Below are 72,089 nucleotides of genomic sequence, written 5' to 3' on the forward strand. Positions count from 1 at the left end.
TCCTAGGTATTGCATGGCCCTGGTCATTTTCTGCCACAAGTTAGAAACATGCCTGCAAAAGTCCAAGAACTAAGGAAAGTTAGTTTCTGCCAATCATGACTTACACAACCTGAGATCATCTGCTGTTGTGCCTTTGGCAGGTGAATAGCAGAGTAGATCCTTCTCTTCCCAGCAAATCCCGTAAAAATTCAATCAATAACACATCAAACCTGTCTGATGATGATGACACAGAAAGCCATGTTTGACATCTCTCTCCCCTGACAAATTATTCCCCCCTGACAAAGAATTCTCATCTCTGAAAGACAGAGGACAGCCACATACAAATCACATGTCAAACAACTGTAAAATTTAGGATCCCACTGCCTGCACCTACCAATAAATGGAATACAACAGCTGTCTCTCCTGAAGGTTTGCTGACATTCAAAGTTTTCTTTATTTATTTACCCCTACTGAGGGCATAGTGGAGTGAAAAAGCATACAGGCTTTTTACTTCACACACAAGGAATAAAGAAGACAAAACTTTGAAATTGCATTTTGTGAAATGTTTTTGGGTTGTTTTATTCAAGCAGTAAACATTGTGGTATAAAAATAATCTTTACATGAAAAACATATTATTCCCAGCTCACAATACACTCTTAATTTGACATTTGAAGTTAAAAATTAATGGGACTGGTGGTTTGGTCAAAGAACATGTATTTTTACTGACATAACAGAAGGTTGCCGGTAAGTTTCATTATATTTATTACTACTGTAACTGTCTTTAAAAGCATATCAATGAACAGTATAATTTTAGAAATTAGAAGGAGTTCTGTGAAAGTAAGACCAGGTTTTGTATTTTTATTTTCTCAAATAAAACAAGCAAATTTACTCATCAAATTAATAACTGCAAAATATATTCAGAGCTTGGCAAGCATTTTCTGAAAATTCTAATTCTTTAAAATTCAATAGGAAAGATTAAAATAAATGTTACTTATGTATCAGATTGAAAGTCTTCAAATTTTCACCAATATTGTTCCACATAATTTGATGAACATTTTCTAAAAAAATATTTGAAATTAATGAAAGCCTTTGAATTGTTAGAGAAGTTGTAAATTTATGTCTGCAAAAATATGCCTAGAAAGAGTTTTTCTGCTGTCTGTACAAAGTTCTGAATTTTAAACTAACGCTGATGAGACAACTGTGGTTGAAATTGTTTGGGATTTTTACTTTCTAGAAGGAATGTTAGTAGTAGTGAATTTTTAAGCATGTCTGCACATAGCAGTTATGCTATTTGCAAATCATATGCAAAAGAAATCCATTTGCATGCAGTGGGATTTAGACCAGCTATGAATCCCACAAAAATCTTATGTCAAATTCCACAAAAATAAAGATGTTTAGCCACTGCTTTCAATGAATTAATTGCTTATGTTCATAGAAACACTGACCATATTTCCAAAACCTCCAGAAAGGATCTTTCCAAGAGCATCAATGTATCTCCTCTGAAGTAGTTTTGCAGAATTGCTCCCATAACTACCTCAAAGGCTGGTTCATTTTTGAAATAAATATTGTGGTCTTTATACAACAGAAACCAGATTCATTGTAAATAGTGCAAGGACACATATAAAAGGACCTTCCAGCCCATTCTGTGGAGTGGAAATCTCCCAGGGGAAGGTGGGTGGTGTTGACATCACAGCAATTTTAGTAAAGAGTTCTGTAGGAATTCTGCTGATGTACTTTTTTCCCTCAAAGTAAGTACCTCACTTCTTGGTCAACCTTGACCACACATTTTTTGTAGTATTTGTTCATCTCTCATTCCTCAAAGAAGAAAGTTTGTCGTAATAATTTTTCTCTTTCCGTGTCTTTCATTGGCTTCAATTTACCCTGTACCAGCAGCTAGGTTAAATTCTAGCCTGAATCCATTTTCTATGTTTTTCTGAAGTTCTGTTTGCCAAGGTTGTATTGGTGATTAAGATATGAATAATCTGAGATTCCACTTGCCATGTCTCATTTTTTTTTTATTTTACCTTCAAAATATTCCATTTCTTTTTCATAAGCAGAGCTAAATCAACATGGATTCAAGATTTTTGATTAGCAACAGACAGCAGAAGGAAAAAGTTGGAGGAACAGGGATAAAATTGGAGGAACAGGGATCCCTATTAACATAGAGATCGTTTAGCCAAGAAACCCTTTACCACAGGGTGTATAAGGAACAAATCAATTATAATCAAGCAGTTCAGAGGTCTTCCTAGAAGAATCTGGAAGTGGAATAGAAAACGTCATTCAAAACTCTCAAGTGTATTTTGGACAGAGGCAGAAAGCATGGAAGTTATTTTACTTTTTTGTTGCAACTAATAGCTACTGAATTTTGTTACAGACCTTTTTCGCAGATGGTCATACCTACCTTGCAAGACCTAAGGCAGATACTCCCTGAGGTCAATTTTTGAGGGAATAGATCTGGCAGGAGCATCATGCACCTTCCAAAATGCTCTCCCAGTTCTGCTGGCCACAAATTCTTTACTGACAGCAGTCAATGATGGAGATCTCAAGAGGTTACTGTATTCAAGTCTCTTACTGCACATCCTAATTCAGCTTGAGTCACTTTCACCTCTTAACCACAGCCCCTGAAATTTCCATCATCACATCCTTCTCTCATATCTTCTAGCTTCTGGGTCAGCATGTAAGCTACTGCCTGTTTAATACTTTTTGGTGTGCTTCTGCTCAGCAGTCTGTGTCAGTGACATAGGAAGGCCATGTGTCCTAAGACTTGCTCACTGCGTCAGTTCTCTCTGTCACTCCCTCTGTCTTCTCTGACAGTTCATGGTTCCAACAGTAGGAAAGAAAACTGTTCAATGGCAGTGAACTCTGCTCACCTATTTTGCTGTCCTTTCTGATTATTTCAGTTGTGGTGAAGAATGGACTCCAAAACCATTCCAGACAAGTCTGCAACTCAAGCTCCCATGGTTTTCAAAGAGGTCCTCATGTCTTTCAAGAAGAATCAGGATTGGCTCCCTTTCAGGTCCCATATACTTTTGAATTCAGGAACATCTTCTGATCTATTCTGATGCTTACCTTAACCTCAAAGTAAAGTAGGCAAGTAAGGTCTTGAGCATGCTAGGTTATGCATAACAGTCTGGATGTTGCCTCTCCAGGATAATCTGCATTGCACAAAGCCAAATAGTTGCATACTGAAATTTTTCTGGATAAATCGACACACTCCTCCACATAGGTAAGATGCAGCAAGGCACTGCTTTCTGCTCTACTTTTAAGCATACTGCCAGCCCCCATGCCCTGACTTGACAAATATTTCAGATATCCTAGTCTTGAGGATTTCTGTGTCGACAAATGCAGCTAACATTCTAAGGAGTGCTTGATCATCTGACAATATCCTCTAGTCCAGAAGAAATAAAGGCATTGGACTTTGGTGTAGCCTTGAAACACTACTGTTCGAAGTACCAAGAAGTGACTGCTTTCAGCACATTTAATGTAAGAACATGATTGTATGCATCAGAGCTGCAGTCAGGATCCAATTCCTACTCCATTCAATGCAGTCAGTCCCATCCTTGGGGCTGTAGAGAGTCCTGGCCTCACTGGAATAGAAATCTGTTTGCTCTGGTAGTTTGGGTTGGTTTATTGTGACTTCACAGTTTTGCAACAGTTTTATTGTACCCCACTGTCGGCATGAGGGGAAGAGAAAGTTCAAGAGAGAAATACCAGGACTTCTGCTGGGCTGGAGATGCTTCCTGCCACAGTTCTCCTGTAGGTGGAATGCAACATATTTAACACTGCCATAAATGGTTCAAGGTTTATTAGAAGCAGGCAAATGTCATTTCCTTCACAATGTAAAAAGTACTTTAGTAGACTTGTAATATTCATCATCACTTTTGTGTGGCATCCATGGGCTCTCTTAACAGCTGAAATACAAATGGAGAAAAGAGATTCCCTGCCACAAGGACGTCATGATCTAGTCTTTCAAAAAGTGTGCTGAAGGTAGTGATGGGCTGGAGAGAAAGAAGAAGAGACATCAGCATTTTGAAGCAGTTATGCACTGGGAATAAGTTCACATCCCAGCAAAAAGACCAGGAAGAATGATTGTGCTGCTTTTTACATTTTGGAAAGGACAGAAACAAAAGGTTCTAGTAACCGTCTTCTTGTAAAGTCTCATGGAAACTCCTTTTTCACGTGGGACCTTGATGTCCTGGGATCAATACAGAGGAGACCATCCAAACCCTTAAAGCCTCACCATGGTAAAAATATGTTTCTCAGAAGGTGTTCTGGTAATATTCATGCAATTGTAATTTTAGTCCCTCTACTTTGTCCTGTTACAAAGGAAAATAAGGTTACTATTTTAAATGCAGATATTGTTGTACAAATGGCCAGAGCAATGTTGCATGAACTGTTTCCATGCTTTTTGCCAGGCAGTTTTACAGATGCTGGCAATAGAACAGCAATGACTTGAATCTATTTCTTTGGGAATGAATTCATCAGGCTTCACTCACAGCATAATTTGAGCAATACAGGAAGTTTTCTGCAAATCTTTAAAAGCATTTAAGAAGTGCCTCAATCAGCATGAACAAAATGTATGAAGAGTTAATTCCTAGGTTCTCCCATATTCTCAACTATAAGAATAATAGGACAAGTTCAAAATGAAAGCAATTTTTAGCTTAAACAGAATTAGTCTTAGCAACGAATTTGGGTTTACTGTGCCAAACTGTTGTTTGGGTTTTAGGGTAAAGTTTTCTTTTCCTTAACTAATTACTCCCTAGTTATCCTTAAGAAAAACTCAACATTTTCCATTACTCATAGCATCTTGCATAGCTATGTGGGATTTATTCCTGCGTATAGATGAAATGGAGATCATCCTAACCCTCTATTTTATTGTTATCTGTCATTGTATCTTACTTCAGAAACACGCTATGCCTCAGTCTTTATTGAAAATTTTCAGGTCATGGAGAGCTCAGGTCACAGTCTTTAAGTTCTCTACTTCACAGAAATCAAAAAAATCCTACTCTAACTTTCTAAAAATGAGAATATTCCTTCTTATATGAAAAAAAAGTATCTGAGTGCTGTCTCTGTGACTGGTGTACCATACTGCATCCTAGATCACACAATGTATCACATTCACATTTGGTGCAATTCCTTGGCCCATTCTCTCACATAATAGGTTTCAATAGAAGACATTTCAGAGCAGAGGGGCTTTAGCTGAATGGATGGATCCTTGAGAAAGTCAAGGCAGGACCTCTATAGAAACAGATTTTGGTGATAAGGGAAAGGTTTCCTCAAGATGGTACCTCATTTAAGGGTCACAAAAACTTACAGCAAGACTCTGCAATTGAATGGGACTATCAAAGAAAGCAGCAGAATCACACAAGTAATCGCAGCAGCTTCGATCTGAAACTCCATGTGATTGACCCCATTTACTTTGACACTGATCATTCTGTTCTTCATTGCTCTATATGGAAATTTTCACCTCTACACTGTCTGCCAGTCTCAATGGTAGTAATGATGAAATGGTGGAAGTACCATAATGTTCTCGATGCATTTGTTTACTGCTCATAGGAAGAGGTGGAGGTGGAGGTGTTTTTTCAGGTGAGGCAGCTGTGGAGCACTGGCGCTAAGTCTGTGACGGAGCTCCCCCTGATGGTGCTCTGCAAATGTAAATGCACGGATGGGGGTCCCAGGTGCTGCCCCTCCAATTTCCGCAGCAACAAAGGCTGATCAGACCAGTTTGGTCTGGAAAAGTCTCCCACTGCATTCCTCCTGAAAACAGATTATGGATACTACAGAGCAGGACCCATATTTTTTTCATTAAATGTTAGAAATCCCCCTCATCCCTAAAGATAAATAGGGTGGTTCTGGTGGTGGTACTGAACCACGGAACTGCTGAAGGCCTCACAGAGAGGAGACAACAGAGCAAATATTAAGAGCATTTGTTGGGCTGTTGTTGTTGTTGCATTTTCTCTCACTAATCCCTTTGCCATGTAGAATAAACTAGCTCATGATTTTTTGAATCCTTGAGCTTGGCAATGCTGTTAACATGTAACAGAGTTTGTGTCTGATGATCCTCCAAAATAAACTGACTGTATGTGAAGTGACAGGGGAACTTGGGCATCAGATGTAAATCCTCCACTGCAGGCTAGCAGTATTGCCAGGGCCAAGTACTGAAAAATCATGAGTTGGATCCCTTAAAAATCACAAAATTCTCTTTAAAATCATGACTGTTGCATAAACAAGCACATTTTGGTTTTGATTGCTTTTACATTGTCTAGTGGTCCTTGGAGCCTTCAGGCTACGTATGAGTGATACTTTTTATTTCCAGATTTCTCCCACAATATATGGCCTTGAAACATTTTTCTTTGATATATGAACACTGACGTTTTAACAAAAATCATATGAACCCTCAAACTAGGTCTTTAATGAAGACACCAAGATCCTTGCAATAAAATGGAGCTAGGGAGAATTGCATGGTCTAAGCATAGGGCTACTGAATAAAAACTTCGAATTATAAACCTGTCTGAGACAAAAATCTTTACCTCAATTCCCAGACAAAAATCTTTACCTCAGTTCCCAGACAAAAATCTTTGCCTCTAGTTCAACTTCTACATCTGCACAGCAGGACTAATGGTACTTTATCCCAGGGCTTAATGAATATGGTGATTTTACCATTTATCTTACTCAAATATCTTGAATATAAAAAGGCTTTGCAAATTCTATACAGTATTATTCCATGCTGGTTTATCCTCTAACGAAAAACTCGATCATAGCATACATTCAGGTTTTTAATTTTTCTAACCAACATGTCCTAGAACAGGGTTTTTTCTGTAGAAAATAACAATGAGGGGGGCACAGAACACAGCCTCAGTGGGGTGCCTGCTCCCTGATTTGCAGCCACTCCCGGGACTGGCTGGCTGGCGTGGCGCAGCTCTGCCTGTCAGTGCTAGTGGAATATTCCATTATACATTAAACAATGTTTTCCAAAACAGATGAGTTATTTCTTACTGAAAACAACAATAACAACCCAATCCCCTGGAAGAAAACTTAAATCATCTGTATTACCCAAATGGCAGGGCAGAGACTATCAGTGCAGTTTCATTCACAGTGTTGTTGTCAGAGCCACACCTAATGACCTCCTGAGATGATCTTCATGCCCTGAGATGGTACCATAAGCATAGGCATTAATTTAGTACCAGGAACTATAGTGATTAACTTCAAATGACTGGCTGAAATACTGTGGTGAGATGCTTCTGAGCCTGTGTCAGAACAACAGGCTAGCCAATAAACACTGGCTATCTCAGTTTGCATTTAGATCACTCCCTTTATCCAAAGCACGTTATAAATATCAGAGATTTTTTTTGTCTCACCCCAGACAAACAGATAAAGCATGGTTTAAGAAGCTCCACAGGGAGCAAAGTCAGGCATCTGCATTTGCTATTAACAGTACAAGTGAGTGGTTCAAGGTCCAATGACTCTGTCCCTCACATTTCCCTAAATAACCAAGCACTGCAATATTGCTGCAGTTTAAGCACCCAAGTCACAAACTGCAGTCAAAGTTGCTGGCACAAGATCATTAGCAAATGACTCCCTTACTCTGTTAATGTCCTGGGTTCATACCCTAACCACTAATTCCTGTAGGAAATGTATTACTCGTTATCATGGTTGAGTACATGATTCACACTTTCTGGAAGGTTTCATTTTATTCTTGAATAACATAACTTTAATTTTTCAGATTTTCTGATGTGAACCAATGTAAATCATTCTTTAGAACCAGGGACATGTTTTAGGGGAGCAGTTGCTCCTTTATTTTGACTTGTACTTCTCCCAGGGGCATATCCCCAGGAAGTTACTGTACACATGGTGTATGTGGGATTTAATAAATAGGAAAGACATGAAATTTAAGTGATTTTTGGCAGTTATCCCTTTGTAAATGTTAGCTTTTTCCCTGCAAAGGGTGTGTAACCCTTAGTGAATCAGCCTTTTAGTGTTTTATTTGGTAACAGACTTAATAGTATGTTGTACAGTGTCTAAAGGCTTAAGATTAAAATGATACGTATCCGGTAAAAGGACTGAGCTAATCCCCACCAGCTGGAATACAGTGCTGAGGGGCCCTCCTTTCTGGATGGATTTTGCATTGGAATTAAGACCTCTTCTTAAAACAAATGAAAGAAAGTTTGCAGAAGCAAAGACATACAGTAGTGGAGCAAAATGAAGTTGCAGCAATAAAGCTACAGAAACCCTTCTTTTGACTGGTTCCAATCTTCTGGACTAGCTCAGACAAAGCTTGCTGCAGTGCTGGGGCAGACAGCCCTTTTCTGCTGTGTGCAGGCATCAGTCTAATAAAAAGCCTTCTTCCCGATTTGGAAGATGTATTACTTCTGGATTCAAATGCTTCCAAAAATATATGAGATGTAGAAAACACTCCTCATTTGCCAGAAACACATTGGAGTTTTGCTTACATTACATTCTTTCCTCGTATATGTTTGAAAAAAAAAAAAAAAGGAAAAGAAGGGAGGGGGGAAAAGAGACTGTAATACATTGAACTAAAAACTTTCATCACAATGATAAGATATAACTTTGGGTAAGGAGACTGGGAGACAGCTCAGTCAATACTGTCTTGAAATCTTCTTTTACACCTCTTTCTGGAGTATAAATATGGACTTCGTCCAGTTTTCCCAATCTGAACGACTTTGGCTGGGGGAGGTTGGTATGGAAGTCATTTCCCCTTTAGGTGCAGTAGCTGCTTTCCACAGACTCAACAAAGACATGAAATATCATTAACATCTGATTCTGAAAGGCTGACAACCACTTCTTTGTTTTACACAGCCGTCCAGGGAAAGCTGCTGTGTATTACCATATCGCAAGCAAAATTATACCTATTAAGCTCTGATAGGAGCTCTGGAATATTTCTCTCATTTGTCCTGGGATATGGTGATTGAATATGTCTATTGTTTCCACAACCAACATTTCATAATTTAAATGGTATTACGTGTAAACATTGCTTCAGTTAAGGGTGGGTATTGCTGGGCCAGGCTCCTAAGCCTGTGACCTGTTTGGGACACGGTTACAAGGATAAGGGCTAAAACCTCCCATATTAAAAAGCCAGAAAGAGGTGAGATAGTTTATCCAGTGGGTGCTGAATCACAGTAGAAAATAGTCTCCTCCTTCTTCAAACAAGCAGGAAGACTCTGCAGGCCTCAGCAATGCTTCTCTGCTCCACAATAGAAGCAAAGCAAGTTGAAAGTCTTGCCCAGGGGATTTCTCGACTCCAGAACTCATTGGAAAAGAAACAGGGAAATGCCACTTTTTATGTGGGCTTAATTCTAAAAAACAATCAAAGCATTCCTCTAAGTTATTTTAGAAGGTGCAAAAAGTGTCTTTGTTTTTCTCTAATTCTCTCTAACAACCCATCAGGATCACACTATTAGTGCTAAAATCTTCTATCAGAAATTAGATTTCTTGGTCATATACAAGAATTATTACTCTTTTTTCTTTCTTTTTTTTTTTTTTTTTTTTGGTTAACTGTATGAAAAGAAAATTGAATTTTCAAGTAATGAAGTTAGCTAATTATTTGCAGGACTGAGCAAATCCTCATCGGATGAGGATTTTTTTTTTTTTTTTTTTTATAATACATATAATTAGCATAAAATAAACCTAGTACTATAAGTTAAATGTTTTATTTGAAGGAAAGACTTAAACCTGCATGTCTAAACTGATCCAGTTTTAATTATTCTCAGGTTCTCAAATCTTGCAACAAGCATAAATAAAAACTTCCCTGTTCCTCTGTCAGAAAAAATAGTTAAGCACTGTTATCACCCCCATTTTACAGAGAAACTACTTCCAAAGCAAGGAAATACTTTGGTGAAAGGTCAAAAAGAGCATTTGTGTCAGATCTGGGAACAAAATTGTTATCTGCTGCCTTCTAGGCATTTGCTTTAACCACATCCTTCCTTCCAATACACTGCAATTTCTTTTCACCAAACATTTCTTTACTGCTTATTTCTTCTTATAAAGCTCCTGAAATCTAACTGGAAAAAAGAGTGCAAAAACTTTACACAAGGCATTTATGTCCCTCTTTTGTTCATTTTTTCTTTAATATTCTAGTGAAAACATTTTCTGGAAATTCAGAGGAATGTTGCAAACTGAAGTGCTGCATGAAGATACTTAACAATAATATCACCAAGTGGCATGATCTCCTAGGGGTGCAAGCAAATATTCTGTGTTACAGTTATGACTTTCTATTTGAAATTCAGTCCTTGGTGTTATTTGCAGGGTCAGCAATGAAGGCAGTGTGGGATACTCTGGCAAGGTTTTGGCTCTTAAGCTATCTTGTGCAGGTTGCCCTCGAAGAGGCATTTGCCCCCATACAGTGTAACTTCTCTTCTCCCAGAACTACTGCGTATATGTAAATAAGATAAGTTACATTTGGAATTTAATGATCCTGCACCACTTTTTTTCTCCTTTTGCAGAAAGGTGCCCTTCAAAACACTGTTTGGAAGGGAGGTCAGCCTCTGTCAGAGTATGTCAAGAGAAGATATTAGTTTAAATTCGTGTTTATGCTGCCCTCACCTGAAATATAAGTCCAAGATCAAATATTAAGTATTTGAGCATATTCAGCATAATTCAAAGAAAAATGGCCAAGGCTGTATTTTGAACTTTGGGTTAATTTACCTTAATGTACTCTCTCACCTTATTTTGATCAATATGTTCATGTCTTTTTCAGTCATAGAGAGAAGCAAAAAGCAAGAGCAAGATGTGCTTTTCATTCTCTCACGCCATCCCTGCTTTTGCTCACTCACTAAACAAACCAGTTACAATACTTTATTAGCCTCCTTTCTGTGTTTATATTCCAAAAGCCCTTCTACTCCAGTGTCTGTCTTTTCCTTGTGTCAGGCAACTGGCTGCAACTGCTTCAAAATCTCAAAAATTTGTTGCTAGTAACTCAGTCTAAAATTTTCAGACAGTGTATTAGGCTGAAGTAAAGCACACACGATGCAGTGCCATTGGGGTTTTCTACCTGCTTATAGTAGCTTTTAATTTGCTGCATTAAATTAATAGCTAATTTAATAGGACTTTTAATGCAAGGCATTTTCATGTGGAGTTTCTCGCACTACAAATCACATTGAGGTTTGTGTACAAACATGGTGATTCTCATCCTGTTTAGTAGCACAAAATCTAAAATACAGACCTGTTTTTTGAGGACTTCCTCTGCTTAATTAAAAAAACCCTCACGGAAAATTTCTGCATTTTGTACTAGATTTGAAGGAAAAACAGCCTGAACCATTTAGTTAATTTTATTGCCACATTTCCCACCCCAAATACACTGATAACAGAGTCTTTTTTAGGACTTCTAACCTTAATTGCCTGGATAGTGTGAAGCAATACCTGATTGGGGAAATAGTAAGCATTTTCACCTTGTTTTTAGATCATTCACTTTATTTGGCTCAGTAATTTGGCATGTTAGTATGTCTAAAAAAATTAAAAATAAAAAAAATTAAAATATTTTTTAAGGGCACAGCCACTTATATTTTATGCAATTCAATTAACTTCTCTAAAAAGTCTATCTAAATTCCATTAATGCTTAGCCAATCACATTGGATTAAGTTCTTCTTCTCTATTTGTCTCAGCCCTGGAGTTTTGACCTTTTACTTTTGTGAGTTTTCTTTTATGAATCTCTTTCCTGGGCACAGTATTTATCCATGTTGGTGGTACCCGAGTGGAGAAGAATGGTATGGGAGGGAGGATTGATGTGACCAAGCAAAGAACCTGCCAAGAAGTTCAGAACCTAAATGCTTCTTCGGGTGTGAGTCCAACTTCAAACTAAGACCACCAGTGTGTTTAAAGTATAATGCAAATTCTGCCATAAATATTAAGGGCATTTTATGGCTAAATGACTGTATATGCAAGGCAGGGTTTTCTGGACAAGATCTCTGCCATGTTTCATGTTGTTTGGTTTTAGGACTCGACTGCCGTGCAGGCAAGACACTGGCCTGGTCTGTCATTTCTGGGATGGGGAACGGCAAGGCTGCAGGCAGCTCAGCTGCATCTCCATTACTTTTCCATGGACTCTTTCATAGGGCTGAAAGTAAAGACCAGGTGTATGTCTTTGTTCTCCTTAGGTAAATATTTCCTCTTCTCCAGCAGTGTGCCGTGCAGGGCAGCCAACATGTATCATTCTCAAACAAGCAAGGGAAAAAGAGATTTCTTGCGGTCTGGACTACCTGCTCTCCAACAGCAGGGATAAGAAGAAAGGTGATGTTACCTTTTCAGCTGTAGCTGCTGTTCTGGAAACACCTTCCTAACATGAACCAATCAGTAAAGCTTTGAAAGCTGGCTGAATCTCTTCATACATAAGCAGGAAGTCAGTTAAAACATGGGAGATTCATGACATTGTAAAAGCCTGTGAAAGTGATAGGCAAGAAGGGAAATTGCCAAGGAACTAAAATTTGACCTCTTTCATCCCATTGGTAGCAAAACTTTGCAGTGCTGCCAGAGGAAATGAATCAACAGAACTCAATTTATAAACACACAAGATCAGACAAAAGTGACATTAAACATTTACTGAGCTTTCAAAATAGGAGCTGCACTTCACATATCAATACTTAACAGAAAAGCATGCTTTTAATCTTTTTCTTTTTAATGAGCAGCTCCAGGGAATTAAATATTTTGGGTATTTTAGGACTAAGTTACAACACAGGTGAATCTGATAGGGTTTCCATTATCTGGTATCAGGTAGGAGCTGTATATCAGAAAGGAAGGTGTGACAGAATGCCCTGTCACAGAGATGGAGCACACATTGAGTGTTTATTTTTTCAGACTGAATATCCAGTCCCCAAGGTGAAACAATAATGAATGACATCTTACTGACTGCCCAGACAGATATGTTGTACTTTCAGATAATATGTAGTAATTCAATATCAATACTCATAAAATCTTGTGTTCATGGAAACCAAAGGAAAAGAAACTACTTTGCCCAAGCTGGGTTTCAAGTTAACAAGATAAATGTGGGGGGTTTGTGTTATGGTTTTGTTGTGGATTTTTTTTTTAATTCATGATTTGCATTTTAATTGGGTTTGGATACATTTCATTTTATTTATGATGTGTTGGGGTTTCACATTTATATTTTTGTTTCAATACACTTGGTCAACCTACATTTCTTTTTAAGTCCTTTACTCACTCTTTGTGTGAGATGCAGAAAACATGTAGGCCTTCGTTTTCTGAGCCTGAGTAGGGAAGTGGTTGTACTTGCACAGACACTATTAGTCTGCTAGACACATGCACTTGCTTTTGGTCTCCTGAAACTAGACATTAAGCTTAATATTAATATTGATCAAAAAGGAAGGACCATGCCTATGAAAATATTTGGAAAAAAATTAATAGTTTTTCAAAAAGTTTTTCAGAGAGTTATTTTCCTTAATTATGACAAAAAGTCAATGTTTTCATGGAAAGAAAACATGACTGATTAAAAATATGGTTTGCTTGGAAAAAAACCAAACCAATTTTATTTTGTGAAGCAGACCATCAGAATGTGCAACCAATACCTTTGGACAGAATGTGTGTACCCTGAATTCCAGCCTACCAGGAAATGCCCTCACTCTGCAGTCTGCAGATACGTAGACAGGTTTGTCACATGAAAGGTGTAAGGCCTGGGAGTAAAAAGAGAAATAATATTTATTTAGATTATAAAATGTACACTACTGAAATGGAAACAATCCAAGCCTCAAAGCAGCTTCAATGGAATTAGAATGACCACTTCGATTTCCTACTACTAAATAAATGGGACATATCATTACAGCAGTCTGACCACTGCCACAACAAAACCATCTTATGCATCTCCAAAGAGCCACAGAAGTTCCTAAACTCACCCAAGACATTAGGAGTTGAAAATCCATAGACAAGTATAGGTCTACTGCTAGCAGTTGTTGATTAACCTGTAAATTATGTGAAAAAGGCAAATCATTTTAACAGGTTCCATCTGTAATTAAGCTGTAAGTCATATCAATGTCATGTATTGTTTTGGAATGGAAAATTGCTGTCTCTATTACTGAGGATACTTGATTGCCCAGAAAATTAAAATTCTTTTCCGAAATGCAGACCTTGGTGATTCACATCTAGGAGTCTTCAAAGTATTTTTTAAGTAATACACAGAATTAATTAGACAAGGGAAGTAACTAGGTAAATTTAATTTTACTTCTGAAAACACAACATTCAGAACTTGAGCTTACACAAAACAAAAATGCAACTTCCAAGCAATGACAATAATCAAATTGTTGGTCAGCTCGCTAAGAGGAGAACTTGATATTCCTAGAACATCAATAAAACATATTATAATTTATTATAATTATACAGATTTTTCTAAAACAGACTAATTTATTTTCTGCTTAGACGACTGCACTACTCTTCCCTGGGCTTAGGGATCCCATCCCTTTTGGTCCTGGGTCATGGTAAGAATGTTCTTCTCTCTGAATGTTGCTTTCTTTACACATTATGCCTCTCTCCTTTTACAGTGAAGGGAGGGAATGGAATTCAATCTGCTGTGAATTCAAATAATTATATGTTCAACCTATATGTAGCACCAAAGCTTAAATATTACTGATTGACAGAAGAAACTGAAGATGAAACCCCTAGCTTATCATAATGTTGTCTCACATAGTATTAGTAATACCTGGCACACACTTCATGTTCAAAGCAATTCAGAAACATTAAGTAATTAGCCTACATATGATTTAATGCCTTCTGCCAAGATTGCTGTATACAAGCAAGTTGCTGGAAGAAACAGGAACTAAAACCATATTTAATCTGAGAATATGAGTAAAAGTTATAATAATAATTCTTTCAATTTTTCATCTAGGCTTTTGCCCAACATATTTTACAATTTTTTAATGAACAGGAGACCAAAATTCTGGTTCTTAGTTGCTCAGTAGTCACACTGAACTCATCAGTAGAGATATAAATCCTGAGTACCCATGACTGACAACGGGAGGACTAGACTGACTGTGTTATGTATTGTATATGGCACCTACCCTCTAAAATTCTATCACCCCCTGCCAGCTGCTGAACAGAAAAAAAAAAAAAAGTAAAAAAAAAGTAACACAGTATAAATTAAGAACACAAAACCATGTAAAGGGAGGTTTTACTATTTAAGGAAGCACAAAGAACTAAGGAAGGCTTTCTTGCTGAAACAGATTCATTGTTCTGAGCAAAAGTCAGAACTTCTGAATAACACAGACCTAGTCTGGGGTTGTGGTTTTTTGGCTTTGATTTCCTCATTTATTTATTATTTTCCACTGTTATTTTCTGAATTAACCACAGTCTCTGCCTCCATAGTGGAAAGACATTCTTTTGCTCCCTCTGAATGGCAAATAATTGTCTCTCTCCTACATATCTTGTAATCCTTCTCTTTACTCCTCACCTTATGTCAAGAAGGTGGACAATGAGCTGAAAAGTCTACAGAAGAGGAGTTAGTGATCCATTTAGCTCAGCAGCAGACCACAACAAGTTGCTGGAAAAAGCAAGCCTCCACAGCAGCAGTATATCCCCTGGCTGTGCCTCTTTGCACAAAGCAGATCACCCTGCAAAAAATGCATCAGTTTCTTCTACTCTTTAAACCCCACAATTATGGGTACATTTTTATCCCCAATGTAGATACATATACATTTATCCAAACAAAAAATATTTTTGAATATTATTGTCTCCATCTTTTAAACATGTACCACAGTTTTATGAGGTCTTTGGTGAGTGTAGGGTTAGTGGGAGCTGGCATGAGGCAAGTGATTGTTTATGGAGTCATAAGATAGAACAAAGACAGAGTTGTGCCAGCCAGTAGGCAGGTGGGGTCAGGATGCCTTCATTTCAATATGGATAAAAAGACAAATATACTATGATGTATGAAAAACATACAAGGAAAAACAAGCAAAGGAATGAGAAAAGGCAGAAGAAAACAAGCTAGGGAATGAGGCCAGGAGCATAAATTACGAAATATAAGTCCTTAGAAAGAAAATTACCTTCTGTGTTTTTTTGCTGGACAAGCATCAGAAAGAGTGAGCTTGGTGACAAGAGCAAGTGAGGAGGATATACTAGAGATCCCTTGAAGTAGCAGCAAGAAGGAGATGGACACGGACTAAGAGCAGCAGAGTGCTGCAGAGCCATGTATCCCCTGCCCACTGTCCTAGTGCTTCGGAAGCCATGGTGCGCTCAGCCAGCCAGCAGAGACGTGCCAACACAATCACAAGTTGGTTCCATTGATTCAGTTCCCACCCACTGGAAGGAGCTGGGAGGATCCTGGAGGTGGAGGGAGGACAGTCCCCTCATCCTCTCCTTCTCCTCCTCCCAGCATCACTGGCACTAATTCTCTCTCTCTGCACTCACTCTTTCTGTGAAACAGAAAATGGGGAGGGTGTAAGGAGAAGGGAAGACGGGAGGTGGCGGGTGCTGGTGCCCCAGCCTGGCAGCTGGGTGGGCTGTGGGGTCCTGGGGAACTGCAGGAGCCATGCAGAACCTGGCTGCTTGCACGTCCATCAGCACATCTCTGCACTTGTGGAGCGGGGAGGGGAATATTGGATATCACTTTGGTCGAGGCTGAATCTATAATTGAGAAGATGAGAGTTCATTACAGATTTTGGCCTTGGAGTGCTTGTCTTGGCAAGAGGCTTAGCTGAGTGTTAAAATCATTACCAAGTGGCCTAAATCTAAACAAACACCCACCTTTTCCATTTATTACCAGGATGAAATGACTTGCCTTGTAGAACTGAAATACCTATAGTTGTCAGCTTCTCATTTCCCAGTGGTGCATAAAATGCCCTCTCTTATGGATGTCTTTCCCTCTGGTCTAGCTTTCCCTTATGTTATTCTACTGACAAGAATTATGTATTAAATTACAAGCTATCTGTCGCAGAATGAGAGTTTCCCTTCACACCAGACAGAGGTCTGTTGTACAGAGTTAAAAGTTCCTTTCTCTCTAGTGCTGTGAAGTGAGGCAAATGTTAAGTAAAAAAAAGTAGGATGACTCTAACATGATTGTAAATGATAATTCAGGCATATACAGCAAGAGAGACATTTCTCATCTTATGAATAAGTAGCTGTATAGAACCAGACAATATTCTTACAACTGTTTTTGTCACTGCAAGTAAACTGGTGGAATTGTAGGTGTGGAGGAATGACTGTAGTTATTTTAGAGATTTCTTTCCCCATGTTTTTCCCCAAGAAGTCTGTCTATATTGTTCCAGCCTCCATGAATGCTTCAGGAACTGTGACCCATTTTACAATTCATTCACACAGACTACAGCCATTAGTATGCAGAAACCACAGCACTGTCCCTAAGAGAACAACTTTTTATTATTACAAAGGAGATAAAAATGATGTATTATATATTATGTTCCATCACTGAAAACCATCACCCATGAAATATCCCTCTGTTTCTACCTCCTTATCTAAAGATAGGCTGAAAAGAGAAGAAATTGAGCTACTGATTGGGGGACTTTCCCCTTATTTTATTTGTGTGTGCAGAACATACTCATGAAGAAACATGTGAAGCAAATCACTCAAAAGAGTGATTGGAAACAAATTTAAATGAGTAGTGTTTAAATAATTAACACCTGCCAAAGTAGGAACAGAGGCCTTATTGCTGATATTAAATCATATCCTTTAACGTCTGAAACAGATGACAGTAAGTAATTCCAAAACAGTCAAGACAGGAAACCAATTTTTAGTTCTTGGAAAGTTGAATTAGTTTCAATAAAGTTGATAAAAAGCCTATTTTGATTTTGCTAATTCTACTATGGAAAGCCAGTTTTACATTAATTTAATTTTTTTTTTTTTACTAATTTAATATACTGTAACTGAGCATTTTTGAATCATGATTTAAAGTATATTCATTATTCAGTAAACTAATGATGTATGTTCCACCTGGCTGCTGCAGAGCCCGGTAAGTAAAAACTGTGGGTAGTATCTTGTTACCAAGGACAAATACTGGACTTGCCAAGTTTCCAGTCAGTAAATATAACTCACAATAGTTATGCCAGATAGGCAAATAAGGATGTTCCGTTACAGAAGAAAAACCAAAAAAGAGATACTGTGTAGCAGCTCAGTATTAAAACTCAGCTCCATAAAAGCACCCATTGCAGAAATTGGCAATTTTGCCTGAGAGTAGACTGTGGTGTAATGATCTGGAGTAATGCCTAGAGTTTTTTATTCAGCAAGAGTTGTGTGCGTGTGAGAGAGAGAGAGAGAGAGAGAGAGAGAGAGAGAGAGAGTGTGTGTGTGTGTGTGTGTGTGTGTGTGTGTTTTAAAATAACATTAATGTTGAAACACACATGAGTAAAAGCAAAGCTATTCTGGCTGTCACCTCACTCCTAATTCACCTCCGTCTCCTGGTACTTCATCAAACTTGTGCTGCATGGTTTGATCACAGGTTGCTTGTATTTGGAGACTCCCTTCAAGTAAAAATATATCTGTCCATCTTAGATATTTTTTTCAGTGTCTGAACCTCCTACAGTCACTAATGGATGTTATCAATGCAGCATTGCCTTGAGGTCAGTCTGGGCATGCAATTGGCTGAGCCCAGCAGCTCAGAATTACTCTCCAAACCATAAAGATGTGAAGCGTGGTCAAGATCTTCACTCCCTGCTCCCTGGAGAAACACAGTTCTTTCCCTAAAGGACAACACAATTCTTTTGTTAAGCAAGGACTTTCTGGGGACAGAAATGGTCCACCATTAAAAAAAAAAAAAAAATTAAATTTAAATTTAAAAAAAATAAAATCCTCCAGTAAAGACCATGACAAATCTAATCACCTCCTGTTTCAAACATAACCCTCAGTTCTTTGTCCTGCCTTCTGTAACATAAATATAAAGAGATATTTATCTGAAAAAACCCACCTCTTAAAAACCTGATTAAACCCAGGCGATGGGGCCATCTCTGAACATGCATCGGGTGCTTTGTGTTGCGGATCCATCTGAGCAGGCCTGGCAGTGCTAATAGCAATAGCAAGACTGAAATCAGACAGGCCAACTAGAAACTTTGGCAAATGGCAACCCCAAATCCCCAAACTGTGTGCACATGTTCTCCTATAAGAAAAGGATGAAAGAACCAAATAATTTGAATGATGCATAGTCATATAACTTAATGTACAGTCGGCAGACATTCAGTTCCAGTAGCAATGGCTGTGGTATAAAGTTAATATAAAAGAGTACTTTGCAGATGAGGTAACTAAGCTACAGAGAGATCAAGATATCACTTGTTCCTGTAGAATTTGAATCAACCTTTGCAGTTAAAACATCCTTTTTCTGTATGCCTCATTTCCAAAGCACAGCAAAGGATGTTTGAGTGGCTACAGCATTCCTCAGTGAGAGCAACAGAGAGGGGGAAATCCTGGGGGAAGAGGGAATATTTCACCCCTTCAATGGCCAGAGATGGAATAAATGCAAAATATGAAATGAACTGACATGAGGTTCAGCCTCCCTTTGATTTTACAGTGGTCAGAATTGAGGACCTTCTTCCTATTTGCAAACACTGTGTAAACTTTCTTTTACACAGAACAACTGCATTTTTTTCTTAAAAAAACCCAAAAAATACATTTGACTTCTTACTGAAGAAAGGGAAAGGAAACTGAAAACTCCTTAGTTTGTATTTGAAGCAAATAGACATAGAAACGAGACTCAGAGTTTTGAAATGGAAGAAATAAAAGTGGGCTTTACTGGTTTTGCTTGTCCCCTACAGTGAAAATGTGCACTCTGAATTCAGTTATTCCACCCCACCCCCTCCAGAAGTCCTTTATTTAGAATATAGGTATTATAGAATAAACTTAAAGTTCCTTTAGACACAAATTTAAAAGTAGATCTCTCAAAAGCTGTATCTTCTTTTGTAGTTATGACAGGGCCTTTTCTGTATTAGAAACTAAACATTGGTAAAATCAAGCAAGTTCACTTTATGTCCTTACATTCCTCACTTTATTTTTTTAAATTTTAATTAAGAAACCACTTCCCAACTGCAGGCCAGCAAAATATTTGAGGGCTAAAATTAACAACTTGAAACCAATTTTTTTAATATAAAAATGTGTTTAGTTAAAATGTAAGAGGAAGTTTTCCAGATTGCCTGAGCAGACGCATACCTGCCCAGTCCCCAGGGCTGGCTGCACCTGCGGGAGCCTCTGCTCCCTTCCCGCTGCAGCAAGTGCTGCTCCTGTTGCCCCAGGAGAGGCAAGAGCTCTCTGGCAGCTGAGCCAGCAGTGCTGCAGTCACTTTGTGCCCAAGCTGGAAGATGTTTGCATTCCCTGCAGCTCGCCCATGACACAGTACCATCGACCTTTACAGATCAGCAGTGTGGTATTATTTTAACTCTTCTCCATTTTTTAAGATATCTGAGACAATAGGGCACTTAAGTAGTCCAATATTTTCAGAGTCTAAGTGCAGTGCTGTAACATAGGAAATACACCACCATCCTGACAGTGATGTTCTTTTAACAAATTCTATTTTAATGGAATACATGGATTAAAAATTAAGTCTATAAATTAACCTAGGAGTTGGATGTGAATAGGTTATTGCTGGAGAAGAGCACCACATTTAACGGTATTGTACAAAGAGGAACTGACAAGGTTGTGCCAGCTCATATAACATTATTTTAATCAGTTATGTGCTAATGACAAGAATAGAAATGAGACACAATTTAATGAAATAATGCTTTCCAGCTTTCCTTGGTCAGACACAGATTTGTCAGGTCATCTCTATACCTTGAATAGCTGCATCCTCTCCAGTAAAAATGATTCTTAAGTCCTCTTCATACTGTCTATGCAAACCCTGCTCCGCTTTCTTATTCTTCCTCGTCTAGTTTTCCAGTTTGAGTATCTACTTCTTCCTCTCTTTTTTACCTTTCTGGTAACATGTAGTCAAAAATGTCAGTCTACCAATGAAGTGCTTTTAACTGTCTTACAAATCCTCACCTTCTGTTTCCTCTCTCTCCTTTCTAAGTCTTTTGCTTTTGTTTAATTTTGCTTTATTCTGACCCAGTGCAATTCCTTTGGTGAAGCCAGTGAACAGAATATCATCCCAAAGCGTGTTCATTGAGCCCACCAGAAAGGCAAGGCCAGTGCACTGGCTTTGGCTACGTGTACAAGGCTTTGTTTCCTCTGCACTTACGTGCAAACCAAATAATTCATTGTATATTCGTCACCAATTGTAGTTTGTTAAGCTATGCTTTGACAATGCTTTGCATGACTAGAAGCATTCGGTTAGAGAACAACACTACTTGAGATGGTGGCCCATTTCACACCAAAAATAATGGACAGTTTAATATCCTAAATTAAAACCATCAAAAGCCACAAGCGGCACAGTGATTATCCACACTCTTTATTGCATACTTACCATCAATAAAAACAGTTAATTCATCTCAACACACAGACTTTAAGAATGGGGAAAATTAAATACATCAGTGAGGTATTTGACTAGTTTTGTAGTTTTCTGGCCTGAAATAATAAATATAGCTTTTCTGTAAAATTGTTGTAGAGGATGCCTCTTACCTTTCTTCATTCAAGAAGCCTGTGAAGTTTCTGAAGAAAGTTCATAGGTTGTCTTCTGAAAAAGACTAAATGGTAAAAATACAAATGTAACTTATTCTAAGTCTTGATTATTTGCTCACTATGCACTTAGATATTTTGCAGATGGTCTTTATGTGTATTAAAGTGACCACAGGACAAAAAGTTTAGAAAAATTCAGCAAGAATATTATTCTGGAAATAATACAAAAAAAGCACCACCTTGTCCCCAGAATACTGTTTGCTCTGTCATAACTTTTTACAGTGAAGGAGAAAAAAACAATGGCTTAAGTAATTTTGCCCATGAATATGCTATAAAATTGATGAATATTTAGTCTTGGGTGCTTTGTGCCCATGGCTGGAAATGGGAAGCTATTAGCAAGGACCTGACTGTGGGATAGTAGGTGTTCCCACTGAGTCCTGGAGGTCAAAGCCAGTCAGTGATACTCTTACTGAACCAAAAATCTCTGAAGCGGTGCCTTATATAGCAAATTATATGTTCTGAGAGCTCACGTAAGATGCTGTGCTTTAGTTCCACGAAGAACACAGACTTCAGCACCATTAACTAATCTGATTTATAATGAAAATTAATTATTATGGTCATTAGACTAAATGGCTTCTGTCATCTGCAAAGACATAATTGGTACAGAAAATTGTTTCATAGCTAAGGAACAATCAATCAACATGGGCCGAACATGAACATGTATTTTTTCCTCTCTGTTCTCTCACACAATGAAAATCCAAATACAGAGTGGGGGTCTGGGTTGCAAGGCAGCTCCTCCCACAATGAGTAATGACCTGAGGCAGACCCATCCCAGACAAAATGAGAAATGGTATAGGAAAGGAGAGATGGGGCTTATATGGCAAAAACCATGTTCCATACTCCTGCAGCCAGTACCACCTTGGCCAATGCTAGTAAGGGAGTGACTACTCAGCAGTTCTCTCAGCAAATCTGCATCATATACACACAGCATAGTGTTTATACTTGTCTCCTTAATTCCACCTTCACTGGTATTTAATGAAAGGGAGAGCAAATATTACAGAGCTCAAGTGCAAAGAAATGTGTTCCTCTTTCCATTCCTCCCCTTGAAACCAAAATATTTGATAGAACAATAATAGATGCAACACTAAAAACAAATTTTCTTCTTTCCAATCTCCAGCTGTCTCTCAGAAGCATGAAATTAATACTGTAGTTAATTTGAATTTCCTATGCTGTTTGGTTGGTTGCCTCTGGTTCAGAAATATATCATAAGCAAAGGTGGGAATTTTCCAAACCACATCTGACAATAGACCAAAGCTTGAATGAATCATTTGAAAAACTTATGATTGACCCATCTTTCAATTAAAATTTTCCAAGAAGATAATGTCTTTATTCAGCAAAGTTTACTGCAAAAAAAAAGTACCTTCTGCATTTAAGATACTGTAAAAAGCAGAGACATAGAAAAGCAACATGGAGGAAACAAAAAAGTTTTTAAATGGTTTGGGCACTCTTTAAGAGTTTGCATCTGTCTTACTTTAAAACTTGTCTACCTAAAAATTTGAGTTTATTTATGTAAAATCTAAACCCACTAAGATACTTTATTTTAGACAATTTATCAAAAGCATTAATAATTTCAAAATACATGCACACACACACACATACATATGCACACATTGTGTGCCTAATTTCTTTTTTTTTAATAGGTAAGCAAAACCAACCAGATTTTATTTATGTTGCTTATATTGATATGAACCATTCTTGGAACTATTAAAATCTGCCTGCCGAGGACTTCACAACATTACAACTTCTTCATCTGTGTTAGGCTGAAAATAGTTAAATTGATGGAATTCTTTGTGTGTTGAATGGCTTCAGAAACAGAGAATGCTGAGAGGTTGTTCTGTGGGATAAGAGATTGCTTGTCTTAATCTGCTCCATTTCCCAATCTTTTCTTTAAACCCATTCCAGATGATCTGGAATATTCAGAACCATAAATGTATTGAGTCTGGAAATTTGGAAAGAGAAAGTATTGAAACCAGAAAACCTGACTTCCTTAAGGAAGAATACAAGAACACGTGAGTTCTCGCCAAAGGGCTTGTGCTGGGTTCTGTATTCAACTTCTGGGACATTATTTTATATAAAAGCTGTTTTTTTCCATCAGAAGATAAGCTATTGTTCTTTGTACAGTCCCATACCAGAAGAACAATTAGAATTTTAAGGAAGGGATTTACCCCCCAGGACATGTAGCATAGTCACAGCATTTTCACAAATATGTGGATCTTGTTTCACTATGTCACTCAAGGTAACCAAGCCTAAATCTATCAAAGATGTTTATTTTTGAACACTGAGGCATATTTGCACAGAATTTAAAGCAGCAATAATGAAATGTTGAATGTGACTATCTCCTTGGGAGGGCTGCAGGAGTATTTCAAAGACATATAGGCAATAGTTGCTGTTCTTGTTTTGTCAATGGTAAAAAGATTTCAATGCACTAAGGCTGACTGGCTAATTTTTTAAGACCAATGGACACTGAATAAGACTGCAGGAGGAAACTGTAGAACATCCAAACCTGGTTTTAGGCTACTGTCATGCTCTGAAAATTAACCTTTGCCTCTTCTTCAAGGTCACAAAGTACCATTTTTCTACACTGCTGACCAGCCATGAGCCAGCCTAGTGATGGGCAAAGTGATTAATCCAATATTTCCTACCAGAGAACTCCTCAGTGGCAAGAGCTGGAATCTGAAATGATGGACATCTAACTTCCCAGCTCACCTCCTTCTTTATCTGAGATTATAAACACAATTTCTTCCACCACTGTAAACAAAATCCTAAGTGGTATTGATGTCTTCTACAGTATGTAATTTTGAAATGGTTCAATACTAAACAGTACCCCTCTCAATTGCTGTAATCTGTAACTGCCTGCAATAAGGTTCAAACAATCACGAGCAACACAGATGTTCTATTTTTTATTTTTTTCTTTTTACCACTAAAGAAATGAGTTTTTGATTTAAAAGTGTTTGTGATATGCTGAAAATCCCACATTTGGCAATAGGTGATGTCAGGTTTTCAGTAAAATGCAATGCTATTGAGCCACTGACAAGTGTCTTGTAAGCTATCGTCAATCAGAAAGAAAAAAATAAAAGAGTTCCATATTATTTTCAAGGAAAAAATAAATGTTTTTGCCTGACCTGGCTATGGATGTCAAAACATGTTTCAATAACACTGGATCCTGCCTTTGATTGAAATGTTTTCAGAAATTATCACACCACTAATAATATTGAAGAGGTGGGTAGGCAGCCAAGGTAAACACACCACGTGGCAGAGGATGGGGTTGACTATTTAAGAATGACGGGGGACAAGCAGCTGTCACCGAATTCTTGTGTGTGCTATACTCAAGATCACTGAAGAGGCGGAATGTATTGACAAAGAAATATTTGTGTATTCTTTCCCTTTCCCAGGCTGCAGCATTCTTATGTGCATAAATTCTCCAGACCTGTCGTGTTTTCCACTCCTTATGCTGCTTTTATGGATTCGTGCACATAGGGGAGAAAGGTTTTATGTATCCAATAAAAAATGTGAATGTGAAGGTATATAAACATGTAGAGTGGCTTATAATGATTTCCAAACTGCACAAACTAAGAAGAAAAGAAAGAAAAGGCAATAAGAGAATTATTCTAATAGCTTTTATGAATGTGTCCCTTCCACTGTTGTTGCCTACAGTTAACAGTAGCTGAACAATGAAAATACATTGGAAGACTGACTGAAACTCAGTATTTCCCCAGTGCAGGTATGTCTGGTCCTTTCTTTGCAGGCAAAATCTCTGGGAGGGATTATGAATTACAAGCAGTAAAAACACAAAGGCAACAGCCCTGCAGATGGATGGGACAAAATTCAAATAAAATTGAACTGAGCAGGAAAAAGGAGAAGCACAACACTTTCATTAAACTTGCAGGGTGAAGCACGTAACAATAAAAATGACATATTTCTATTGTAATAGGAAAGGCACAGTTTCTGTTTGGTCTGACCAGAAATGGGCATTTTTAACACAACTTCCACTTACGTCTCATCCACACAACTGCTCACTATCCTATGTTCATTTACCCTTGCACAGATCCAGTGAAGGCAGTCAGAAGAGGAACTGCATTTGAAGACTGGTAGGTAGAGAATCTCTGGGAAAGGAATTAACACAAAACTTCAGAACTTCTACCCCTGCTGTCAACACACAGAATAGACTCAGCTCATGCTTGGAGTCTCAGGACAAGCTGGCATAGCTGACATTTGGGCACTTACCTCCTTTTATTTGTCAGCTGAGCAAATCTCATACAAAAATCATGGAGAAGCAATGAATATCATGCTTTGCAAATTCTATTTCTACAGAATAAAATGCAGCATCCAAAGGCTTTAATGCTCCACATAGGTATTGCCTCAGCTTGCCAACTTCAGAGTGGAACCACACTTTAAATATTCTGCAGACTGTAGTTAAGTGCTGTAGTGTGTTAAACTTTCCAGTCTTACATATTTCAATTGATTCTTTGTTCTCCTCTTTCAGAACAGGTTAATGAAGCTAAAGGAAAGGAGAGGAAGATTGGCCATTCAGTCAAACTGCAACATATGGAAAATCCAACATTTCAGGGAATTCTAGGAGCAAGCTAACACACCTATTCTGGTGAGACTAGAATTAATGGTTGCTTATTCTTCTGTTCCTTTCTTAATTTAAGGATTTACAAGCACTTCTACACACACAAATTAGGTATTACATCAGTTGCCTGAAGAAGAGATTACAAATTTTTTTTTTCCAAAAAGAGAAACTAAGCCAGATAGATGCTAAATGACTTACCCAAGATCACAGTAGAGGCCAGGCTACTCTCTACACTCCTGGAGTTCTAGTCCCATTCATGAAATCCTGATCCCACACTCCCTCCCCTTGCAAAGAAAAGGGGAAAAGTTGAGGAAGATTACTTCGAGTTAATCCTGCTACATTTTCAGGATCCTTGTGCTGGAGTGTCTCAGTGGATGTGCACCCAAATAGACAGGAAATCAAATTACTTCCCTTTTCAATTAACTATTACAAAGTTTCCCAGTTCCTCACATATATAAAAAGTGCATTTTGAGCAGAAGCATTTAAAGGGATAACATAAAAGTCAGGAAGCAAAAAACAGAACATCAAAGTCACAGTAATTAGCTCCACATGTCTAGCTGATAATTAGAGATGTCTTTTTTCTTTTTTTAATAAAGAAAATGAAGATACCAGAGTGGATGCTACTTGATTAAATAAGCTATGTAATTGCTACGGCCCCATAATCATGAAGTCAGGGCACATCCCTTAGCTCAGACTATGCATGCATCTGTGCCACATGCAGATTTCCTTCATTGTACCAGTCCCCCTGTCCTCAACTCCTGTACACAAAGGAAAGAAGCATTCATAAATAACCCTGCTCCATGAGTGCGTCTGGGAGAAAATTACTTGTAAATGTCAAGAATGGCTGATAATAACTGAGAAGGCAAGCACAGAGGAGGAAACCATTCTCTGTGTGCATTTGCAAGCTGTTTTGGCCACAGCATGATCAGTAGGTCGCAATTAGGCCCAGCAGTTTCTATTTAAGTAGAAGTTTCTCCCAAATATGCAAAATGAGCTTAAGAGCTATGGGAGCTCAGCCTCTATCAGAGGAAGCCCTGCAACATTCTCTCAAAGAAAGTAAAATTAAACATGTTTTTTCATATACCTTCAAAACAATCACTGCCAGGGTCTAAAAAGATTTAAAATGCCAACAAGTAAGCAAATTACTGTAAAATGTTTTGAAAGGTACCTGTTGCAGTTACGACTCTTACACGTCTTCTAATTAGAAGTACCCGTTTTACAAAGAAATCTATTCTCATTATCCCAACTGTACTACTGCTGCCTAATCCCATGCATTCCTCTCAACATTTACCTGCTCAATCCTCACCCACCACTACTGCTCACACACTCCATAATATAGTAGTTACTTTAGGTTCAGCTGTAAATAATGCATGCCCATGCCTGTCATCTAAATTCTCTTAAGTTAGGAGTTATTTCCAGTCATAAAATCATAGAAATTAGAGGCAGAAAAGACCTCTTAGGTCATTTAGACCAAAACCCCATGCCAGTGCAGGAGTGTTCCCTGCAGTACACTTTCTACTGCTTTGTCCAGTCTAGTTTTAAATGTCTCTGGGGAGCACTTTAAATGTCTCCTAAATAGTGTTTCGGTGTTTCTTCTGCTTCCCTCAGAAAGATTTTCCACAGGCTGAGAGCCATGCTTGACAAGTGAGTCATGCTTGTTTGAAAGTGTTGGTCCTGGTAAAGCTCTATGGCTTTGGCTTGTGCCTCGATGCCTGATTAGTATTGTCTAAGGCATGTCAGCTGAGGTCTTTGAGATGGAAAAGTGTACGAGGAGTTCACTCTTACTGCTGTAGTTCTGTAAAATTAATTGGAAGTAATTTAGTGCTAGCAGGCTGGCAACCTTTGCAGCAGTTTCATTGTTTTGGGATGTTGCGAGACCATGTCTGTTTCATCCTGCAATCTCTGCCAAATGTATCTCTATCTATATAGGTGCTGCCTATTACAGAGTGAGTGTACCATGATGAGAGCACTCTGCGACATGGGCACTGTATCATTGAGGGAAAAGACCTGTCAAGGGATGGCAAAAAGAATGATGTGCTATGTACCAACTCATTCATAGTCTGGGGAAAGAAATTTTAAGGAGGAAAAGAGTAATATTCTTTCCTGAAAAGCTGCTGGTACTTCAAGAAACATCAAGCACTGGCTTGAGGTTCAGGTCAGAAATGCATGGGGATGGTCTTGGGCTCAATCTGCTACAGCATCTGGCCAGTTTTCTGAGGGTACAGACCGATGGCAGCCGAAGACTGTGTGAAATGCTCTGTCAGCTATCTAGTGCACAGAAGCAGCTTGAAAAAAAGAGTGTTCATATCATGAAAAAGGATGTGTTGGGATGGGAGTGTGGTGTGGGAATAGGGTTGGAAAATCACCTTTCAGCAGAGCTAACTTTGTCCCAGTCACACTCACTGTGGAACTGCTTTCGAGCAATACTGCTTCACCCAAAATCCAAATCCAGAGTAAGTAGGACTCACCAATGTAGCAACAGAGCAGAGCAGTGATAAAAGGCCACACTGTGATAGAAGTTGATGTAGTTCAGTTTTGAAGTAAAGAATTGGTTTGGATGTTGCCTAGAATCAGCTGAATTTCAAAACCTGTGACAAACACAACCAACAAATTGTGTTATGCCTAACTTAACTAACTCCTAAAAATGTCTCGTATTCTATGTTTATCTTAAAGCCAGATAGCCTTGCCTAGAAGGTAGTACCATGTCTACACAGGAGAACAGAAAACTGCATGGGAAACACAAGACTGGTTCTCCACTGTCAGCTGAGGAAGCAAGAGAGAAGATTATATAAACAAGCAAGGAAAAAAAAGAAGATAGCATTTATTCAAAGATGGCCTTTATTCCAGTGAAAGCTTATGCAAAAGCTGATCTGCTTTCCAGCTTACTCCAGCAATCAAAGACAGATGCCAGGTGAACTGTTCAGCTACCCATTGACACCAATGCAGATACCGGGGCATTCACACTGTCCCATTCCCTCTTCAGAACCAAGCCTCCTCCAGTCTTTTGCTTCCACAGAAAGCAACAACCCTCAGACAGAAATACTCAGAGAAATTAATTTCCAAATGAATTTTGAAGGATTTATCATGGAAAAGTGTATTCGTGCATGTGCACTTTGTGGGAAGGAGAGAAGAGCACAAAATGTCAATTACATGGCTGATGGTCATTCATTTTCTCAGGGATGCTTGTACAGGATGGATGAGTTGTCAGCACTTCCTCAGCCCTTTGCCACACTGTCCCTCAGCTCATGTCCAAACCAGAGAAATATGTACATGAAATGCTATATAACTCATTTAAAGCTTTATCTGTGCATCTCTGCACAAAGGCTCACTATGTTGTGAGAAATGATGCAAAATAGGATGAGGGAAAATTTTTAACTGGTAAGCAGTCCCTCCATAAGATCTGCTGGAGAAGGAATGTTCCTTCAGCCCATGTGCTTCTACAGAAGCATTCATGTCATCTTCTATATCATGCTTCATGCCCCACTTCACCTAAAATTCCAACTGTGGTAGGTTGTCCCACTGTAAAGAAGCAAATAAGTAAATAAAAGTTAAGCCAGCATATTTAAGCGAGCGCTGATGCACTTCAGCTACTCTGCTCCTGGCTCTGTTTCACTCCACATGCACAGTCTGGAGAAAGGAGCTGCAGATTGCTCGTAGGATGCAGAGCTTTCTGTGCCAAAGGAATCTAAGAGCTTCCACACCACCTCAGACAGATGTCTCCAGGTACTGAAGTGGTAAGGACAGCAGTGGAGGATTGGCAGAGTAACATGATGACTAACTTTGCCAGGCGTAAAGAGAGGCTGAGAAAGGCAAAACAGTGAATAGAGGATGGATAGAGGAAGGGTGAGAAAGCTATTCATGACCTGGCCCCAAATTTCCTCTGAATTCTCTACCCACAGGAGCAAACTGACGTGATGATGGCTGTGACCACCATCAGACACCTCAGTCAGCATCAGCAATACTAAAAGCCTAGATGAGAAGGCAGGGAAACAGCTATCCTGGAAATCCACCTCCAAGTTGTACAAGAATGCAGCAGCATCCATTACTTCTTACCAAACCTCTACATTGACCTGGAAAGAGCTTTTTCATCCAGAGGTTGAACCCTGCACACAACCTCTCACACAGACAGGAGCTCCATACGTTCATGGTCATGAGCTTCTCCGCCACCTACGAGCCCAACTAATGCTCTGCATCCCAGTGACAGCTCAGGAGGTGCTGAGCAAACTGCAGATCAGATTGTCCCACAAGGGGTATTCCTGCCTACCCCGCAGCACCACTGGCCAGCAGTTGGCTGAGCAATGAGAGGAACAGAGGTGACACTCCGTGACAAACCACAGAAGGAAAGTGGAAAAGGGAGTAGGACTTCTCTACAGTCTCTTTAGCTGAGCACACAGATAAGGGCTTCTTGAAAGCAGATAAGGGTTTCTTGAAAGCTTCCTGCTCACGGGTCTATTCCTCTTAGGCTTTAATAGAGATTTAGTTTGTTCAGCCTTCTCTTTGGTTAATGGAAATAAAACTGATGGATAAAAATCTCCCCCGGGAATATACATATAAAAATATGGTTGTAAAGATGCCCTCAGTGTAGCCACCCATACTCTGACTGGCAGCTGCTCAAAAAACATAATTTCTTGAATAAAAAATACTAAGTAACACCATATTTCTTAGCTCATGTCCCACCACAGTTTCATTTCAGCACAGCAAAACCTCATTAATTCGCACTTTGCTTATCCGCACACCTTATAATTCACGCTTAAAAACAGCAGTCAGTAAAGATTTAGCAACAATGTGCTTTATTGAGGTCTCATGTTGCTGAGATTTCATTATTCCTGCAAAATATGCTACCGTTCATTCACTAGTACAGTAAGATTTCAACATCACCATAAATATCTCGAACTAGAGATAGGTTCACACTAGCGAAGTTTGGCTCCAAAGTCCACAACTAGGAAATGCCAAAGTTTTACGCTGGAGGAAAAATAGTTGTGCATAAAGGCAAAACGAAACTAGATTATGATCACAGCTTGTGGTGTTTCCTGCATTATTGTATTTCCTTGCCTTTTAAAAGCACCTTTTCTTAGGTTATACACTAAGAAATGGATTCTTACTTGCATCCAGAGAAACTTCTATCACAGAATACAGAGGCAGCTTTAACACACATTTGTACTTCTTCAGCTCTGGAAATATCTTCAAGAATTCTGGACAAAGGGCCTTTAAGGGTCCCAGTGCAATTCACAGATACTTTTATGGCAGTCACTAACCCACCCCAAACAGCTTTTCCGCCTGCTGCCCAGCAGTTGTTGGAAGCAAATGAGGAACCTTGAGCTTCAAGAGAAGCTTTATGACTGGCAAACACATGGTGGGTAGGAGCCATGTACAGCTGCTTCACCGTGGGTCCAGTGCAGCAAGGCAAGCCATAGGAGTCAAGATGCTCCCAGCCCGGTTTGTGTGACACGTATGGAAAGTTGAGGGTTTGGAGGTTGTGTGAAGTTTAGGCTTACAAATTAGTTTCAAAGAGTCTGGAGATACTATAGCAACAAGCAGTATGAAGAATGTGCTGGTCATTACATTTTGTATTTGGACACCACAAAGAGAGGTTTAGATGTGGGTGTCCCTCTCTTCTACATGCTGAATGACTTTCCAGGGCTACCTAACTCAGTGCCTTGGGTCTTACTACGGCTGGTTGATTGCTAAAACTTCCTTTAGGAAGACTGCATTTTTCTAGAAGTTCAAGCCTTCAGCTCTTCATGGTTAAGCCTGCCTCCCTGCTCTGTCTCTAGGCACAAATACACATTAGATTCACACTTCTAGCCTAAGGGCTGCCTCACCCTCACTTTCCTCCCTCTGCTGAAGACAAGGAGTACCAACAACCCATTTCCACTCCCTTCTCCTCCCAGACCTCCATCCCACTCGTTATAATATTCTCAGATTCTGTACTACGTCAGTTTCTTTGCCTGTTTAAAGTCTGTTGAGTGGTAATGTTTAGTAAAATATTTAACAAATGAATTCCTAAATGTTGAGAGGTATCCCTTCACAGAGCGCAAATGATTGCATGATTCAAGCAGTGTTTTTCTTTCATTGTTCTGTAAAAATCAGAATTTTGTTCCAACTGCAATGTTCATTCCTATGTTCTGCTTATTTCAAGAAAAGATGTAGCTAGTTTAATGTAATTTATATCAGAAATTATGGGAGTATTTACTATTGCTATACACTGCTTGTTTGTGATTTCAAGAACACAAGGAATAAGTCCCAAATAACAGCAATGTATGTATCTTTTTATGGACACCAGAGTGACATAGTTATTACCATTTTATAAGATTTCCCATTTGATTTTTACATCAGCAATTTTCTCTAGCAGAAAAGCTGTTAAACTGCTCTCAGGAATAACCTCTTTGTTCCACAACTGTTACTCCACACCTCTTTCTGCCCACTTTCCCTGCAACCATGTGACAGATCACAACAGATATCTGATGCCTATTGTAAATTTCAACCACATGATTTAAGTCACATGTTTGCTATGTCTACACAAGAGCTTTTTAGTATCGGAGCTGTTCTGGATGTCTGTAAAACTACTTTCTTCAACACCCAAAATTTAAAGGTATGAAATCATAGAAGCAACTGTCAGACTAGTGCAATGATGTGAAACAGCAGTCAATGCTCTGTTTTGCAAGAAGTTGTGAGAAAATCCCTGGCACACACAGAAAACTCAATTCCCACAAAGTTTAAAACCTTAATACCATTATAAATTGCTTTATCTGGTGAGTTACCTCCAGCCTGTGTTCTTTTCATGCTGGTTCTACTGCAGCTCAGGATGATCTTCTCATCCACATAAATATCCAGTCTTTCCTGAGTTTGCTAAATCTTTGGCCTGAAAAATATCCCAGGAAAGAAAGTTGCACAGTCCAGCCCCACATGTGTAAAAAATACTGCTACTTCTCTTTTACCACCAACACAAGCAACCTTATTTCTCTCACCATTTCCTGAAAAGGCCCTATCGCCGTGCTTGCACCTGTCAGGAGCAAAAATGCATTTGAGGCAGCTTTTGAGATGTCATTTTGCTTCAGTGTGGTAACAGGATGGAAAATGCAGGCTTTGTCACAGAAAACATGTTCATGTCCTCCCAGAGCTGATTCATTCCTGTCCTTTGGGGAGAGCAGTAAGAGCTGCAGAGAAGCAGCAGTGCAAGTCATCTCAAGACTCTGAGGTGATAATTCAGCTGCCATTAGCTCTTCCTATTTCCCTGATACAAATGCAGATCAAAATACCCTGTTACTGTGTAATATATGATTCAAATATTCTAATCCACATTTTTCTAATAAGAAAATGAGACATATATATTTATATCCAAACTATAACAGAACCAAGCAGCAAACTGGTGCCTGTTTCAGGTTGGGTATTTCTGAAAGTGTTAACTGAAAGCAGATCTCAGGAATCCAAACTATTTTTTTTTTTTATTCTTATTCTCCCTGTCAGTGCAGGCAAAGCATATCTGCTTTTTAGTGAAAGAGAGGGAAACAAATGATGCAAATGAGTAGGCAAAGACAGTAGCTAAGTTTGCTGGGTATCACTTGCATTTATAAATTCTCAAAAGCTACAGATAAGTTTACTATTAGAAAACACTTTTTTCCAACTGGAAGATCAAATTACTTAAAAAAAAAAGCCAACATAGAACTGAGAGACAAGATTTTAATTTTTCAGTGCAGAGAAAGGTGATACTGATCTTTGTTCTATGTTTTCAATAATTTCACAGTTTATAATAGTAATAGTGAACATCCAGATTAGATGTTTCCTGGCAGTTCATGACTGCCTGGGTTAAAGGCTCTGTTTTACTTGTGGACCTCAGCTGTGCCATCCAGCCACTGTGGCTCAGAGAAGTCTACCATGATTAGCTCAGCCTCCAGTGTACTTCAGGTCACTGTGGGAAGAGCACTAGAAGAAAGAAAAAAAAATCATGATTTGCTGCTCTCCCCAGCCTAGTTATGTACAAAATTTCTGGACAAAAGTATGTCACCACATGCCATGAGATCAGACTCACCGTGCATGATTTGCATGGACAAACAGTACCCAAGAAAATGACAGATAAAATTTCCAGAATTCTCAAACTCTTGCCAGACAAGATTTCTGTGCTTGGAAATATCAGGAAAAGGCATATGGCTATTTGGAAGCCAAACATCAGCAAGGATAGAAGAATCATGGAGAATTGACTGGTTTTTGTCAGCCCTCTTGCTGTTGCAGCCTCTTCTGTGCCTGTCAGAAACACACAGCAACCAGATTCAAAACTAAGTTAGCACCAAGATTTTCAATGCTTTTTTTCCTGTAAGATCAGTTCAGAAAATCTTTCCTAATCAGGAAAGAGGAGCAAGGTGCAAACTCAGGACCTCCTCCTTCACCATGAGTCTCATAAAAGCATTGAATATCTATTTAGCTGCATTTGATGTGCCCCAAGCACAAGGAGGAGAAGTTGCCCACAGCCAAGTGTGATGAGGCTGTTTTAAATCTCTCCTAGGAGCACCCCAGAGGAACTGAGGAGGCTCTAAATTAAAGGCTACAGGTGTTCTATACCAGACATGCCCATTTAGACACTTTTCCCTGATGCTTTTTATAACATTCTCCTCCAGGATCTTTTTATGTCTCATATTCTTTTATTGCAGTACCAATTAGCTGAAACAACGATATGAACCCCTCATCCTGCTGTGAATATTAAAGAATGCTGTGGATTGAAATAGAGAGCACTACCAGAGAAATAAAGTGGATTTTATTAGACAGAAATAGAGGACAATAGAAATCCTTTTAGTTTGTCCTGATAAACTACATTTCAGGGAGATTCAGGAAGTATATTTAAGGACTGCAATAAATGTAGGCATTTGTATATTTGTTAAGTTACCTCATCATGTGTACAGCTCCTGCTACATCAGGACTTTTTATTAACTGGAACTCTCAAGCTCACATAAAGATCAGTAATGAAACCCCTCTTACCCACAATGAAATACTTAATTATCACACAGTCACACAATGTCTAAGGGACCACAGTGGGTCATCTGGTCAACCCCCCTGCTCAAGGAGGTCATCCTAGAGTTCATTGCATGGGTTTGTGTTTATCCTGGTACCAGACAATACAGGGTCAAAATTTGCAGCAGCCAGGAGCAGGCAAAGCCAGGACCCAGAGGTTATTCTGTACCACCTCATGTCATTTTCCGAGGGTGGGGCGAAGGGAGTCTCTTCTGAGGAGAAAGGGTTCCTTCTGTCCAAGTAAGTATGGCAGAGGGACTGGTGAGGTGGCCCTGGTTCCCAGCTGGATGGACCTGCTGGGTAACACTGATGCCATGAAGATTTTTTGCCTTTTCGTTTATACCCCTGTTATACCTTTTCACAACTTCTGTATTCCTAGTGCTTTTTGCCTACATTCTTGGACTTCTTTGTTCAGCTAGGAGATTAAACATTTTAGAAGCTTCATAGCCAGGGATCAGTGTGCCACAGACCCCCAAGGTCCTCTCCAGAACACATTCTGTAAACTAAGATAGAACCATCCAGGGGAAGGCTCCTTGGGGAGGGGGGCTCATTCGAGCCTCTCATTGGGGAATTTTTGATAGATATGCTAATTAGTAAAACCTATAATGTTATACCCGATCTTTTGGGGGCATATTGGGTGGGGTGCATTTCGATGCATATGACCTGGACGTGTGCACCTAAGGATCCTTAAAATAAATACCAAGGTAAAATCCCTTTTCCCCTTCTAACCGTGTATGACTCTTGATTTTAAGACCAGGAAAAGGCATCAACACCAGTTCCGAGCCAGAGAGAGTGTTTGGATAACACTGGATCTGAGCTGGGAGCAGTGGAGTAGCATGGCAGAGGGAGCGGTCAGGTATTTTCTATATCTGGGGGTTTCCACAGTGAGCAATGATGTTTCTTTTCCTGTACCCTCTCTCACTATTGCTGCTCTTACTGTTTTTCTTATCTCATTTCTGTTTCCAGTAAATTGTTCTTATCTCAACCCATGATCTTTACCCTTGGTGCTTCCAATTCTCCTTTTCATCCCACTGCAGGGAAGAAGGAGGGAGAGAAAGGAACAAGTAAGCAGTGTGCAGCTTGGAGTGGTTTCAGTGAGAAGACTAAAGTGGAGAATACCATTCCTAAACCACAACAGCTTTCAGATGGCTTTTTAATATCCCCCGTGAGGAGACTTCATAATGATGATACTTCAGTATCATCATCCACCTGAAAGCAGTCAAAATATCCTTTTTTAAGCTTATTTGACAAAATGATGTTGTCAGGTACATGGATGCTGCAAGAAAAGAGTCTAGCATTACCCATGTCATCTAGAAATGAAGAGCGATAATGTGATAAGCTGCCCTGAGAGAACAGAGGAGCTTCCAGTTCAGTCCTTCTTCTGACAGAGTCTTGTTGAAGCCTTGTGTCACAACACTTTCATTGTGTAGGGCAATTTGCAAACTGATAGCACTGTTCTACCTCTCCATGCCATACAAAGAGAATTGCATGCACTATGACACTCTGCTGATGCAGACACCTAAAAGATTCCATTGTTCTTTCCTCCCCATTGCCCCTCTGCTGTACAAGTCCTCATCTACTGGGTATGCACTAAGCACCTTCTTATACTTCAATTAATGTTTTATGTAGATTTCCTTCAAAACTCTTAATGCAATTTCCAGCATTAAGTCAAGGCATGACTTTTGTTTCCTTTCAGAACTTTCTACCCAGGTAGAAAGCCATCAAGCCAGGCAGGCATGCATGGTTCCAGGTGCAGTAAGGGAAGGAGAAACTCAGTCCTGAACACTGACCTGGTCTTAGCCCTGCTAGTACATGCTACATCTGAGCTCACACCCATTTGGAATTAGTGAACTTTCAAATCATCCTGCACGTCCACCAAGCCTGCTAATTTTGGGATGGCAGTAGCAATCCGGCATGAGGTCACCAGAGCCATCAGATGGGTACAACCTGAAGTAGGCACTATGTCATCTCACAAGCACCAGGGTGTTCACTTTAACTCCCTTACCTCATTGGCATCCAAATATGTGTCTCTTTAAGCAACAGCAGCTAGTAATCTATGAATGACACCAATGGCGAGGTATTACTCTCTCCTGTTTTGTAACAGATGGATTCACAGTATTAAAACCAGGATATAACTGAAAACCTCACAAACTGGATGCAGTGATTTGTTATTAAATATCATCATGGTTTTTGCCACATCTGGGAGGTTGATTTGTAACATTCTTGTTCTCCTGATAATAGAAAACCAGAAGGAGGTTTAAAAGCTTCCTCCCCTGCAAACTACAAGAGACCAGTTTCCAGCAATGCTGCTTCTTCCCCAGAGAGAAAAAGCCCACCCTGTAATGATTGTAGAAGGTCTTATTTAAATGGTTTTAAAACAATGGGAAGGAGAAAAAGGGAGTGAAAAAGGGACATTTAAGTGTTCCAGAACTTTGAACAGATTTGTTCTTCTCATGCTGATGCACACTGTGCAGCATTAGATCACATGCTGCTAATATCATGTTGATTTATGGTCTGCATAAATGGAAATAAATGGTATTTTCTGTTACCCGGAGAATAATAGATGGCCCTGGAATGAACACAACACCACATTCACACAACAGGCTCTGTTCATGTCACAAGCAAGGGGAGTGCAACTTCATAACGGCCCCCTCTGCCATTCCCACCAAAAATCTTTGATACCCACTGATTTTAATGAGTAGGAGTGGACATTTAGGACAGCATTTTCCAAAGTGTCTGAATGATTTAGAAACCAAATCTGTGGTATAACAAAGCAGGGGAAATGCTGGGTGAATTTCTCCCTTGAATGAGAAACTGGAGACTCGCCAGGTCTTTCCACAAAGTTCACCAACCACACAAGTCGGTCAGGATCCTCTGCGTCATTTCCTCCACTTCTTCCCTTCCCTGCAAGAAACCTCGGGGCTTTTTCTCATCACTTTCCTCCTGGCCTGAGGGACTTGAGCTCCCTCTTGAGAAAGACTGTCTTCAAATATGGTATGAGCACTGAGACACACAGGAGCTAAACCTCTGAGCTCGTGAAACCCCTATGCCACCTTTGAAAATGTGACTTCACATGATAAATCACTCCAAAATCACTTCAGAACTTACCCGTAGTGCCTGGCACTAAAACTTCAGCTCCAATGCAGTCTGTGATTATGGGCATACAAGCAAAAGCATTGAGTTACTATGGTTTAATGACTCATTAGTTAAGCTAATAGGTTTTACTTTACAACCAGGGAGGGTAAGTTTGTGCAACTAGCCAGTTACCATTGCTCAGCTGATGAGCAATACCCTGGTAAGATGTGGCAACCTTGTTGCTTTTGAACATCTGCCCACACACTCCTCCATTATAATGGGATCTAATAGAGCTCCAAATATCTTTGGTTCCAAAACAATCTCAAACAAAACTTCTCCTTTAATAGACTTTCAGCACTGACAAAACACTCACATTTCAGGCTGAAAGACTGAGTATTTAACCTCAGGACACAGATGATTTTCTGTTATTGTTGCTATTGGCAGAGAAGGGAAGGTTAAAAAAGTTTGAGACAATTTCATTTTTGATTCTGTATAAATATAGTCATGTCCATAGTGTTTTCTATTTCTCTGGTTAGATGATTAAAACCTTACAATTAATATATGTTACATTCCATGTTGTAATTAAAGGAACAGCTGGTGAAGCCACATTCTCTTTAGGTTGTCTGATGCTTCATGTATTAAGACTTTGCTTCCTTATGGACAATTTTGCACTACGGCTGAATTCTTATCTTTATTTTTGCTTCCTGACATGTTTACATCTTAACTGTACAGTCTTTATGGTTATGGGTTTGGGTGTTGTATGTGTGTGTGTTCTGAATATATAATTAATTGCCTAATGTATTAATAGAACATTGAAACTATTGATACCTACTCATTCATCCTTGAACAGGTGTTATATATCATGTTGATGACAATTAAAAGATCTAACTGAGTTCAGCTGAGCACAAAATCTCAGTGTACTGATGCCGTAACGTTATTCATTTTACTTGGTTACTCTATCTCAGTAGGGATAACTAAGAGGATTTGGGATAAAACTTATATAGCCATTGCCCTTCATAGCCAGTATCTTATGAGGGCCAGAACTTGACACTTTGTAGGAGGTTGAAAACTGACAACAGCTTAACTGGATGGTTGGGCTTGCAGTGTGGTGGGCAAAATGCCCTCATACCTGCTCATCTTCTGGAGCTGACAGAAACAGGAGGAGAAATTTGTACAAAACACTTTGTTTGCTTTGGTGTTCTGTGCTCTCCAAGACACACAAAAAGTACTGTCTCCATCATGATTGCATGCAACAAAAATAGAATCCTAATACAAATGCTTGCAAATGAACGATTTCTGGAATTCCCCTACAGTTGATCCACACTAACTTAGGCCACCATTAAAAGCATCAGATTCCTTGATTTCATGACTTCAGCTATTAGGGCTCAACAGGTCAAGAGGACAAACTGATGTAGGCACATATGGACAGCTTTTCTTCAGTTGCCACAGCTAAATTTGCCAAGGATGTTGAATCACAGTCAGTAGTGACACAGAAACAATCATGGAGTCACCAATGATAGAAAACTTGTGCCTTTTTTCTTTTTTTCTGACAGATATTTGCTAAAGTAGGACAACAATATATGCTGGATATACACTGCATTCTGGCAGATATTCTTTACTTGGACAGTTCAGTGAAATAGGTGAGGGAGACAAGGGTAGGAAGCAAGACAGAGATGAAGTTAAATGAAATCTTCAGGGTTCCTTAACAAATAAAAACAAGGGTCCAGGACAGAGTTTTCTAAATGCTTTCCTGCTGAGAAGTTTATATAGGAATATTCACTTTCTCAGGGAGGAGGTAAATGAGAAGAAAGTTAATTTCTTCTACTATGACTTTAATAAGAAAATAAGCCATTATCTTATTTCTTTAGCATCTTCATCAAAAACTAAAGCCAAACCTACCAAAGCAGACACAGCTGAAGCAAAGCAAATCTGAATAATCTCTTGGCTTCAGCTTCCATTCATCAAGGTCAGCCACTAATACGTATATGTATTTATATATAAATATATGTATATGTGTATTTGTATTAGAATGTCATAGTAGTAAAACTGTAAAAAATGAAACTATTCCATCTCCACAAAGAGAAACAGTTGAACTAACTACCTCAATACTAAAGGAAAAATGAAAAAGGAAAAAACTGTTCTGCTTCTGACCAAAAATAATTTTTCATTTCCAAACAGAATCTGCAACAGTAGTAAGTTCTACCTATTTCAGGGCAATTACAGTGGAAGAACTGGCTCACAAATAGATTTTCTCTAAATAGCATCCCTATTTTTTTATACTCATTGAAATTCTTTAGACTAGAATTCTCTAAACACAATTTTTCCTTTCTTAATAATAGTTTACTTCTATTCAGGTAAAGCTAAAACCAGAAAGGTGGAACTGAAGGCAGAGTCACCACAACACTTTGAAAGACCAGCCCTGAGTCCACTACTGAGTCATCCAGGGCAGATAAATTGTGCATGTCCTAAAGGATTCTCCAGCACACGAATGTCATTCCAGTAGACACAACACCACTGAAGTCTAAAATGGTTCTTAAACCTCAACTGTGTTTTTGCACATGGGGATTTTATCCAAGGAGATTTTTTTTCTGATGTGGGGGAGATGAGGAATGTGCCACCAGTTTGTCACAGAGCCCCAGGGATTGACTGAGAAGCCAGCAGTGTGATATGGATTCTAGCAGCACACCTAGCAGCGGACAGGGGCAAGCCACCCAGATAATAAACCCTTGAGGTGGGAAGGAAAGTTCAGTACAGTTTTCATTCAAACAGGCACTGCACACATCTACCTTTGGGTAGCTGAAGTGCTGCTAACAGAGAGGAGCTGCCAGTGTTATTTCCTTCTCTCCTGTACTTTTAGAGAAGAGGACTTTAGCCACTTGGCTGGGGAATGTCAAGCTTTTCAGGCAGATGGATCACTGCCCTGGTGTGGAAGAACTCTCTTTCAGCTCTGCTGAAAATACCAATGTATTTCCTTTAAATACCTAACCATGGTTGCTCCTGCAAGTTGGGTGGTAGAGCACAATATGACAGCACTTCTTCTTCTTAAGTCACAACACTCTACATAATACAGATCCCCAGAGAGATGTGAGTGCCGCATTTTATTGCACTTTAAAAACACTGTGCTAATAAATTCCAGTCTCACATAAACTACATGGACAGAAGTGCTCTGCCCTTGCAATCTGTCTGCTCAGTAGAAAATGTGTGTTATTCTGAAAAAGTCCACATCTTAAGGTTCCTCACTGGAGCGGTACAAATGAAAGGAAGAACTGTACTACTCTTTCTCCCCTTGGAAAATAAGGGCATCACAAAATATGCCAGGTACAATAACTCATGGACTTATGGCTCCAGTGTTCTTGCATAGTTTCTTTTATTTACAAATTGCAGTCTCCACCTTTTTATTCTAAAAAAACATTCCTGTAGATTATTTTTTATTCTTGCCTCAAAATAATAATGCCCACAAAAGTCTTCAGAGTCTGCTTTTAGCACAAAAGCTTCTTTTTGTCTTCTGGAAATTTCTTCCATTTCACATTATAACCAACTGAAACAATTAGATCAAATCTAAACTGGAAAATTCAATTATCTGGTCTCCTACATTTTGCAGTTAAACAGCTTTTTGAAAGTTAAACTCCTACCTCTCAAGAAAATACGTTGCACGAACAGTTAGCAGCTCTGAAATAAAATGAGAAATGGAAGAGCCAGCTGAGGGTATTGTGCTGGTCTTAATGTTTTCAGCTTTGTATCCCAGATCCTTGAGACTCAGAAAAATGTGGCTGCTGTTCCTGTTTTTAGTGAAGCTTGCCATAGCCTTCCTTCCTTAATCTGTTGGGATGATATTCTGTTACCTTTTCACAGCAGTCAGTTTACTTGACATCTTCACCTGTGTCTCCTACCTAGGCTCAGTTTAGTCAGATCACATTCTGGTCCTCTCTCCTTCCTTTCTCACATGCGTCCAGATCCCCTTTCTGGTCTTCAACAGGGCCATTGCAATCAGCAAGGACCCTCCAGGAGATTGTCCCCAGTGCAATGCTCCACCTGGCTGGCAGGGATATGGGTTTTGACAAGAATATCCTGATTTTGTGGCTGAGCTCTGACCCAGTGATGTTTTCTGTGTCCTTGATCCTCAAAAAAAACTAATTCTCATTCAGAAAATTGGAGAGCAGTAGAGGGACTTGGAAAATCAGTTTCCTAGCTTTTAGCTAAATCCCAATCTCCTCCAATACAGAGGGAAGAAAGGAAAGGATTACTCCAATAATTTCATAAAACTCCATCAAACATCCAGCTAGCATTTATGTCCATTACTGTAATGGGCACCTAGTTTATTTAGCTTCCTGTACCGGGATGCTTTTGGTTACTAAAAACTTTCAGTGATGTGCTCAGCTCTTTTCCCTCATTAGCAGAGTGTCACCCCTTGCTGTGTGCAGACCTCTGCAATGTGCAGCTCTCACAAGGACTCAGCCCTTCCCTTTCACACCTGCTCTGCTCATTCTCTTTCATCTCCAACAGACATTCAAATACTAATATCATTCTTTGTAGATGGTAAATCCATAAACACTTGGAGACAAAGTGAAATTTTGTTCAGGATATACTAACCCAGCAAATGAACTGCTTAGCTCCTTGTTCCCTCCTCTGGTGTGGTTATACTTATCCTGACATAAAGTGTACCTCTAATATCTTTTTATCTATGAAGTTATTTCTGTGTGGGAAAGGAAATCAATTTTATACCTTTACAATCAAATTCTCCCCAAGGTGTTTACTATATGACTCTCTATATAATAAAATCATCTTTCCCAGATGAACCATGCAGCAGTAAAGCCCTGGTGAGAAGAAGAGGCTAAATGAGAAATAAGCGAGCCTCCCTGAGAGCCCATATCTCCACCAAGCCCAAATGCTTGCTGTTTGCTGCAGGTGGAGTCCAGTCTCAGGAGTGGGTCAGATTTATGTGTATTCTGGTCCTCAGTACAAGCACAGCCCTCCTGTGAGCCTTCCCTGGGCAGGGTCCCAGCAGGCCACCCTGAACCCTGAGGAGGCTTCTACATCAAATAAAAGCTCTTATTCCGTGTTCCGTATCTAACCCCTACAGGGCTGAACAAAGCAGCTCAGGGCCTCTGTGAAAGGCTTTCCCTTCAAATGACCATCCTTCTTGAATAAAGGGCAATGGCAAAACCACTGATTTTTGCAAATCACAAAGAACCTTGGGTTTCAGCTCATTTTCATGGCCCATGAAGTTTCAAGAAACTGCATTTTGGGATAGATATAGTGGGGTTCATCTCCTGCATTGCGAGGCAGATAAAGTTAGATGTCTAAAATTGAGTTAGACATATTCATCTTTTGTAGAGTCAAAGGAGAGAAAGGATAGTTCTTTTCATCCTCTTCAGTTAGCCATCTGGGTAAGAGATTCATCACCATCTGCAAATAAGCAGTTTTATATGAAAAGGGCTGTACAGTGAAGTGCTAAGCCTTAGACAGCTCACATTAGGACATCTATAATCAGGACAGAATAGTTTTATCAGTCATGTATGGCAGGAAAATAAGAGATCCCAGAGCTCTGGTTCAAGATCACCACCACTGTTCATGTGTACCCTCGCATAGTTCTGACCTGTACCAGCTACCACTACACCATCTGATGCCAGCACATTGTTAGGAGATAGCACACACCAGGGATCAACCCCAACAAGCCACAGGGATAAGGTCAGGCTTCCTAGGGAGAAGAAGAAAGATAATTTAGGCATAGGGTTGCATGCATGACACAAAAACCGGCCAGCAGCCCATGGTCTGTCTAATTTGCTAATGAAGGCATAATCAAAGTGCTCCTTCTCTCTTTGTTTTCCTGTGTATGCTGTGACTGTGGGACAAGGATCTGGCCTGTCCCTGCTTGGAGAAATGACACCCATTTTAAAGCAGGACCTTTTGTCTCCTAAATGCCTGTGCTGAGGGAGAAATTCAGCCATCCATTGTCTTACTTCTCTGGCGAGACACTTGCAGTAAGATATTGAGGACTTTTTCTAGATAAGAAAGCTGTCTGGAGTATATCAGAAAAGATGTGCCTTGATCAAAATCCCAAGCTTATCCGGACATTTCTTATTCTGTCATGATCCTGCTTTAAAACAACTAAAACAGGATTACACACAATTTTTTGAAACTTTATTTCCCATTTCCAGTGAAAGAAGGGGTTACAAAGAATGTGAAAAATACTTCAAAATAAGTCCTTTTAAAGAAGACAAGCTGGTCACTCCTTAAACTGAAGGCACCAAATCTATTGCTCCCCACTCACAAATCTTTATCAATACATGATGAAAATTAATGACTAGACTAAGAAAAAATCAGTTCCCCATTGCAGGGATGGGATGGGCAAGTGTTCGAGACACATTTTTCTTTTCTTTCCATCTCGATTTTTTCTTATTGATTTGCTCTTTGATGACAAATGGATCAATTGTTCGGTAAGAAAAGCAGAAGGCATTTATTTACATTTATAATCACAATTTTAATCATTCATCTCATTTAAAAAGTCACTGTTAGTCATTTTTATGCTTTTTTCTCTGGCATTTTATTTCAGCATAAAGCGTTAAAATGTTAGCACTTCTCATTACAGACTAATTATTTTCCTCAGGATTTTAAGTTTTCTTTCTCTCTCCCTGTGCCTAAAATCCAATTTACAACCTGCTAAAGGCCTCGTAAGATTTTTATGGATTATTTCCTGAAATCACATTAATCTAGCTCCTGTTACTTTGCACTAATTTCACCTGCCATTGTATGAAGTAACTAAATTCAATTGCTTGGAAATGATCCCCCAGAGACTTCTTCATGAAGCGAGAAAAAGAAAAAAGTAACCCTACCTTGATGAGGTTATAAATATGGTGGGAACAACAGGCGTATAAATTCACAGTATGGGGACCCTTATCAAACTATGACAATCAGAGATCTTCAGACTTTCAAATAAGATATCGATAAGGGCTTGCATTAGATTGCATTTGGCTTTGTCTCAGCTACCCTAAGAAGTCAGTCTCTCTGGCTTTGACAAGTGATACAGTATTTGTCACTGTTTTAACAAGCTGGAGAAGTCATCCAGTAGCTTATCAGCTGCACCCTGGTTCTTTAGAACATCAGTTCAACCAATATTAACTATGCTGGCCATCAGCTATCAGTTAGATGTGTCCCTTATTTTAGGGACAGTCTGCAGATAACTCTGCAAGCCATCCAAGAAAATGGTATTTAAAAACAATGAAGCAGCCTGGCCTCTCTGACACATAACACTGTCTGCTCCATTTGTTTACATGATAAAAAATCCATCTCCTCTAAGCCTTGTAACTGGGTAGTTTAAGAGCAGCAGGTATGCTTGAGATAGAGTAATTCAATGTAATTGCTCTGGGTTGTAAGAAAACTTATCTGACTTTCAAGGGGACTGTGTCTGATGCGTGCATGGCTTCCCAGACACAGTGACGCGTTCATGCAGCTGTGGGACGGCGCTCCCTGCACGCGGGGATTCATTCATGCTGAGTGCAGGCAGCAGATAACTACAGATCAGGGTCTTTGATTTCCTAAGCTCTGGACCAAGCTCCAGCAAGATGCCATTAGGATTCCAGCAGGCTGTTTCCTGGTGCTCCCGTGTGCAATGTCTTCCTGGCCTCTACAGAGCAGCAAGAAGAGTCTGGGGCTCTTGGCTGTTGCCCCCACTTTCCTGTGCTGGGCTGTGCTCTGATTCCTGAGAAACAGCAGTGTGACCACAGACCTGGGAAGAGTTGCCTTTTCTCTTCCTCAAATCAGTGTTGACTCTGAGTCAACACCATTGTGGATCCTGGACTCACTCTACCCAGTAAGTACTTTTTCTTAAAATCCCTTTGATTTTTGTTTCTTGGAATAGGCATTTGTTCTGCTGTCAGATACATCTGTCAGCAGATAACTAACTGGACTAACCCAGGATATTCACACTGAAATTGCCTTATCTAGGCTACCATAATTGTACTTGGAACCAGTCTGTCACTCCTCTGTCTCATACTTGGCACTTAGAAATGCTCCTTCCTAAGTAATGTAGGATCAGTGCCACATAAGGGAAGATTTTCAAAGAAGTCATCATGCAGCAGTTCCCGTCTACAGATCTATATAGCAGAGACTTTACTGATGGTAAATTGCTACTTGAAATACATTTGTACCTTTACACTTGGACAGTTTTACCACTGGGGTTCTGACCATAAATTGCCCTAACTGGGAAGTCATTTAGAGATTGATCCCCCAAAGGCGTTGTCCTTTGTACATTCTTAGTCTTATCCTTTATGGCTAAGTGTCAGAGCACTTACACAGGACATGGAAAAGATATTTTTCCCCTCTAGCCCTAGAGGAATCAAACTCAAAGCTTCCACTTTTCAGGAAACTGGTCTCAGCTTTAGGCTGTGGGCTAAATTTGAACAAATAAGAGAAGGGCTCTGTGAAGCTTTTCTGCTGAAGCTGCTCCTTTTCACATGATGTATTTACCCATTCCTTGAGACAGAAAAAAAGGAAAGGATGCAAAGAGGAACCACTTCAAGAGGATGGACTTAATGTCCCCCATCCTAAGAATGGTCCATAGGCTGGTTATGGCACTCTCCAAGGAAGTACGAGATGTGAGTTTACGGCCCCTCAGGCAGAGGAAGGAACTGAACTTGGGTCACCCACATCCTGAATGAGTGTACTAACCACTGAGATGAATAATAAATAATAATGAAAAGGAGCACTGTCCCACAACAGCTCTCTTCTAAAAGGGAGAAAGATCTCTGCTCTGTTTTTCAAAGCGTGTGTATTCTTAGGCTCCTCACTCCAGAAATCTAAAGACTCTGTAGGAGTTTAAATGCTTCTAGCCCAAACCCAGGACTCGTGATATTCAGCTGGCCTCAGCCTTTTTTGCCAGCTAGAAAAATGACTCTGTGGCTGTTTGGGATCCAACTCTGAAGCCCCAGCTCTCTTTTATTTATATAACCAGTTTGGGTCTCTAACTGGGAGCTGTATGTACACTTAATAAGCAGGTGCAGAGGATTGAATGCAGCAGTGCTCACAACCTGTTATGGTCGCTTTCATCTCCTGGTTTGGTGCATATTTAGGTGCTTAACTCTCAGTGACTTCTTTCTAATTCTCCAAACTGGTCCTACCACAATTACCCTGCTTCACATGATGTGACTCACTAGACACTGTGAGATGATCAGATATCCACAGAAAAAGGGAAGTCTATCCTCCTAAAACATGGTAGAACTGTGTGTGCATTGTGTGCTGTATTTCTGCAGGCCCTTAAGCACTTCCTTATTTATATTTTTATATTTTAATATAGTCCTTGTTGTTCACCATAAACATTCCCCATTCCCAGAGACTGGGTTATTTTAGAAAGAAACAGAATAGGTAAATTGTCGTACTTCTGATATTTCCAGTAATCAGGTTAACACACGTTCATAAATCAAGACATTTACTGTGAAGAATGTTTAAGAAATACAAAGTACAATTACAGGCAACTACATATTTCCAAACACCCTGGTGTTTGAATTCAAAACATACTTCATGTTCTTCTATTTCTTGCCAATAGCTGAAATGCTGAGTCTTTATTAGGAGTGTTTATGGTAAAATAAGCACATGACATTATCTCCTGTCTGATCAAAAAGAGTCAACATACTACTTTAAATGTCAGAGGTCTATTTCTGCAGCTTCCAGTAGTTATTGTTGTAAACAAGGGATTGCTGCATTTGCCCATAGCTTAGCCAGAATGTTAATGTTTCCTATTAAACATTTTCTTCTTTCTTTCCTAGACCATTTTGTACTACCACACCCAGCTGTGAACATCTGGCTCCAAGCAGTGACACCAGCTGATGAGAAATGGCATTCCTGCAGCTTTTCTTTCTGAAGACTCTTCCAGAGGTGGCTGTTATCCAGCAGACAGCACTCTACACTGAATGTCAGTGCCTGGAGTCCCACTGCACAAAGGCTCCTAGAGGAGTCACTCACACAGAACTGTGTAAGAGAAAGAATTGGGAGTCTGATTCTCAGAACTGTGATTCTACAAGTCAGCAAGGTCCTCTTGCCAGTCACCTCAAACACTCTGTCACCCTGATGATGTATGGACTGAAGTATTTGGACATCCAGTCTGAAATACAAGACAAATAGTGATTACTAACTCAGACTGGTCTCCTGGCACAAACTGCAAATGTGCCAGTGGCAGCTCTGTGTTTGAAATCAGCATGGATGACAGCAGTCCAACTCTGACACCGCTTTATGTAATCTGGCATGCCATGGAACCTCCACTTCTCCACCCAGTAACACTGGGGCAGCTTCTGGAGAGGAAAGCTTTCACCCTTTAGAGGTTGGCTGGTATGAGTACTGGAAAAGAGAGTAACACAGAGTGTTAAATATTTTTAAAATATCATTTTAATTAGAAATAATAATTAATCTTTAATGCATTTAATTCTAAATATAAATTCGTAATATTTTAATAATAACTTGAAGTCAATATCCTTTATCATAAGATGTCAAAACACTTTATAGATAAAAGCCAATTAAGCTTCCCATTATCCACCTTTGTGATCCTTCCCACTGGCTGGCCTCACGATGTTTCATGAGAGACAGATCCTTCAATTACTGTGGTGAGAAAACTGCAGCACAAGAAAGTTAAACACCTTGTTTGCCTTGTCTCAGAAAATCAGGGCTAAAATGATAAGAGATCCTATGTGTCCTATGCCAGTGCAGGTAGCTCCACAAGTCACACAACCCACTGTGGTGGTTAGCAGCCCAAGTTTAGCATGTAACTTTCAGTCATGGTGAAAACCCATGATTCCCTTGTTCTTTCTTTTGCATGTTTTCTCCTAATTGGTTAATATTTTCACCGCCCTGTTTTATGCATGAAGTTATGTATATATTCATTTCCCTTTTTTAATATGTATCAGTTCTAGAAAGTTCTTTGTTCCTCGACGCCCCATTGGATCCTTCCCTGAGTCCCTCCTATGTGTTGTTCCCATTGGTTCCCTTGCTGTCAATCCCACCTGCTTGTCTCTATCCCATGGGCTGAGATCCCTTTCCCCACCTATTTTGTACCCGGTATAAGATCCCTGGACCCTCCCGCCAATTGGCCTTTTTGTCCCTGCCTTTTCACGGGAATAAACCTGCATGGAACACACACGGAGAGTCCCGTCTCTTTACTTCTTTGCCTTCGCCTGCGTGCCTGCCTGACAGCGACAGGAGGATACAGCCCCTTTTGCGTGAGGAGCTCTGCTCCTTTTTCATTGTGTGTTGGGCACTGAATGCCGCCTTCCAGAGGGGTTTCAGCGTTGACCTCCGGGCTTCTTTGTGTCGGCATGCGAGGGGTAAAACCCCCTTCTGCGAGCTCGCTGCTGCTGCAAAACCCCTCAGTGTCCCTGTACAGAACCTACTGCTGTATGTAGCAACAGTTCCAAGGCTGCACTCCAAACTAGCACCAAGGTGTGGTAAATGAAGCAGGTTTTGAGCTCAGCCTGACTGCAGGGTTTGGTACATCTGCACAACCTTTTGAGGTCAGACCTATGCCTGCCTCAAGCGGGCTGGTTGCAAGCAAGTGACGGTCCAAAAACTGCAAAGTTACATTAGATTTGGGCTCCTTCTCTGCAGAATTTACAGTACTTGCCTTACAGGATGACATCCATCTGGCTATGTGTGGAGGGGGATGGGCACAGATATGTCTGAAAAGGACCGAGCAGCCATGTCCCTTCCTGAGTATCACACATCTGTCAATCTCAATGCAGATTTTGCAAGAATATTCTAGGGGGCAAAACTGGAACTGAAAATGTTACTCAAATACAGGATTTAGCTGAGCAAGCAGACTGTGACCAGTTAGTAAGCATGTCACACAGTGCATAAAGTGCTACAGCATGTATGTGCTAGAGCTAGGACCTGAGCACTACAACCCTGGAAGATTTTCCTTGTGTTATCCATCTATTTATTGCCATATGCAGAAGATACTTTCAATATTTTAAGTTTTCAAGTTAGTTTTTCTTTCTGGTTGTCCAATTTAACACCCAGTTTAGATGATGAATTACAGATTCTTTCAGACAGGAACTAACCCTCAGCGCCCAATCCTTACATTATAGGTGCTCTGTAGCAGAGAGAGGAGATTTAAAACTGAAGATGCTACTCTGCATTGACCTCAATGTCAATTAAGATACACAAGATGTAAAATAGAAGTCAGTAAAATGTATTTCCTTCTAAAGACTAATTAATCTAGAATCAGTTTCTTGACCACACATTTGCCTCTCAGCTCTGAATAAGTTTACCTGGATCTCTCCATGTGTTACCATGGGACATGATGGCAGTTATAGTCACAGGAAGTAGTTAAGTAAGTAAGCAGTAAGCAAATAGGTAGTTAAGTACCTAAGACTAGGTTGAATGAATCAAAGACCCTTATCTGAACTCCTAAAAGCAGAAGTTCCTTTAGAAGTCTTGTCTGTAAGTCCCTCTGCCTTATGCTCCTCAAAAATCCTTGAAAGAGCGAAGTAAATTCGTAAAACAACTCCTCATGGTACATTTTCCTAATTTTCCCCACACCACAGCTTTATCCTTAAAGAACTAATGTTAATTCGTTTTTATTCTACTTGGATTTGACAGACTGTCTATATAATAAACATCTTTAAACAAATTTTTCAGATGCCAGTAAAGATAGATCCATTCAAAAGGGTAAATAACCTGTTTTAAATAGTGCTCTGAAAAAGAGTGGCCAAAATTATCTATGAAATCTGCGATCATAAAAGCTTTCTTTGGAACAGATTAGAGACAAAATATTTCATTTGCTTTGTTAATGTCCTTTCATTTGAGTCATAATTATATCCAAACTGCAGCTTCTGAGGGCCACACAGAATATTACAAACGCCTTTGTTTCCGTGGATTCATGTTCTGTTGTTTCCATTCCCATTGCAATCCTGGTTACATGAATGAGGAATCCGAATGCAAAGGCATGCAGTATTCTGGGAGTTATAAGCTGAAATGCTTTGATGTTCTTTCCAAAGCCTATAGCCTGACTCACTGTTCTTTTCCCACTCTATCCTTGACCACATCTTTCCTGGGTCTTTGTGTAAGCTGCAAATCACCCTCCAGATCTGAACTGTGAGAGAGATATTACCAGGTCAAAACATCACACAACCAACCTAAGTGCCACACCTGAAACTGATGTGTCCCAGAGAGGTCATTTCCTTGCCAAGCCTCCACAAGGTGCTGCACTAACTGCTCACAGGTAATCACTAGAATGGACAGTGGGTCCATGCCTTATTTGCTGATTTCCTCCCTTCTGAAATTAGAACCACCCTTTTCTACCCATTTTGTCAGCAGTTAATGGTAATATTCTAGTTTAATGTCTAGGGCTTAACACCAGCACAAATTAAACAATGGGGAAATAAAGGTGATCTGGGCAAGTCCTTGATGAAAAATAAAAAATGCAAAGGTTCAGAAACTTCTGCAAAACTTAGACCCCGATCCAGATCCAGAATGACTTGTGTCTTGTGTGTGTAACATGGGGATTCAAAGGTTGAAACTAATCCTGAGAATATTAATGTCATGACACAACCTTTGCAGCTGAAATGCCCTTTCTTACTAGGCTACAGAATTTACCACTTCATGGCAATACTGAGAACATCAACTTACATGCTTTGCCTTAATTTAGTCCTCAGAGTACCCACTCTTAGATGATAAATACCCTGAATAAAGAACACATATTTGATCCAAGGCAGCTGAGACATATCTAAAAAAATAGACATTTTTTTCTACCGTATGTAGCAGTAAGAATAAGGGAAGAGCATAACTCGAATCAGAACTAGTACACTCTCAATTATTTCCAAAAAGCACTCAGAAAGTCTTTCAAGTAAAATCAACCCACTTTACCACAGACGGGCTAAATACAACACATTTTTAACATCAAATGCTCCTAGTGTAAAAAGAAATAGAATAACCAAAGTAGTAAGACCATGTCCATAATTCAGTGTGATAAACTAATTCTAACCAGCTAGAAAGTGTTACCTAAAATCATGTCGCTGGTCTTTTAAATAAATGTCTCATGTTTCTTCTCTGATAGAAGCTCAGATTCAGAAATTCTTTACCTCTAAGATGTATTATAAAATATTTTTCTGCATGTTGACATTACTGATACAGGCCAATTCTCCTGTCCACACTGCAGGAACTGTGAATAATCTGCATGTGAAAATCATGGTGATAACAACCTGAGCCCAGCGCAGGGGATGAGAACAGAATATCCAATTGAGATCTGCAGTGCAGATAAGCTTTCTGCACTGAGAACAGGAGATGTGAATTTTACCGTACATCAAAAGCGTGCAGTATTCTGAAACTTGCTTATCCTCAAGTGGCATGAAAACACAAAGAGAAAAAAGCCTTTCTGATGTCTGATAATGAGAAACATGGTTGATTTTCAGATTTGAAACCATTTAATACACACACACACACACACACACGCCAACACACAAAAGGGAGAATGAGGGAGAGAGAAATATTTGAAAAAACTTTGAAATTAAATGAAGAAAATTACTTATTACAGTAGACATCAATTAATGGATCACATTTATTTTGTCTCAGTTTAAAAAAGCAGGGGGATTTTACTAAGTGCATCCAAAAATATTCACTAGAAAACTCAGCAAATATGTTATAAACTCATTTAAGCCACAGAGCTCATCAACGCTGTTTGCAATTATGAAATCATTTGGGGATACGGTATTTTTTTAGAAGGAATTGTTTTGCTCTTAGATGAAAACCACATCATAGTCCTTAAGACGTAAATCTTTTATTGTATCTTCAAGAAAGAAACTGGAAATTATGCAACAAGGCGCCACTGATAAAATGTAAGTATCCCCTTGGAGTAATCTGGATGAGCTCATTACTTGACGAAGATAACAGGGTATGTCATGGTTACAAAACACTGGTTTTCTTTTTCAGTTAGTGATGAGGAAGGCAATGAACATAGTCCTGTGCACAATGTAAAATAAAATACTTGGCTCTTCAGGACAGCAACTGCTTCTGAGTCTTGGCTTTGATTTACTTGGCTTTACAGTTTGAAATATACCCCAGTCAGAGTCAGGTGGACGATTTCTTCTTCTTTCTGTGCAGGTAGAATTAGCATCGTAGCCAAGGGCCACACATCAAAGGCGAGTAAAAGGAAAATAACATATGAGGTAAACTGATGCAGTGATCTGAGAGAACTTATTTCAGATGTAACCTGTGATGGTCTAAGCCTTCAGACTTTGTTCATTGTGGCCTCACTTTTCCACATCTTCTGTGTAGCTGCCCTCCATCCCCATTTGCCAAATTCTGTTGCAGGCCTAAGGATTTTTCACTACTTAGGGGACTTGAATACATTGGGTGACTGAGCCATGGTCAACATAAACATTTTCCACTAATAAGAAGTGAAGCTTCAAGGCACTGATTAACTTAGTCTTTAACATAGCTTGCTAGACCATGAAGAACATTTCCGGTGAGTGTCCAAACATGGTTTCAGAATCACTTTTGTCTATTCCTCTGTACCTAGTATGCCAAATAAAGGCATTGAAGAAACCCTACAAATCCTCTGAAGACAAACTAAGGCAGAAGAACAAGACCAAGATTCTGCACTTTCCATGTGATTCAGAGGGGTTTTAGGAGCAGCAGTTCCAAGCACCACTTCCATCAATGTCACTGATCACAAAGGGACCACTCATTGGGAATGGTTGGATGAAACCAAACGAAATGGGGGAATTAGTTTTACTAGGGTTTGAACCAATATGAAGGTATATTGTACACAGCATTCATCACCGTCACAATTTACTTGCTACATGCAATTGAATGTCAAATGAAATTGCAGCACCATAAGTGCTGTACAGTACATATTATCTGTGTGTACAAATCCAGAGGCCGTGCCTTCAGTTTCAGACACTACAGAGACAGTAAGGCCATGAATGCAGTCCTTTTCCTCCTGTAAAATAGAAACCTACTAGACATTGATGTAATAAAAAAATTCTGGTGCAATTTTATTTGCTACTTAAATAATCAATATAAATCTGTGATTCTTGAGCCTAGGTTGAGCTTGCCATGTGTTTACAGCAGGAAACCTATGTGGGGATGCAAGAGGGAGGACTCAAGGTTACAGCCTTTCATCTTTGCCATTCCTCTTCCTGCTGTCCCAAGAAGAATCCAGACAGTCATAAATGTACCCAAAACTAGGGAACAAAAAGAGTAGAAGCTGTGACCAAGATACATGGAGGAAGTAAGACAGACTCTCAGGTGTAAGGGTACCCTATGATAACAGTTGACTCCTGAAGAGTATAAAACACCTTTTCCAAAACCAGTTTGTTTTTGCCAGTCAGAAGGTAAAGAAGACTCAGTGGCTGGTGTCTTTTATGCTCCATGTCCTTTAAAAGTGATCCTGATCAGCCCAGTTGGACAGACATGTGTTTGTGCCTGGGAGTCTCACTGATTGAAACATGACAGAATACGTTTGGGAGTGAAAGCCATTAGTTTTAAAATAAATACTACCTTGCATTCCCATAATGTCTCTCACTGAGTTCATCACATCCTATTCTGCTCTAATTAATGATTATGCTTAACCTGATATTCCTGATAAACACGTTCTTACTTCTGAAAATAACTAGATACAAATGCCTGATTTTAATGTGCAAAAGACAATACACATTTCTTCTTCCTGATAAACAGCACTGGTACATCAACCAAAGCCTAAAGAATCTTTCCATGTCTAATGCTCTTGTGGTATAGGAGAAATACAGTTCAGTAGCATCTACTGAAACCAAATAAATTCAACTCATTAAAATACAGCTATTTTAGGGGGATTTTTTTGCTATGTGCAGATCACCACTTTGTTATGCACAAATCTTGCCACAGAACCACAAGCATCTTCCAGAGAAAACAGGTACATACCAAGTACCTGAGAACTCATTTGTTGGACTCAGAAGTTAGAACAAGTAGAGCTGTCTGACATAGCAAAGAGAAAATAGTTATCCAAGGGACAATGTTCATTTATTACCAATATAATTGTTCAACAATGTAACATCAGTTTCTGATTTCTGTTGAGCACCAGTGATATTAGTTGTTTCCCCTTGTAAAAACAGAACCTTTCTTCAGTTACAAGAAAGGTCAAACCCTGACTAGCAAAAGGGGCACAGCATAGTCATAATTTCAGAAACTAGGCTCACAGATTTCATTTCCCAAATATTAGTTACCTAAGTGTTGATATTTACAGTCATCTTGTTCTTCTGTTTCCTGGACCTAGTTAAAAGTCAAATCTCCACATGCAAGTATTCGTAATGCACAACCTGAAAATGTTGTTGGACACCTCTACAAAGTTTGCTGGAGTATTCTGAGGAAAGGTTTAACATAAAAGATAGGTATCTGTTAATATTCCTAATAATTTCTGAATGTGTTCTGACAATACCCAGCTCTTGCAGAGCCAAATTGACATCCATGGTTTACCTGAGGAGTGTCCATGCCTAGTTGTAGTGGGCTACAAACACTATTTGCCATTGATGGCTCTGTTGCTCTCAGTGTGGGGCCTGTCACTGCCCTACTTGTTGTTAATGGACTTTGCTGCTTCTCTATCAGCGCAGCTACCGTTGGGTTTTGACTTCCCTCCAGCAGGCAGGACTTAATCCCACCTTTCAGGAATGTTTTCCCATAGCAGTACACTGACTGAAAGGCAGGAAGGAACATAGACCACGTCTTCAAGAACAAGGATGTTTTGCCACAGAGTCTGAAGAAATATGGGTCCCAGAAAACACAATATGGCATGTTGGATAATATAATAGTTAAATTGCCTTGTAGGAACACAGCTTGCAAAAAGCAAAGTAAAAGTACAGTATAGAGCCATGTTGTACAATCTTGCTCAAGACATCCATCCAGTGAAGCCTACTGTGGTCTGTCTGAACTAAAAGGGATGTTGAAAAGTCTCTTTTGGGCCTTTTCAACTGCAATTCAATGATCCCATTTCACTGCATTAACAGATCTCACAACTAACTCTGGGTCAAGACATGGCCCAGCTCCCTAAGAACCCCAAAATATTTGGGTTTTATTATGATATTTAAAATTTGATTGTTTCCATGTATTGTAGGCAATGGTAAGTTAGCCAGTTCCTACCTCTCCAGTAAGTTAACCCTACTCTACGTGTGGTTTAAATATTACACTCAGAGAACAGAGCACAAGGCATTATTTAGAAGCATTTATAAAGCAAACTGCCAACAGATTGGAGAAAAGAATAGGTTCATCAAATGTAGTGGCAGAACTGACAGTACTGTGCTGGCTAGTAAAGAAAAGATAATTGATAAAATACTGTATCAATTAAAATACTTAATTGTATAAAATGTGCAAAATTCTATAGGGGAGGTATGCTTTTGTTAAAATCTCGTTATGCAAACAGACACTGAGAGCAAACTGAATTAAGATATCTGCTTCGTTTCAGCAAGATGTTCTTCCATCTTCTTGAGGAATAAAAGAACAAAATTAAACTGAGAAGTTCATTTCTTACAAATACAGGCACCCAAGTATCACTGTGTATCCAAAATCCCAACAAAATGAGACTTCTTAGAAATTCTATCTACATTTCTGTAACATAGGTTTGTCTGCACTGAGCTGAGGCACACAACTAAGTCCTCCCTTGCACGAAATCCAGTCTTATCTGCAACCCACACAGTGATGTGGCACAAAGTCATGGTCTTTGTCTTACATACAAAGTCATCAACCAAAAGAAAGGACATTTGAATTATGGCAAAGTGCTGCAAGCCACAAGCCCATGCTCAGAGGAGCCCCTGAGAGATCACAGAAGGCATACCCAAGACCATATGATGCTATACTGGAAATAGACACTTTGGTAATTTGCTTTGGATAGACATAGTGGGTAGGTACATTTAGCTATAAATTACATATATTCTTCAATTTATCAAACAGCAATAGCTCTACAGTACAAACACATAAAGGTTTTCAGTGTCAAAGATGAGTAAAGCTCAGTCTGTGCTCCCTTGCTACCACCCGAAGTCTGCAATTCTGGCAGGTGCTTTCACACCTTTGAAAAGAGGAAACATAATTGTTTTTATGAACTATGGCAGGAATAGGTTGGTTCATTCATGAGCTAGTAATTTTTTGTTCTCATTTCAATGGCAAGGGAAGGTGTTCTAAGTCAATTAACTCCCCTCCGGTGACAGGTGCTCATAAGCACAGGAGCAGCCGCACTGGCCAGCTCAGAAATCCACCTTGCTCACTGCCCTCTGTCCGACTGTAACCATCAGTGGATGTTTCATGGAAAAATATTAGAAATAAAGCAAATTTAGAGTGTTTTTCCCCTGTATATTCTTGTGGTTTCTGAGAACTATTCAGCAGGGGCTTCCTGAGATATGACTGGATCTCTGCCATTATTTTCAGCAGCTATCAGTGCATGTCTTCATCTTTTCCTGCAGAAAGTAATTTTTGAAAGCACTCTGTCTCTATTGCTTAGAATTATCTATTACCTTTGTGTCATTTTGTCTTCTATGATCATCTGCTATTACTTTATGATCTTGCCTTTACACATTCACCCACATCTAGTGGGATCCCATGGTCCTTCAGTTACAGTTATTTTTTTTTTATGACAATCAGGGCTAAGTTCACAAAAAAATGGTTTCAATAAGAAGCTTCCAATCTTTTCCTAATATGATAAATTACTGAGCTATTTTCAAGAAGACCTATGCCATGTATGAGCAGGTTCTGAAATCCTGTTTTAAAATTATATTTACTTGTATAATAAAAATAAGGATAATAAAGAATGGAGTGTGAATATACACCACAGAATACGTAGGGATCAGGTTTTAGAATAAGATTCACACACTTGAAGGGAGATGAATTTCCAGAAAGCTTGAAATATTTGGTGTACAATCTATAGAGGTAATGACCAAGTGTATTCACCTGACAAGCAAGTAAAATACTGTATTTCAAATGAAGTTTATCACTGCTATTATCACTAGGTCATACAGCTCTATAAATAAACGAAACAAAAACATCATCAACATTATAGCTGTGTCATCAGAACCAATTATTTTTTGCATTAGGGAGTCCTGTATGATTGATTTTAAAAGGCAGTTAAGAAGAAAACCGGTTTTTTCTACCGGATTAAAAACAAACAACAAGGCATTAAAGGAGTAACAGAACTGGTGGATTAAAATGCACATAGGAAAAACAACAGTGAATTGTCTGGCATTTTTCAATAGCAAAAGCTAGGATAAAAAGAACTCAGTTCCCAATCAGCAAAAAACTGGCAAAAGGCAGGAATCCGACTCCCTCAGATTTATGCTTTATCTGCCAATTAGCATTAGCAGGCCTGATCTAGGTGTCTCGCCAGCTTGTGGTATCATAAAAAAACAACAAACCTTGAATGGGTTATCACCACAGAATGTGCAATTACTTTAAGCACCAGCTGAAAATTACAGTGTGATGAATTTGTAAATTTGTATATATTTATTGTAGAGATAAAGTTGTTGGAGTAGATATAATCTATACTTGTGTTTAAAATCCTGGTTTCAACTATTTCAGTGCCAGCAAATTTTGTATTGAAAATAAACACTAGTAAAATGGTAATGGATTATCATACTGGAGCAACATATAAATTTTTCTGTGCAATTGCTGTTCCTTGTCTGAAGAAATTAATCTTGAGTCACTGACAGTACAGATACTTATCCATGTGCTTGAAGAATGTAAAGCCAAACATGTGTTTACATGATTGCAAGATGGGATCACTTGCTAATGTCAACCTGATCTTTCAATACTGTCACTCAGAGATCACAGACAATAGCACATAGAATGGCTGCTGAATGATGTTAACATTGTAATTATTAAATAAATAACAATTAAACCCTAAATTATTCAAATATGCAGTTAAGAAAAACATCCTCTCGTACTTCTGAGATGACTGAGATCCTATTTTCCCCAAAATAAACAAAGATTTGCCTGTGCCAAATGTTATTCAACAGCAACTAAACATACATGTACAAATGACCTGGGGGGAAATAAACCTGCATTATACTCTATCTAAAATTTGATCATAAAAATTATCATTCCACTTTTCAAATCTGCTGTATATCAATTGCTGAGTAGTACTGTTTCCATTTTATTCCCATTTGTCTCTAATCATCTCTCAAATACCATGTACTTCACAAGTCCTATAAAAAAAAGACATCTTTTCTGATTTCTCAGCATAGTACTTAAGACAGTGAAACCTTTTTTTTTCAGTGAAAACTCTACCATCCTTCCCTAACTATATAATGATGTTCCTGTGGATTTGCAGGTGTAATTTATAAAAGTTCTAGAAAATCTTCTCCACTGCGTTGGTCTGAAGTATGTATTCCTCCGTTACCATTGACATTTATTTTATAAATCTAAATTTGGAGGAGGAGAAGAATTTCCTCTTCAAGTTGAAGTTGAAGAAAATTTTCCAGTTTCCTGGCCAGATGAAGCCAAGACTCTTTGATATTATTCACCTAATAAGAGGAAGAGACAGACATGACAGGACAGGCAATAGCAGCATGATTGCAGGGTAGATCCAAATTACCAATCTGAAGCAAAGACAATTTTGTCAAAAACCCCACGTTCCTGCAAAATATTAGTGTGTTGGTAAGGTGATTTTTATATATAAAGGTAAAAAGGACCTATTTTGTTAGCAGAGTTCTAATTGTTTCTAAAAGAATATTTAAGGGAAGAAGCAGAAAGAAAGTGAAGTATAAATACATTCTACAGACATCATATTACCTTCAAAGAGGTAACTGCAACAAGTGTGCTTCAGGTCAAAGTTAATAAACTGGAAAATGAAGCTTATTTCATGGCTATAGCAGCTGGAGATGCTTGCCTGCTTCTTCCCTCATCAATACTGTGTCTAGTAGAAGGTTAAAGAAACAAAAACCAGCAATGAACACGTTCAGTGAGAGAGCAGAAACAAACAAACATTTGTTCAATTCAATGTGGTATAAATCCATAGGTATCGTGGATACTACAGGGCCATCTGTACTATGCTGCAAGAACTATCACACACAATATTGAGACTGGCATAAAAACAGTAGCAATGAAGAAAAAAAAAGGCAGATAAGTCCTATTCTTTATGCCAGGCTTTGTTTGTAGAGTTGTCTCATTCACCTTGGTTTTGCTTCTTTGCAGGAAAACAAGGTGGACAAGGCTGACAATTCACTTGTAGAAGCAGGAGCTGGTTTACCTCACTCCTAAAGGCAAAGCAGGAGTGGAAACAGCACTGGAGCTGCAGACAAGCAGAAGGTGACAGATCAAAACAGCTTGTCTGAGTCTGAGCAGCACCCAGTAGCTCTCGGGCTTGTTAGACTCCGAGAAGCGAAGGGGGAAAAAAAAGTGTGGTAGCACTGCAAGCAAAGCAGATGGAGCACCATGCTGTTCTTTTCTTGTATTTCTCTGTCTTCAGCTTTTGGTTGACTGCTTGCAGGAGGAGCCTGCTTGGCTCGGGAAGGCAGGAATAAAGCAGATCTCTCAGAGGTACTGCAGGCCTGACCTGGTACTCAGGGCTGCCTTGCAACACCAACCTGCTTTCAGCCCCCTCCCCTGCAAGAGCTTTACTTGAGGAGTTCAGGTGAGACCTGTCGCTGTAGGTCTCTGCAGAAGGATATTTACTTTCTGCACAGAATTGAAATCCCTTTCATGAAGTGCCTAAAGTTAGATAGGGTGTCTGGGCTCATAATTAAAGAAATAGTGGTTATCAGTGGTGATCTGGGATTGTGGCTTTTCTTTGTCTTTGCCACATCAAAGGTGTATCTTTCCATTATGGAAGGAAATGCCGAGAAAACACCTTACTAACTGAAGAAAGTCATCATATAGTTGAACTCCAGATCTGGGCTAATGGTTCCATCTTAGGTGATGAAAAGTAAAAACTGCTCCATGATTTCTTTCATGTAGCATATAGTACCTTATCTAACGTATGCACTTCCCATTGAAGACCCAGACGGCAAACACTGCCCGAAGAGTGAAGCCAGCCCGTCCTCCTAGCCCTGAGGGCACGCTGCTCTGGGTACCCTGTTTGTGCCATGACCCTGTGGCACTAATAACTTTTTCTCTACTGGTTGTTCTGTAGTTGTAAGTACCCACACTATCTCCCACACCTTTTTGGGTGCTATAAAAATATCCCGTAACCATAAACCCAAATGTCCAATTCTTTTCGAACAATTTGTCCCAGACAGTTATAAATTTTTCAACAAAGCAGGGATTAAACAAATGGATATCTGCTTAGCATTCTTGTGACTGCAGCCAGTAAATCTGTTTCATCATTACAGTGTTACAAAAACAAATATCCTCTGTGGTATTTGTAGTTGCCAAAAATAAACAGAAGAGAATGATACACTGCTTCTGTGAGATTTAACACCTAAGCTGTTTGTGGGAAGATAGCCCAAACAGGATGTGCTGATAAAGACTGTTATACCTGCATATACCAATAATTGGACCTCAATCTGTATTTTCTCAAATATTCCATATAGCAATATTTCTGATATATAGGCTTTCTCTTCTAAGCTTCAGAAAGTGGCTTGAATCATTCAGCATTTTCTTCATCCTGCATTTAAAAATTAGCAATTAGTAACTTAGAAAGCAAAGACAAATATAAGTAAATAGAAATATTAAATTGCAAACAGATAGACTATTGACTGATTGCATTACTTCATTCCATATTTAATGCAATAAAATTCTCATTTTTTGTACTCCTTTGTAGAAGCCAGAATTTCAGTTGTACAGTTACAAAAATCATTTATATGTATTTTATCTATCTGATCATTCTAATACACAATATGCACAAATAAAAGTAGATCACATGCTACTTTTCATAAAGCTTACACACACAGAGTCCTTCCTTCATTCCTATTCTTAAATACACATGTGTATGTACACATTTCTAGGGACAGCAAGGCAGGTACAGAGCTGCAACCACTGCACCTACTTAGGGTCCTAAAGTTTCTCATGCTCAAATTGCCCACACTGCCAACAGAGTTCAGGTTAAATGCATACAAGGTGGTTTGTTGTCATAATTTCATCCTGGTTTTCCCCATCATCAGTATATGACTTTTTCCTACTTAAGTGTTCTTCTTCATAAACCATTAGCACACAAATCAATTGTGGAACTAAAATTTACATTTTTAAAGCAAACTAAATTTATGTCAGGCATTAACAGATAAATGTAGTGAATGGATACATTTCTCCAGTACTTTTTTTTTTTCCAAGCATAATGGACATAATTTACTTCAGAGTGGAAAAAGAAGCAGTAATAATATCATTAAGCAGTCTCTGCTTCTTAGTCTTGGTTGTTTCTAACCACAGATTACATCTTTCTCCTCCTTTCCTATTCTCTGACGAGAAGGCGTCTTGCAAAAGAGTGATAGGACACAGTAGAGAGTTAATGGGCTCAACCTAAAAGTAATGGAAATCTTGGTAACACAACACAAAGTTAATATAACGAGGCAAAACCCAGTTCTCTGTTGTCTGTTGTTTGGATTCTTTTCTAGAGTGAAAATGGACTGCAAGGATTAGATAAACTGCAGCCGCTGTAAATTCAGCTGGAAAGGAGTAACTAAATGAAAGGTTCTGCTCCATCCCAAAAAGGTAGCAGAAACTATTCCAGGACACACAAGTGGCAGTCTCCTAAATCTTGTGCTTCCCAGGTTAATAATTTATAATCTCCTGGGTTTAGCTACTTTTGGAAAACACTGGATTTAAATACAATTTTTTTTCCACTATTGCACACAACGAACCACCCAGTGCTATTCTTGGTCTTGTTCAGCATCTGAGGCCAGAGCGGCACCACAGCCCTGTGCCAGCACTGCGGTGGCTGGTTGTGGGTGTGAAGAGCCGGGATCCCTGTCTGGTGCTCTGTGCCAGCAACAGCCCTGACAAAACACCACGTTTATTGGCAAACCTTATTTCTTCTGCAAGGAGTAGTTTTTCTGTAATGATAGAGGTTTTGCTGGGAGACACTGAATTCTTTGTTGGTTTCATATCTCGGTGCTGCTCACACAGCCGCAGCCTTGGAGGGAAATGCAGCAGCGACGCTAATCAGGATATGCCTCTTCCCTTTGGGCTGGTTCTGAATGCTCCTTTCCCGATGGAGGTGAAGATCTATATGAAATATATAAGCAAAGCCTTCATTCCTATGGTTATTAAAGATATTACACAGTCTTTCACAAGATGAAACATGCCTCATGTCCTGATCAAATTCAGAGAGATGTAATTTATCTACCATCTTCTTTTGACTGAATAAAATGTTCATGCCCTCCTGCCCACTCTTAAATGAGGCTGGTTTCCTCCTAATGATGACGGAGTCATACCTGTATATAATTTCACGTCTCCAGTCATTCTTCACAATGAAAAAAATATACACATAATTTTGAATCTCTGAGGTCTACTAATATGATTTTATTTTGCCTACTTCCATGAATAAATCTTTCAATACTGAGATATTCAGGGCAGAGGAAGTTACTTTTCTTAATTAAGTCATTTAGACTATATATAAATCTGTAGCAATCTGTAAAAACATGTCATTATATTCCCAAAGAATAAACAGAAATCATAACAAGCAATTGCTGTATTTACCAGCAGGGCACAAGGGCAAAATAAACTGTAAAAAAGCCACTCAAAGACTACCATGGTTTGGCTCTACCAAATTTTAAAAGCTAGTCCCCAGAGAAGAACACTGAGGAATAAAATGAATTTGTAAGAAAACAGCACACCCAGAGGTGAGGACAGTTAGGAACTGAGTCTCCAGTGTTTTCTGTACCCCTCTGTGACAGTTCTGCCATCTTCTGCAATCATTTCTTTCACAATTTCTCTGATGCTTTAGCACCCCTGCTGAAGGTTCCCACACCAAATATTGTTTCTATGAGTGATTCACTACTGTATAATTTTGCTGCAGTTATGTGTCAATAACTGATACCACAATAATTGTTCTCATTTTAAGTCCATTAAAAATCCTGTTGATCTTGTATTATTTCCAATTTATTGCATAAATTCTAGGACTTGTGCAGAAATAACAATAACTTCAGCTGGAACTGAATGCCTCAATTCTCCATTTTCCAAGTGGCAGACCCCTCCATGTACTCTTCCCTTGGTAAGTAAATTTCTCCCAGAAAACAAAATCTGAGTTTGCTTAGAATTATTTTTGACTGGTGATGATAAACGATTATTATGGTGTAGCCCTTATATCTAAAAGAAGCAGTGACTTACACTGCATGTGCATCTGTACAAGGATTGCATATAAAATATGCAATGGGGCTTTAATTGGCCTATGCTGTGCACCAGCATATTTAAATTGAAAAACAAGGCCAAATACTTCACAGTTTCCCTTGCAAATATCTTAAACAGCTTGCTTCAATGGGTTTGCTTCCCTGGGGGAGAGGAAAGGAGCACAGCTGTAGGGAAGAATGGCTGAACAACATCAGTTTCACAGACAATTCATCTCTTCTGTGAGACCTGATGGAAAAGGTCAACCATGAAAGCAGAGAGGAGTGAAAATTAATTAGGGTAAAATAAAGCTTCCAGAGATCCTCCACCATAGGGGGAAGGAGCCATCATTAAACAAGTGCAGACTGTTATCATACAAGCCCAGGTTTTGTAGCCTGTGTCATGCCAGACCCAAATCCTGGAGATCCCTTCAGCTCTCTATCCTGGCTACTCCTCAGATCTGCAGCAGCCTGCAGTGGACACTCAAAGAGAAGAGCAGCACTTTTATTGGGTGTATTATTAAAGCAAACAAATAATCCAGACTAAAGAATGCATACATATGGAAAAGATGGAAAAGCTGAGCAAAAAGTGGAGATTTTAACAGTGAGAGAATGCTTTTGGCAGACGTGGATTTAAACTGGATCAAACAACTGGGAAGTTGAGTTCACAGGCTTGGTTGTAAGGGAGCAGTTACAGAATGGTAGGTAGAGTTTTGTAATCACTGCCACAAGGTTTAAGAGCTGGAAGGGAAAAGGAAGCAACGGAGTGGATTTCTGGGATGTAGTCAGTGGGTGACATTGTCCTTCTGCTGCACGTGCCAGAGCAAACCTGTGCTCCCGCTCACAGCTGAGGGCAAAATCCAAAGAAAACAGCAAGGTACCTAAAGTGCAACTCATGCACAATTTAGAGGCCTACGTAGAGGACAGAGAGCCAAAAAAAACTTCACCTGACTTGTTTAGGCACCTGAGAGGCTGTAGGCACTGAAGATTTGCTTTAAATCTCTAAGCTCTGCTACCATGTACCCAGAGGCAGCGTCGCCTTGGCTGAGCTGCCTGAAAGCGATGGGGAGTCACAGCCTGGGTGTCTCTTGGCTGCAGGCAACATTCTGTGGCCACCTCCAGCAAAAGCTCAGCCCTTGCTGCCATGGCCTTGCTGCCATTCCCATGACACTGGGATCCACCTGCTGAGTGACCATCCTGTGACAGAGGGACTGTGGTGCTTGTTGCTGCCTGGCTGGAGGGAAGCATGGCTCACAGCCCAACATCCCAGGCGCAGGAGCAGCCACATCAGAGAGGAGCTGGAGAGGGGTTTCCTGCTGCAGCCTGGGTCCACCAGGAACTTCATGTTTCAGACACACATCTGGCAGAAAGCAAGAAGAAGGGAACCTAGTTCTGCTACATAATTGCAGGGTTAATCAGCTGAAAAGGGGAGACTCTTATATCTCCATCTCTAACACTGCCTGTGCTCTTAGTTCTGGAGAACTATGGCACAAAAAATGAAGTAAAGACCCTACTTAGGTCTTCCACATCTTCTCTGTTTTCTTACAATAACCATATACAGAACAGAGAACTTATTCTACTCTTTATCTGTGGGTTTGGAGAGGTTTTATTAAAGTGGCCAAAACTGCAGTGCCTTTTTCCTGAATTCTGCAGAGTGGCGTGGTCTGGGAGCACAGCTCATAGGATGCCTCTCAGGGGAGCACAGTAGAGGAGCACCTACTTTATGAATTATAAATGGCCCCAGGCAGAAAAGCAGTTACCTGTGTGTTTAGTTCAGCCAAGAGGAAGGAACCTCCGGGCAAAAACTGCAACAGAAATTAAGGAAGCTAAAGAAGTTTTCTGCTGCAGCTTAAAGTGTCTAATTTCTCAGAAAGGTGAAGAGGTTAAGTGGGCTGCTGTAGGTGGGATTGCACTCACTGTGAGGTGTAAGCCCCTATAACAATGCCAAATTCTTCCTGACCTCAATGTTACACAACTCCGTGCTTTTTGAATCTTATTGTCTAAGGTTTCTTCCTTAAGATACAGAATTCTAAGGCAAGTGGAAAGTTTCTAGCATCTTAAAGGCATGACAGAGCCTGTTACTTCTCGGACCATTATGCTTTGGAAAGTGTGAAGTAAGGAAAGCAAAAAAAGTTTAAAAAATTATCCAAGAAATGAAAAAATTCCATACAGTCGAACATGTCCTGGCTCCACCACTCAGCTCCCACCTCGTCAAGAGAAGAGGGATTCATGGAGTCAAGTGATATGGAAATATAGAAGAAAATGTAATTTTTTCCTGATGATTTTTTTAATTATTAGAGATGGAAAAGCTGCCTAACTTCACATATTAGCTCCAAAAGCTGAAAAATTAGGAAGCAGTTCTTCCTTATTTCTTTACACAGTGACCACGTTGACTGACTTGCTTTGCCTGTCCAAAACTGCAACCGCTGCCTGCTTTGTGCATTAGGCATCAGAGAAGCTCCAGTTTTCCCTGCTGGGATTGCAACAGAGGGCACACTGCTCCCTGCCAGCCCAGTGCAGCAACACTCTGCTGCTGGTAAACCACAACACAGGTTTCAAGTAAAAAACCCAACCCTTTGCTCTGCGTCTTTGCTAAATGCAGACTGCACAGACCTGTGTGGAGAACAGGGCTGGCAGCACGGAACGGGAGATGTCTGCAATACACTGGCACAGTTTTAGCACCATTTACTAGTACCTTATCTATTATTTATTTACATATACACATATACACAGACATGTCTGGTAAGAGTAGTTACCATAGAAATATATAGTCAGGGTGGAAAAGACTACGCCCTAAAGTGGGCTGAACATGGCTGTTCAATGCTAAGGAATTGGCTGTGCATGAAGTTGTGGGAAAATGTACCTCACTCTTGGCTCAATTTGTGCTATGACTGAAGCTTTTATTGACACAGTCTGAGTTCAGATACATCACTGAGTTTCCACACAGGTCACTCCCTTGATCAGCTAATTGATTTTAGATCTGTCCTTAGGTAATTATTTCTGAGAAAGCAGGGATATAGGGCAGGATCAGGATGCCAACAGCTGAGGAGGCAGCTGCCTAGGGCTGCTGCTGGCCCAGTGGCTGTGCTCCTCTGTCAAACTACCCCTCGGTGCTACCTGCATGGTCTCCCTGCTGCAGAGAGAGGGAGAAGAGAGGCTGGCTGCTTCCCTCTTCCTCTCTTTCTTCCAGCTGGTGATATTCCTCACTTTCCCCACACATTAAAATTCCTTTTCTTTCCTCCAGCTGCTGTCAGAGGGAAAAAAAAAGGGAAAAATTGTAGCTCATGGGGCAGTGGCAAAGCCAGAGTTGAAGTGAAAACAGGAGAAGGCACCTGCACCCCACGTTTCCTCTTTGGCCACCACTCCATTGCTATAGGGCAGAAGGGCTCAAGAGACAGGTTACAGTCTCTCCCTCTGCATACAGGACCACATCAGCTTGGATGCAGGCAGGTCAGGGAATCAGTTTGCAAGGGGAGACATTAATCTAATTTGAATTTCATAATTTAACACCACCCCTAATCCCACTGGCCTTCCTCAGCTCCTCAGGTCCTCACTGGATGCTTAATCTCCCACAACACCCATTTGGTCTCCCAGAATTTATATTCTTGAGGAAAAAATTCAGTTTTGCCTTTGACCTGGCTTTGGTATGGGACATGAAATATTTCATCAGATTAAAAAAAAACAATTTTTTTTCCTCTTTTTTTAAATTTTATAAATGATCCTGTGACTTGTTATATAATAATGACAGTGTCTACAGTGGAGGAATGGACTGTTTGACTCCATAAGTGATGGTTGTAGCTACCATATATTTTCACTTCCCTTTGGTTTTTAGGTTTGCATGAAAGCCATTTATTGCTTTGTATATCCTTTTTAATATCTTATCCTCTGATTCTTCTCTATAGAATAAAAACAAATGGTTGAGGATGCTCAATTTTTTGTAATATAAATTTTATTGGAGTAGCATGTACATTATGATCCACTTTATTTCAATATTATCAGTGCCAGCTAGGTTTGGTTGGTACTTTTACTCTGAAGTATTTGCTTGATGTCAATAAGGTCTCATTTTGTAATCAAGCTGTACCATCCCACGACATGTTGACTGTGCCCTACCATCACCAAATACCCCCCATATCCAACCCTATGGTTCACCATACTCTCTGTAGAAAGAAAAAAAAAAGGTGATTTTTGTGGGGCCTCTTACTTTAAGACATTGTCTTCTTTTCTGATTTTCCCATCAAATGAAACAGACTGCTGAGGCCAGCTACTTTGTTTCTATTAAAAAAAATTGCCACCATTTTTGAATCTACTTCTTCAAACCACTATGTTGTAGTAGGCATTTCTTATCCATTGTGGTAAGACTTGCATCCTACTCCTCTCCTCAGTTTTCCAGTGAGCAGCCAGCTTCCCACTTAGTCTCTGAGAGGTCATGCAGCAGGCTGTTCTCCCTCTACCCATGGACTCCTCAAACATATTTTTCTGGACAAAGTGTTCAGTGTATCTCACATTCTTCAGCACTTTGACCTCTTCGCTAACCCTATACTAACCAATGTTTTTAATTCAGTTTGAAACTAGAATACTCAGGTATTACATGATTTTTGATGTGTGACCCAACTTAATTGATTGTCAATTACTTCATGTTGGTTAATATGCTTATAAATGAAAGTTGAAACAGTTCATAAATGCTCATTCCATGAGGCAAACACTTGTGAGTTATCTCAGTGCACAAGTGAAGGTAAACCACAAATGTCTGACTGCTGCAACACATTTTCTTGGAATGCTTAGATCAGCTTTTACAATTTCAAATGTCTTCACCAACTCTACTAGCTAATTGGCAAACAACTAATAAACACAAGTTACAACAGAGAGCAAATTCTAGTCTAGACGTACCTGTAGTAGGAGACTGAGGTCAGACTGTTTTCAAGTTTTGAACAAGCTCAGGAGAGTTTCTCTACTAAATGACATTAAAATAAATGTGTGTGTTGATTTGGGCATATTTATTTATTTATTTATTTAAGAAACAATCAAGCAAACAAAGAAATTAATGGGGAAATGTACCAGGAAGCTCACAGCCTGTACTTGTTGTCTGGGCTTTCAGGAATTTCATTTTTTAATAATCCTTCTACCCTTTTGAATGTGGCATGTTTTGGATGGTGGGAAGGGTTACCCTTACAGATGCCTGGCCGGAATATAATTAAAGGATCGTGGGTCAAGATAAGGGCAGGGAGGGATCACTCACCAGTTAACCATAACAGGCAAACACACTCGACTGGGAAATTAATTTAATGCCTAACAAATCAGAATAGGATAATGAGAAACTAAATCCTAGAATGTTCTCCTCACACCTCCCTTCTTTCCAAGATCAACTTCCTTCCCAATTTCTCTACTGGGGGTACAAGGGAATAGGGGATGTGGTCAGTTCATTACACATCTGCTGCTCCTTCCTCCTCAGTGGGAAGACTTCTCACACTCCTCCCCTGCTCCAGTGTGGGGTCCCTCCCACAGAAGACAGTCTTCCATGGACTTCTACAACATGAGTCCTTCCCATGGACTGCTCCAGCACAGGTCCCTTCCACAGGGCACAGCAGGCTGCTCCAGAGGCCTCTGTGTTCCTCACAGGGTGACCAGTTGTGACAGAAAACCATTGCGGGCTCCTCTGTCTGTGGGGTCACAGGTGCCAGCACAGGCTTCCCATGGGGCCGGAACTTCCTTTGGGCACCCACCTGCTCCAGCATGGGCTCCTCCAGGGGCTGCAGATGGATCTCTGCTGCACCATGGACCTCCATGGGCTGCAGGGGCACAGCTGCCTCACCATGAGCTGCACCACGGGCTGCAGAGGAAACTCTGCTACAGCACCTGGAGCATCTCCTGCCTCTCCTTCCTCACTGACCTTGGGGGCTGCAGGGCTGTTTCTCTCACATATTTTCACTCCTCTCTTTCACCACAGTTGTTCCTGCACAATATTTTTCCTGTTCTTAAACACTTTATCCCAGAGGTTGTCACCCTGGCTGATGGGCTCCGCCTTGGTCATTGTATCTGTCCTGGAGCCAGCTGGCGTTGGCTCTGTCAGACATGGGGAAAGCTTCTGGCAGCTTCTCAGTGAAGCCCCTTGTGCTGGTTTCAGCTGGGGTAGAGTTAATTTTCTTCACAGTGGCTGCTATGGGGCTGTGTTTTTTGCTGAACACAGGTTTGACACTATAGAAATGTTTCTGTTACTGCTGAGCAGGGCTTGCACAGAGCCAAGGCCTTTTCTGCTTTTCATACCACCACTCTGGTGAGGAAATTGGGGGTTGGGAATCTGGGAAGTTGGGAGGAAGAAGGAGGAAGAGGGAGACATTTGGAGTGATGGTGTTTGTCTTCTCAAGCCGCCGTTGGCCGTGATGGGGCCCTGCTCTCCTGGAGATGGCTGAACACCTGCCTGCCCCTGAGAAGAAGTGACTTAATTCCTTTTTTTACTTTACTTGTGTGCTCAGCTTTTGCTTTTCCTATTAAACTGCCTTTATCTCAACCCACAAGTGTTCTGGCTTTTACCCTTCTGATTCTCTCCCCGAGCCTGCTGGTGGAAGAGTGAGTGAGTGGCTGCCTGGGGCTTGGCTGCTGGCTGGGATTAAACCGAGACACCCCTGTAGCCCCCCAGCTGCCCAGATCTTGTCAATCTATCCCAACACAAGTCACTATCCAAAATGTCACTTTTCCCTCTAATTCAGGTGTGCAGCTGCAACTGAGGTAAACATTTATAAGGAGCAAAGATTCCATGGGCTCTGATTTTTGCTCACCAGCAGACACCAGGCCATCATGCTAATCATGGGCAGACAACCCCCTCTATCTATTTGAAGCATGTGAGAACTGGAGACAGAGTCCTATGTGATAGCCAGGCAAGTTCATCTTCCTGCCTGCTGGAGGGATTTAAGCCCTTATCTCCTTGCAATATGCACTAGCATAGAGGTTATATGGGGGTCAAGACTGAAAGGCAGAAATTTGGGGGTGAGTGAGGAGAGGTAGCAGCAAGTTGGACACAGCTGTGTGCTGTTGGTGGAGAGCAGGGGGCCAGAGTGTTGGTCATCACTCTGATTGCTGTCCACTTTATGCAGTGACTGCTTAATGATCACAATGAGCATGATTAATGCAAGCACAGTGCCAAGCTGCTCAGCTCTGTCAAAAGTAGAGCAGTTCTTACCATCTGGGGATCTATAAAGTCAAAATCAAGGCAATCCTGGTGGTTCAGCCCTTCTATGTCAGGCAACACTCTTTCAGACTTAGGCTTTCAGAAACAGACCCCTACATTTTTTGCCAGTGTGCCCCTGAGGGTTTGTGAAGGAGCTGGTCCTCATCTTCTTGTATTTCCCCCAACTCTCCTGATCATTCACTGTAGAGCAGTTCAATTCTCTGTACGGAACAAATCACTTGAATAGCATTATCAGACAGGTTCTTGTTTCAGCACATGTTCAAAGCTCACTTGTGGGTTTCTAGTTAGTTTGTTTGTTCAGTTGTTTTGGCTCAGACTTTTGAATGTGATTGATAATTAACTTTTTTTCCTTACTGCATTCCTCTATCCTCTCCAACATTTCCACAACTGATTACTCATATGTAGGTATAAGCCAGATAGTTTAGAAAAAACACTTGTCATCATCTGTGTTAAGCAATATAACATCATATTATGACAACCATTAGCTCTCTGACTCAAGGTTTTTGCACTGATCAAGTTTCCTTTT

At 39.8% G+C, this 72,089-nt stretch overlaps 1 long non-coding RNA gene across 1 annotated transcript; it reads right to left on the reverse strand.

Annotated features, from left to right (window-relative positions):
• Positions 1–554: 554 nt before the first annotated feature.
• LOC125338421 lies at positions 555–26,473 on the reverse strand. The gene is made up of 3 exons (XR_007208306.1): positions 26,309–26,473; positions 21,481–21,545; positions 555–3,977 (listed from the first exon to the last, which is right to left on the reverse strand). It is a non-coding gene; the product is annotated as an uncharacterized LOC125338421 (long non-coding RNA).
• Between the last annotated feature and the right edge of the window lie 45,616 nt (positions 26,474–72,089).

This window comes from Corvus hawaiiensis, chromosome 26, assembly GCF_020740725.1.
Source record: "Corvus hawaiiensis isolate bCorHaw1 chromosome 26, bCorHaw1.pri.cur, whole genome shotgun sequence".
Lineage (NCBI taxonomy): Eukaryota > Metazoa > Chordata > Aves > Passeriformes > Corvidae > Corvus > Corvus hawaiiensis.